Source organism: Sciurus vulgaris (genome assembly GCF_902686455.1).
Source record: "Sciurus vulgaris genome assembly, chromosome: 8".
Taxonomy (NCBI): domain Eukaryota; kingdom Metazoa; phylum Chordata; class Mammalia; order Rodentia; family Sciuridae; genus Sciurus; species Sciurus vulgaris.
The window spans coordinates 50,822,052-50,874,512 of NC_136468.1; the positions used below are offsets into that span (position 1 = coordinate 50,822,052).

The 52,461-nt window shown below is 41.6% G+C and overlaps 2 protein-coding genes and 2 long non-coding RNA genes across 4 annotated transcripts; 2 read left to right on the forward strand and 2 right to left on the reverse strand.

Moving 5' to 3' along the window:
- Positions 1-4,404: 4,404 nt before the first annotated feature.
- On the forward strand, positions 4,405-8,143 carry LOC306668596. The gene is made up of 2 exons (XR_013765911.1): positions 4,405-6,902; positions 7,002-8,143. It is a non-coding gene; the product is annotated as an uncharacterized lncRNA (long non-coding RNA).
- Positions 7,385-20,557, reverse strand: GATAD1 (GATA zinc finger domain containing 1). The gene is made up of 5 exons (XM_079152108.1): positions 20,063-20,557; positions 19,542-19,667; positions 17,637-17,696; positions 10,463-10,646; positions 7,385-8,823 (listed from the first exon to the last, which is right to left on the reverse strand). The coding sequence occupies exons 1-5, from the start codon at positions 20,309-20,311 to the stop codon at positions 8,633-8,635; spliced, it is 810 nt and encodes a 269-aa protein (XP_079008234.1). The 5' UTR covers positions 20,312-20,557; the 3' UTR covers positions 7,385-8,632.
- Positions 20,310-51,510, forward strand: LOC306667636 (protein lifeguard 3-like; the record flags this gene model as incomplete). Its single annotated transcript, XM_079150380.1, has 10 exons — positions 20,310-20,709; positions 30,423-30,704; positions 36,566-36,644; positions 37,775-37,828; positions 38,937-39,027; positions 42,401-42,438; positions 42,524-42,611; positions 46,264-46,353; positions 48,014-48,061; positions 50,903-51,510. 10 exons carry the CDS (start codon positions 20,310-20,312, stop codon positions 51,053-51,055), a joined length of 1,323 nt encoding a protein of 440 aa, XP_079006506.1. The 3' UTR covers positions 51,056-51,510.
- Positions 30,909-32,737, reverse strand: LOC306668594. Its single transcript, XR_013765909.1, has 3 exons — positions 32,636-32,737; positions 32,000-32,183; positions 30,909-31,164 (listed from the first exon to the last, which is right to left on the reverse strand). It is a non-coding gene; the product is annotated as an uncharacterized lncRNA (long non-coding RNA).
- Positions 51,511-52,461: the final 951 nt, after the last annotated feature.

Below are 52,461 nucleotides of genomic sequence, written 5' to 3' on the forward strand. Positions count from 1 at the left end.
GACCTATTTTTTTCACAGCCTTACCAGTGCTAGACATTATCAAACAGCATAAGTTTTACAAAGCTAAATGGAGCTTTTTTGCATTTCTGTGTTGACTGTTTTGAGCATTGGCTGTAGTTTAGACTTGGAGTGTCCCCAAAAGGCTTATGTGTTAAAGGCTAGCTCCTCAGTTTTTGCCAGTCAGTGGAACTTTGAGGAGGTGGGGTCTGGTGGTGAGATCTTCAGGTCATTGGGATATGCCCTCATAGGGATAGTGGGCTCCCAGTCCCTTCCTCTCCCTCTCTTTTGCTTCCTGGCCATAAGAGAAGTACTTTTGCTCCACCATACACTGCCACCATGATGTACTGCCTCGCTACAGGCCCCAAAAGCAACAGACCTATCAATCACAGACTGAAACCTCCAAAACTGTGAGTCAAAACAAACTTTTTGTTTATTAGGTATCTTGAACACAGGGACACTTAACCACTGAGCCACATCCCCAGTCCTTTTTAAAAAATATTTTATTTAGAGACAGGGTCTTGCTGAGTTGCTTAGAGTCTTGTCAAGTTGCTGAGTCTGGCTCAGAAATCGTGATCCTTCTGCCTAAGCCTCCCAAGCTGCTGGAATTACAGGCCGGGCTTACCTTTTCTCTTTTCAAAAAATGTTTTTAGTTGTAGATGAACACAATACCTTTATTCTATTTTATGTGATACTGAGGATCAAACCCAGCACCTTACACATGCTAAGCAAGCACTCTACCACTGAACTATAATCCCAGCCTGCTTTTCCCTTTTGTAAGTTGAGTAGCTCAGGTATTCTTCATGGTGACAGAAAGCTGGCTTACAGCATCTCTTCACATTTAAAAAAATGTATTTGTTTATTGTTTATATTTTTGTTTGGTGAATCTTCTGCTATATTTTTGCCCATGTTCCTTATGGCTACCCCTTGTCATGAAGATTTGAATTTTCCCCATCTCCTCCATCTTCCATCTCTGGATGGTCATTCCTGTTATCAGGTAAAGTTTGGATGGAAGTTTGTGTGTGACTGATGGTGCTGCTGAGTTTTCTTAGTTGAGAGTGAGTTATTGTTTGTCTTTAAAACAGATTATGTAATGAATTGCATCTGCTTGACTATATAAAATGTGAAATTGTTCTCTTTGCAATATCTAAGCACATGTTTGCCTGTGATGTACCTCACATTCAAGCTTAAGGTTTATTCAATAATAAAACTGTTTTCTTTCTTTCTGTATTGCCTTTGTGGAGGATTAACTGTATCCTGAAGTAGGCTTTTTTTTTTTTTTTTTTTTTTTTTTTTGTACCAGGGATTGAACCCAGGTGCACTCAACCACTGAGCCACATCCCCAGCCTGTTTTTTGTTTTGAGACAGGGTCTCCCTAAGTTGCTGAGACTGACTTTGAACTTGCAATCTTCCTGCCTCAAGCCTCTGAATTTGCTGGGATTACAGCATGCACCACCATGCCCGACTGAAGGAGCTATCTTTTTTTCACTCATACCTTTGCTCTTCGCAGGGAGAAGTATTTTTAAAATATGACGGTGTTTTTGTTAATAATCTCTTCCCTTGCTCCCATCTCCTGCTGAGGTGGTGCCGGGTAGAAGCTGGAGTAATTAGAAGTAGTGTGGATGTTATAAGAAGTAGAGGTTATGGGGCTGGAGTTACATCTCAGTTGGTGTAGTGCTTGCCTCGAATGCACAAGGCTCTGGGTTCAATCCCCAGCACTACAAAAAAAGAAGTAGTTAGTGGTTGTGATTGTAGTTTCTCTGTAGCTGGGAATTTACTTCGTGCCAGTCTGTACCATGTTGAGTAAGAAGCACTGATTAGTATTCTCACTTCTTTTAACAGAAAGAAAAGAAAACAGCTACATTCAGCCAGGTGCTGGGATTTATTAGAAACAAAATCTAGATTTTTAACTTGAATTAGATTCTTTCAGGCATAATATTTCTCAGAGTAAGTAGCATTTTCCCACTTTCTTTCTGACTCTATGTATTGCAGTTCTGCAGTGACGTGATAGTGACATTTCCATGACATTTACCCAACTTCTTTAGGCCTATGTTTCCTTATCTGCAAAATAAAGGAGTTAGATGAAGTCTGCATGCCTACAAAGAGTATGCATCTTTGGAAAGATGGTTTTGTGCAGATAGTGAACTACAATAACATGTATGATAAATTTTTCACTTGAAGAAACTTACTTTATTCACAGAGTCAAATCATATTTGCCTAGAAATATTCAGCTTATAAGACCCAATGTGAACTCTGGAAATTCATCTGTTGCATCATTCTGATGCTCAGGGCACTAACATGCCTGGCTTGCTCCCTTACCTAAGCCCTGTGCCTAGTGGCCTTGCCTGGGGACGCTGGCTGGAGTCTCCAGCTTGCTATCAAGAAGGATGCCTTTGCTGTGGCCCTTATTTAAGTCATCTTTCCACAGACTGCCCCCACTTTACCACATACCCCTCAAGCTGAAGCCTGCAGCAGTTAGAGGAGTTTGGACACGTTTCTGTATTCCTAAAACCTTGTCCTAGACTTTGATCATCCAGGACACAGGGACAGGTGAGCACTATTTTCAGGCTTGGGTTATCTGCACAGAGAGGACCAGAGTTGTGAAAACAAGTCTTGACTGTGGTGAGCTGGCCTGTTTATAGTTTGAACATGATTTCAGAGTGACAGCTGAGGCCGGTCTTAAGGCCAGGGACCCCAGACAATATGGCTGTCCACCCAGCGGACTGACTCAGTTTGTCCCATAAAAGCATGAAATCAGGAGACAGAATCTGGGAATAGAATTTTCTTACTGTATTGCATCTTCTGCCCCCTCACATCAGATTTCCAATCACCTAATACTGATGCCCAAGAGCTCCCACCTCACATTGCAAAACAGACACAATGCCTCACACAGGAAGCTCTACCTGGAAAGATGCCACTTTTTTCAACTCCCACAAAGTAACATTCATGTCTTCCTTAATTCATCCATCTTCCTCATTCTCTATTTCCAACTGGTTATTAAATCATGTAGTCTCTACTAGATATACATTTTTAAAAATTATGTTAAAATAACATAAAATTGACCATTTAACCATGTTTAAGTGTGCAACTCAGTGGCTCCAGTGCAACCACCACAACTAATTTCCAGAACTTTTTCATCATTCCAAACAGGAATTTTATACCCATAATATTCCCCTCTTCCCCCTGCCATGGTGACCTCTCTTCTGCTTTCTGTCTATGAATTTGCCTAGGCACCTCACAGAAATGGAATTATATAATATTTGTTCTTTTGTATTGGCTTATTTCACTTAGCATATTTTTGGAGTCCCTTCTTGTAGCATATGAATTTCTGAAAACTATTCCATTATTGGTATCACCTTTTAATTGTTCAGTCATCTGTTGATGAACCCTTGGGTTGTTTCCATCTATCTGAGCTTGAATTACTATACAAAAAACCAGACTACAGTACTTAAACAACTCACATTTATTTCTCACAGGTCTAGAAATGGAAAGTCGACGACCAAGTTGCTGGCAGATTTAGATTCTGATGAGGAATTTCTTCTTGGCTTGTGGAAGGCTGACTGCCTTCTGTGTTCTCACATGGAGGGGAAAGAAAGGAAGTCTCTGGCTCCTCTTTTCCTTCTCATAAGTTCACTGATTCCTATTATGGAGGCTTCAACCTTAAGGCCCATGTAAACCTACTTACTTCCCCAAGCTCCAACTCCTAATGCCATTGCATTAGGACTTAGGGCTTCAATATGTGCATTTGGGAGAGGGCCACAAGCATTTAGCCCATAATACCAATTTCTGGCCTAGTTATCTGTGTTAAAATAGTATTTTTTCCCTAAGCATATAAGTAGTGGGTATTAGTAATTCAAACCACAATGAATGAATAAATAAATAGAAGCTAGGTGCAATGGCTCATGCCTGTTGCCTTCAGATACTTGGGACACTGAGGCAGGTGGATCGCTTAAGTCCAAGAGTTGGAAGTGAGCCTGGGCAGCATAGTGAGACCCTGCCTCAGAAAAACAACAAAAGGAATATAAAATTTCACAGTGATATTACAAATATGTTAACTGTTGATAGTTATTTGCAGTTTTCTTTATATAGAGAGAGATGCATGTGGGGAAGAGGGGGCTGTTTGTCAGAATCATTACATCATCTTCCACCTATTTTATTTTATTTGGGACTGGGGGTTGAAGGGGTGCTTTACCACTGAGCTGCATCCCCAGTCTTTTTGAGACAGGATCTTACTAAGTTGTCAAAGTTGGTCTTGAACTTACAATCCTTCTGCATCAAGCCTCCTGAGTTGCTGGGAGTACACTGTATCTAGCTATCTATATCTATATATCTATATCTTTCTAGCTCTCTCTTTCTCTCTCTCTCTCTCTATATATATATATATTTTTTTTTTTTTTTTTAAACGGATGGATTCTCACTATGCTCCCCAAGCTGGCCCCAAACTCCTGGGCTCAAGTGATCCTCCTGCCTCAGCCTCCCAAGTAGCTGAGGCTACAGGCATGTGTCACTTGTGTCTGGCTCTACACTGAACATAATAAGCCACTTCTCATTAAAAATTCCTTGTAAATAATAGTTGTGATTATTTCATAAAACTCCATTACAAACATATTAAAATTCATTTTCCTATTACGGATTTAAGTTGTTTGTTTTTTTGCTACTTTAAAACAATACTGGAAATAAGTTCTGTTCACACGTTTTTTGCCTACATTCCATGTCTTCTTAGCATGGACTTCTAGAAATTAAATTACTGGACCAAATTATATGAACATTGAGAGCCAGGTGTGATGGCAGGGCCTGTAGCTCTAGGTGCTCAAGAGGCTGCGGTGGGAAGATTGCTTGAACCCAGACGTTCAACACCAACCAGGGCAACAGAGCGAGATCCTTTCTCAAAATCAAAAAGGTATAAACATTTCAAAGATTGATACATACTGCCTTTCAAAAAGCCATGTTAATTTACAATGACACTGGCTAGATATGGGGTCCCTCTGTGCTTCTAATGTGGTCTCTATCTCTAGAATGTACACCCTCTGTCAACCCCTCTCACACTGTCTAGGGTTGGTCTATGTGACCAACAGTGCATGTCACTTCCAGATAAGATTATAAAAAGATGGTGGCTTCTGTTTTGGATTCACATGCATACTCTGTGGCATAGATCATTTGCTCTGGGTCAAATTGTGTTGTGAACAAAGCTGTGGAGGACCCAGCTGAGGAACCAAAGCTTCCTGCCGCCAGCCATGAGTGAACTGGTTCTCTAGATGTTTGCTTTTAATTTTTTATGCAACTTTTTTATGATCCCATCGATCTTTCCCTTGTGATCTCCTCAATTTTTAAAAACTTAAGAGAGCTAAGTGGTTATAAGGAAAACCAGCAATTCCTGCCTATTTTTTATTTAGAGACAGCATCTTGCTAAATTGCTTAGGGCTGGTTAAGCTGCTAAGGCTGGCTTCAAATTTGCAATCTCCTGCCTCAGCCTCTGAGCCACTGGGATTATAGGCATGTGCCACCACATCTTGTTCCTCCATCTTTTTTAAAATTTGTTTCTTGATGCAGAATTGCTATCATACAGTTCAATTCTACTTTTTTCTCTTGTATGGTGTGTATTTTAACCCTATCACTAACAATTTTCTTTTTAGATGGTTGCACAATGTTCCATTACACAAATATTACAATTTCTATAGGCATTACTCTCTTGTTGGCCATTCAGGTTCCCTTTTGCTTCTCCCTGGCAACGACCCATTTATTGGCTTATATTTCTTGGGTGTAGGAGGTGCACCCTCCTACAAAGGGTACGATTTATATATCTGGTATGAAGTAAGAAGTAGTTCTTAAAACATGCCCAGGGCAGCCAAATGAAATCCACAAAAATGCCTCTCCCTTTTCTGGTCCATGACAGAATCTTAATTTAAACATGTGCATACATATATATGTATACACATCAAACAAACAAATTTCCTTCCACTGTTCATACCAGCTAATGGCTGAAATGGAATTATGATCCAAACTTACATAAATTCCAAAAAAGTCTTTCCCAGCCAAGAACCAGAATGGCTTGGGATAATTTTTTTTTTCAAATACTCATGTTAATATTTGTTTAAGACAACTATTTAAAGCTCACCTTTTAAAAATTCTATTAAAACAACCTTAAATACATTCCAATACTAATCCACAATACAATGTGAAATTCAACTTGCCTTTTGGCCAAAGAATTTGAAGTTTAAACTAAAGTTAGTATGAACAAGTACTAACTAAATTGCCAGCCAGTATTCTAGTTGACAGTATCCAATTTGGACTCTACACTAAGCACCTGCCATAAATAAGGACCTGAATTAGGTGCTGCTGTAATTGCAAAGACAATAAAGCCCACATCCCCTCCATCCTCTGGGGAGCACAGGGTGGGAGTAGGAGAGAAGCTTAAATGCAAGCACAGAACAGCACAGACTGATTTCAAGGAGCCAGGGGAAGCTGGGAAAGTTTCAAGGAGACAGAATTTAAAGGAACTAGCTGGGGGTGTAGCTCAGTGGTAGAGCACTTGCCTAGCATATGTGAGCCCTGGATTCCATTCCCGGCTTCATAAAACAAGAATAGATAAGCAAACAAAACATAGGGCCTTAAAAAGGCCTTTGGTAGGAAGGAACAGTATGAACAAGGTCTCAGTAACAGGAAAACAAGGAGGGTATACAGGAGAAATAGTTCAGTGGTAAGAAGAGGACAGCAGGTTTAGGGTCCTTCAGGACTGGCCGTGAATCGCAGGAGCAACCAACCAGTAAGAAATGCGAGCTACTGTTGTTAGCCGAAGGGGAAAGCGAAAATTGAAGCTTTATATAAAAGATAAAAGCTATCTATCTATCAAATTTAGAAACAAATGGTCAAAATGTATACATTTTGTTTGTTTGTTTTATTTTTAGGTAAATTGAAGCTTTATATAAAAGATAAAAGCTATCTATCTATCAAATTTAGAAACAAATGGTCAAAATGTATATTTTGTTTGTTTGTTTTATTTTTAGGTATTAGGGATTGCACATGCTAGAGTTCTACCATCGAGCTACATCCCCATTCCTTTTTAAATGTATTATTTTGAGATAGGGTCTCATTAAGTTACCCAGTAACTCAAACTTGTGATCCTCATGCCTCAGCCTCCCTGGTAGCCGGTATTACAGGTGTGTGCCACCTTTCTCGGCTATACTAGTGTAAAAAAAGTCATTTTAACAAATATCTTATATTAAATCTTCATTTTTTCCATCGGTTATTCTAGGATTTTCCTAAAATCTGTTACTTACTGATGATGAATCTACTCCAAATTCAGTACAACTCAGAATTTTCTATTTAATATCATCTTTGGATAGAAAGCCCTACTTACATCATTTAAATAAAGTAAATGCAAAGTAAATACATTGTGAAAAATACATTTTAATCCAAAAGTTCTGAATATCAGCATTTAGAAAACTACTTTCAATGGTATTTACAATCAATTTTACTATAACTTTTGTGAACAGAGAGATGACCATATACATAGAGCCATCTACAGTTGTCTGTTTTCAACAGACAACTGTAATTGTATAGAAAAAGGGTAAGGGTGGGAGGGTAGAGGAGGTAAGCCTGTTTCCCCCACCCCGTCTACATTTGTTACTCCCTTACTTAACTGATTTGCACTTGAAGAATACACAGCAGGCCTTCCAAAGCATATTATTAGGAGTCCATAGCAGATGGCTTAACCTGGCAGTAGACATTTTTAGCTATCAATCACTTTTATGACTGCCAGCTGTTCTCCCAGTAGTCGAGAAACTCAAGCAGGGTGCCTGAGCAGCACAGGTTTCCTAGGTGCTCTAGTGAAGGCGACATCTGCACTGTAGGTCAGTGGTTTGACCTGAAGCCTCTGTATGACAGAAAAGTAGGTGAGAAGAGTGAAGAGCAGCTCTACTAAGAGCAAGTGAATGGTTCCAAAGCCTGTTTGCTACAGAGAAATCACATGAAAAGTTTAAAAAGTCTGGGCTAATAAAATCATCATCTAGCAATCACTCCTTATGGTTAATGCAGCCAGAAGTCTGTCACAGCATTTTCTTTTTCTTTCTTTCTTCTTTTTTTTTTTTTGGTCACAGCATTTTCTTGATGAGGAAATACATTTGGTGTGGCTTTACAACAGACATAATCACACATACATTTTATTTGATTTAAGCTCTTGGTCAGAAATCCAAAACTTAACTAATATTTTGTACTTATATAAAAATAGAATTCATTTTATGAGTTTCTAACAATAAATCATGAAGAAATAGTCACTACCTGTTCCTGACATTCTCCTGGGAAACTGCAGCCTTTGCCTGGGAAGATACACATACGAAATGTAATGTTTACCTTCAAATATATTTCATTATTTCCTATTCCTTGTAATTTTCTAAGTAACATTAATAAACAAGCTAATGATTACTGGGTATTTAGGGGAAAAACTTTCATTTTTCCATGTAAGAATTTCATGAAATGAACACATGGTATATCTCATAGTAGTATGATAGGCAAAAACTGGAAATCCAGTTTTAATTTTTTTTTTTTTTAATGCTGGGGATCAAACCCAGGGCTTCAAGCATGCTAGGCAAGTACTCTACCACTGAGCTATATCCTCAGTCCAGTTTTGATTTTGTAACTACAAATGGTTGGCAACTGTTTCCTTAATTGTTATTGCTGGAGTAGGTCCAACATGAGTCCATATGTAGCCCTTCTCTGGTCTGGTGGGGACTGTGGGAAATGGTGATGACCGTGATTTGAAATACTCAGAAGGTGCATGACAAACAAATTCCAAGTATTCCATCTTCCTTGGAAGATCTTCCTCTGGCCCTAGAAGTCAGCCAATAGAAAGGTTAAATACATTTTTGAACACATAAATCATTTTCATAAACTGTTAACATTCTTAGGTACTAGGAGAAAGCGCCCTTGTTTCAAGGGCTAACATCAAGTCATGATGTTGCTCTGAAGTTACTCTTTATCATTTTTTCTACTTTTATTGCTTAAGGAATGTGGCAGTTTCCCAAAAAAGAGCAACTCAACTGAGAAAGGATTCTAAAAATAATAGCAAACACTTACATAGAGTTTGTTACATGCCTGCACTGTTCTAAGTACTTCACATACATCAGTACTTTGAATCCTCACAACTCTGATATGGGCACTGTTATCCCCATTTTACATGTGAGGAAAGTAAGGCAAGAGAAATTAAAGAATTTGCTAAAGTCACACAACTGGTAAGTGCAAGGATGTGGACCTCCTGAGGCTACAGAGTTTGTATTCTCACCTCCAAGATGTACCTCCTCCAGGACAAGGAAGAACCTCAGAATTTGGGGATTAGGAAGAGAAGATGGCTGAGGTGCCCTGGAGGTGCTTCTGACAATCAGGGTCTCTTCTGGGATTCTGTCCCATAAACAAGGTAAGTGAAAATCTGCTGTTCTATGTACTCTAAAGCAGAAGACTAGAACTATTAAGTTGTGTAATAAAATTGACATATAGGTGAAAATAACAGTGGGCTATTGTCCTGGGAGGTCTCAATGAAAAAAAAAGTATAGATTTTTTCAGGATGCAAAAGTAATTAATGTATGCTCATTATAAGAATGAAAAGTTCAGGATAACTTAAGAAATTTGAACACTTTCAAAATCATATTAATCATTAACTTGTGAATTTATGCCAAAAACTTTGTATCACATTTTTTAATCATCAATCATAAAAGGCTTAGGAATGACGTGTGGTGTGTAGAGAGCTGCATATTGAGAATTTATTAAGACTTTAGAAATAACAGGGATATTCTCTTAGAAATTATTTTTGAATTGATTTTTATAAGTAATCTAAATAATCTAGTTCCTGAGCAATAGTTTTTAAATATGGTTTAATTCTAGGACACAGAAAAAATCTTATCCACATCATTTTGTTAGGTATACACTGCTGTAACCCAAAGTAATAACAGCACTCAAACCCCAGCTATATAAACGATCTTTCATATTTCCGACACTTTTTTGTGCTTAATAATATTTATGCCTTTTTTATTATGGGATTTTCCCCAGCCTCTTAATTCACATGATGAGGGCCTAATGCTCCAAGTGGTGGTACTGGAGATGGGATCTTTAGGCAGGTAACAGAGGTTAAAACAAAGCCACAAGGGCCTTTATGGGATAAGGTGACAGGGTTGATGTCCTTTTTAAGGGACATCAGAGAGCTCTCTCTCCATGTACACACAGAGAAGAAAGGCTATGTGAGGACACAGCAAGAAGGTGCCCATCTGCAAGCCAGGAAATGAGGTCTCACTATACACCAATCCTGGCAGTACTCTGATCTCAGACTTCCTGTCTCCAGAACTGCAAGACAATATAGATCCGTTGTTTAACCCATACAGTCTTGGTATTTTGTCATGGCAGCCCAAGCAAACTAATACATTCTTTTATATAACATGGCAGAGTTAACTGAGTTAACTGTGCCATTTATCAAACTTACCTATGATATAGGATGCAGGATCAAACTGATCTCTAGGGCTGGAGAGAGTGGGAATGAGCCACGTCAGGGCTGCACTCTTTTCACAATACTGGTCCTGGATAAAACCCCTGATCTGAGCATAGTAGGGCTTTCCATCTTGTTCATCGATCACAGAAACAACATCACCAATTTGGTAATATACTCCCTGAGGGAAATAGAAAAGAATCCCATATTTAAAATAAAACTTGAACATCACAGCTATGAATGAAACTTCTTTAATACGCAGGTTTTGAAAGTAGTCAATAAATGATCTAATGAATCTATGTTTATGATGATACCAGTTCTAAACTTGTCTACGTATTGTATAATCATTATTCCCAAATTATGATTACATTTGCTTATTATAGGCACTCAAATATATGCTGAATGAATATTAATCCAAAATATGTAATAGTTTGAACATAAAATAGCGATATAAAGAAAATGTCTTAGTAAGAGATTTTGGTATCAAGCAGTGCCTGGCACACAGGTGTTTATTAATATGTTCTGGGTGTAGCAGACTCTCCATATCTATGGGAGACACATTCTAAGAACCCTAGTACATGCCCCAAACCCTGATATTACCAAACTCTATATATTCCATTATTTTTCCCCTATAAATACAAACTTGTGATAAAGTTTAATTCATGAACTAGGCACAGTTATAGATGAACTAATAATAAAATATAACAATTAGAGCAATAAACTCTAATAAATTATTTAAAATTTATAAATCATTTATTTCTGGAATTTCCAATTCAATAGTCTCAAACTGCAGTTGACTATAAGTAATTGAAACCCTGAAAAGCAAAACCACAGTTAAGGGGAGATGTTTCAGTCAGCTTTTTCATGGCTGTGACTACAAGGATCTGACCAGCACAACTGTAGAAAAGAAAAGGTTTATTTGAGGGCTCACGGTTTCATAGTCTTAGTCCATAGAAGGTTGGCTCCATTCCTCGGGGCTCGAGGTGAGGCTGAACATCATGGCAGGAGAGGGTGGCAGAGGAAGCAGCTCACATCACAGTGATCAGGAAGCAGAGAAAGTGAGGCTTCACTCTCCAGATACAAAATACATACCCCAAAGTCATGCCAATTCCAGTCTCCTCCAGCCACACCCTACCACTTCAATTAATTGCTCCAGGGATTAATTCACAGATTGGGTTAAGACTCTCACAACCCAATCATTTCTCCTCTGAACCTTCCTGCATTGTCTCACATGTGAGCTTTTGGGGGAGGCCTCACATCTAAATCATAACATTCTGCCCCTGGTCCCTAAAAGCTTACACTCATCTGACAATGCAAAATTTACTTAGTCCATTTTCAAGAGTCCCTATAGTCTCAAGAGTTCCAAGACTCAAAATTCAAAATTCAAGTCCACAGTCCTCTCTGAGGCTTAGGCAATCTCATGCTATGAGCTCCTATAAAATTAAAAGCAATTTACAGATATCCAACATATAAAGGTACTGAGTAAACATTTCACTAACAAAAATAGGATCATAGAAAGAAGGGATAGGACCAAAGCAAGACCGAAATCAGCTGGGCAAACAAGTCACGTAGCTCCATGTCAGGCACCTGGGGCACATGGCATCTTGTTGTTCTGCACCAATTTGCAACCTCCCCAGCAATGTATGAGTGTACCTTTTCCCCACATCCTCACCGAATGGCATGTAAAGCTCTGGCCCTGTGGCCTTGTTTGTTGCAGCCCAAGTGGTCTTTCTGTTGGCTTGTCTCTGGTCATTTCCTGCAGATGTCCCATGTTACAGGCATTTCTTAATCTCAGGGGTCTCCAACAGAGCTTTGGCTTCTTCCTCACATCTCCACACTTTGATTTCTCAGGGGGTGCCTGCAGGGACTCTTCTGATGCTGCTGCACTTTGCTTGGCCTCCCAGGCCTTCCTTTGAAATCTTGGTGGAAGCCTCTAGGATCCCCTAACTCCAGCATCCTGCATTTCTGCAGGACCAGCACCACCTACTTGATGCTAAGGTCTGCGGCCATCTCCAGTAGTAGCCAGGCCTCCAAGGACCCTGGCTGCAGCAACTTCTGAATGTCTGGGTGGCTGAGCACTTTCAAAAAACTTCCTAGGCCCCCTTGTGCACGAAGGGTGCCCCACTGGTCACTTCTCAAGAGAATTTTAACCTTTACTCCCTTGAGTTTGAGATAGGTATGGTCTTGCCAGTTCCTGCAATGCCCTCAAGCCATCTTTCTTTTTTTATTTTTAAAATTTATTTTTATTGTAAACAAATGGGATACATGTTGTTTCTCTGTTTGTACATGGAGTAAAGGCGTACCATTTGTGTAATCATACATTTACATAGGGTAATGTTGTTTGATTCATTCTGTTATTTTTCCCTTCCCCCCTCAAGCCATCTTTCTTACAGTCTCTAGGCAAAGTTTTAGCATTTTGTTTTATTTTAATTTTTACTTTTTGATTCGTTGTACACAATGGGTACAAATTTCATTTCTCTGTGCATGAAGTAAGGTCACATCATTTGTGTAATCATACATGTACATAGGATAATGATGTTTGTCTCATTCCATTATCTTTCCTTCCCCCCATCCCCTCCCCACCCATTTTCCTCAACACAATCCATCCTTCCTCCATTCTTCCTTTACCCCCTCTCCCCCCTTATGTATCATCATCCACTTATCAGAGAAATAATTTGGCCTTTGGTTTTTTGGGATTGGCTTATTTCACTTGGCATGATATTCTCCAATTCCATCCATTTAGGATGGAATTTACCTGCAAATGCCATAATTTTATTCTTCTTTGTGGCTGAATAATATTCCATTGTGTATATATACCACAGTCTTATTTATCCACTCATCTACTGAAGGGCATCTAAGTTGGTTCCATAATCTAGCTATTGTGAATTGAGCTGCTATAAACATTGATGTGGCTGCATCACTGTAGTATGCTGATTTTAAGTCCTTTGGATATAGGCCAGGGAGTGGGATAGCTGGGTCAAATGGTGGTTCCATTCCAAGTTTTCTAAGGAATCTCCATATTGCTTACCAGAGTGGCTACACCAATTTGCAACCGCCCCAGCAATGTATCAGTGTACCTTTTCCCCCCACATCCTCACCAACACCTACTGTTGCTTGTATTCTCAATAACAGCCATTCCAATTGGGGTGAGATGGAATCTTAGGGTGGTTTTGATTTGCTTTTCTCTCATTACTAGAGATGTTGAACATTTTTTCATATATCTGTTGATTGCTTGTAGATCTTCTTCTGTGAAGTGTCTGCTCATTTCCTTAGCCCATTTATTGATTGGGTTATTTGTATTCTTGGTGTAAAGTTTTTTGAGTTCTTTCTTTATAAATTCTGGAGATTATCTGATTATCTATCTGAAGTGTGTGTGGCAAAGATTTTCTCCCACTCTGTAGTCCTCTCTTCACATTGTTGATTGTTTCCTTTGCTGAGAAAAAGCTTTTTAGTTTCAATCTATCCCACTTATTGATTGTGCTTTGGGAGTCTTGTTAAGGAAGTCTGGTCCTAAGCTGACATGATGAAGATTTGGACCTACTTTTTCTTCTACTTGGTGCAGGGTCTCAGGTCTAATTCCTAGGTCCTTAATCCATTTTGAGTTGAGTTTCATGCAGGGTGAGAGGGGTTTAATTTCATTTTGTTGCATATGGATTTCCAGTTGTGCCAGCGCCATTTGTATGTTTTTGGCACCTTTGTCCAGTGTAAGGTAACTGTACTTATGTGTTTCTGTCTCTGTGCCTCTATTCTGTACCATTGGTCTATCTGTCTGTTTTGGTGCCAACACCGTACCATTTTTGTTACTATTGCTGTGTAGTATAGTTGAAGGTCTGGTGGTGTGATACTTCCTGCTTCACTCAAGTAGCATTTCTTTAGTGGCAGTAATGTCTTTAACAACTACTACTTCTTTTTTTTTTTTTTTTTTTCCCAACTACTACTTCTTTAGCCCCAGTTTTCTCCTGCCTTTCAAGTCCATGTTTTCAAAATCTTTCTGCTCTGCTTTCTGCTCCTGATTTTCACAATAAATTTGGCTAAAAGCCACCAGCAATATCCATGCCATTGCCTGAATGCTAGGCTGTCTAGATAGATTAAGAAGTCCATCACTTCTAAAATCAGCCTCACAGAAACTCTCAGGACATGGGCAAAATTCAGACTTCTTAGCCAGAACATAACAAAAATGGCCCCTACTCCAAATTCCAATAGAGTCCTCCTTTTCTGAACCCTCTTGAGCTGGGTCTTCACTAATCAAGGTTCCATCACCATTCTGGTCTTCTGAGCTTGCACCAGAATCAGTCATTAATCTCTGCTTACAACAATTCAAAGCATTTCCAGGTTGCACTGCTATATATCGCAAAATTCCTCCCACAAATTCCAAAAAGCTCCAAAATCTTCTGAAATACATGGTCAGGTTAGTCACAGCAATGACCCCACTCTCAGTACCAATTTCTGTCTTAGTCTTCTTTTTTGCTGCTATGACTAAATGATCTGACCAGCACAATTACAGAGGAGGAAATGTTTATTTGAGGGCTCAGTTTCAGAAGTCTTAGTCCGAAGAAGGCCAGCTCCATTCCTTGGGGCTTGAGGTGAGGCAAAACATCATGATGGAAGAGTGTGGTAGAGGGAAGCAGCTCACATCATAAAGAAGGGGAAAGAGACCCCACTCTCACTCTCCAGATACAAAACGTATATCCCCTAGCCATGCCCCAATTCCTACCTTCTCCAGTCATACCCTAACACTTCAATTAATCCCAGGAGGGATTAATTCACTGACTGGGTCAAGACTCTTACAATCCAATCACTTCTCTTCTGAACCTTCCTGCATTGTCTTACATGTGAGCTTTTGGGGGACACCTGACATCCAAACCATAACAGAAGATTACTGCACATTACTGTCACACAGAACAGTGCCAAGACATTTGAATCAAGCAGTCCCTCATTTGCTGGAGGGTTTCAAGGTTTGTGGCAGAGAAAAGAGAGCGCACACAACATAGTGAGAATAACCAGACCGAGTTAATGGAGCTGTTCTGCCATCAAAGCACTCCAGGAAGATTACTTAACCATTCTGGGCCTGGATGCCCATATCTTGTCCATCATCTCCAATGGCTCCCACATGATTCCCTTTTGCAGCCTTCATCTGATCTTCAGTTCAGCAATGCACCACCACAGTGCTGGCCCTGCTGCGACAGCACCTACAACACTGGGTATCTGTAGCATTACTTGAATATTTTGTTGCATTTTCTCATTATTTAGTAAACATGGGCAATGGAGAGCAATATGAAAATACTGGTACTTATGGTCCCACATGCCTTTTCATTTAGACACACACACACGCATACACTGGCATGCTACATCTTAACTTCCGGACTTTAATCTATAAACTTTGTGTTTAGTTGGGGATATTAATACACAAATCTGGAAATGTGATGATAACTTCTAACCCTACTAATGTTTAACATGCATGACCTCAGGAGATAAGTACTATTAAACTTCAGAGTACTTGAAGACGTAAGTACATCTTAAAGACAGGTGAAGAATCATTAAAGAGTTTGGTTCTAGCCCAGTCGCATAGCCACTTGCCAAAGCAGTGGAGAAAGGGTCTGAGTTCTAGGCTTAGGTTCCAGCATCAGACTGCCTTGCTACATAACATACGAGCTGTGTGATCTTGGACAATTAATCTCTCTGTGCCTCAATGTCCTCATCCATAAGATGAGGATGACAGTAACCATCCTATAAAGTACACTGAATGAAATAAAATGAGTAAAATGCTCAGCTTAGTGATCAATACATAATAAAACATGCAAAACTTTTATTTTATCATGAATGATATATAAAAAACAAAGAATGAAATGCTAGAAATACAGGAGATACTTACCTATATACAGACTGCTTCTGACTATACAGATTATGGGTTAACAAAAATAAATACAATTGCCACCTATAATCCCAGTGACTTAGGAGGTTGAGACAAGAGAATCTCAAGATCAAGGCCAGCCTCAGCAATTTAGCAAGACCTTCAGCAACTTAATGAGGTTCTGTTTCAAAATGAAAAAGGGCCAGGAATGTAGTTCAGTGGTATGTGCCCTGGGTTAGATCCCCAGTACCAAAAAATTAAAAAGTTAAAAAAATAAAATAAAATAAATAAATAAAATACACTCCAAGTTCATAAACACTTGAGTTTCTCAGGGTTTGGTCCATTAGAGTCAAGTATAAAGCACTCACATCACTAACTCCTATGTGACAGTTCAGATCCCAAAGTATCCAACAGCTTTTATTAGTGCACTCTAATCATACACAATAATGGGGTACATTGTAACATATTCATATATGCACATCCAAACAGCTTTTAATTGTTGCTGCTTATACCAGGACTTCCAGGCATTTTTTTCCTTTTAAGTATGCTCCAATTTCCCTCCTAAGGCTTCCGGTTTAAAAGTAATGATATGTCACCTCTCTGAGACAACAGATGTTCATGGCTTTGGCCCATGAACCTAACCTTCTCATTTTATCAAATATCTTGGACTCTCTCCCAAGAACTTGTAGTGGGTATTAATCCCCACCACTGTGCTTATTCCTCTTACCTCTGCTTAAAGTATTTCGTAATCTCTGGGTCTGCTCTTCCCACTAGATATCATGGTTCACATCCTCCATCTGCCCACATCCAGACTCTCTCCTTCTTGCCCTTCCACGCCATCATGCTGGCTAGGATGGCTTACTTTTCCATGGTTCCACACTATAATTAGCATTTTAAGGACAATTCCAATAATCTATATTTTTAAAATATACTTAAGACCCTCATATCATATTTCCACAGGCAACCTTTCTCATCTAAGCTGTGGATAAGCCACCAATTGGGCAAACAGTTTAGAAGGGAACAAAAGCATCATCACACTTTATGTAAATACAGAGTAGCAGAGACATTTAGGTTAAACCACCATTTTTGGGTTTTTGTACCAGGGACTGAACCCAGGCACACTTAACTACCAAACCACACTAAGTTGCTTAGGGCCTTGCTAAGTTGCTGAGGCTAACCTTGAACTTGAAATCCTTCTGCCTCAGTCTCCCAAGCCACTGGGATTAGAGGTGTGTGACACTGTGCCCAGCAAACCACCCTTTTAGTAGTATATTGTACATTTGGTCCAATTCTTCTTTCAGGAACTCCACAGAAGCTTACCTTGTGGAAGATTGATTCTGCAGTGATTATGGTGGAAACAGACTCAGGAGCTTTGATAGGCTATGAGAAAAAATAAAAACATTAGCATATCCATGGTATGTCTGCATGTACAGTATATAGAGGCATTTTTCCAGGTATATATGAAAGATAATTCACTTCAGAAATTCTGAAACTTGTGTTTGGTGACAAGAACGGTAATAAACATAAATGGGGATAGGGATATAGCTCAGTTGGTAGAGTGCTTGCCTTGCATGTACTAAGACCCTGGGTTCAATCCCCAGCACCACAAAAATAAATAAATAAATAAGTGATTTTCTGAATGTTGTGGCAAAGTCCAGTTTGAGCATTTCAGCTATTTCTGTTACCATTAGTTAAAAAGTTGCTCAGAAACAAAGGCAAGCTTCTGATTATGCTGCTGAGATCTAACACAAAGTACACTCAGAGCTCCATTAGACATTAACATCCCAATTATAAAAATATACTGGCTCTAACTGCCTGCACATGACAGAACAGAAGGCATGAAAAACGAGCAGGTGGACACAAGTGAAAGTGTCGCCTTGAAGTCATTTTCCATCTTGGTGATGGAACTTGCCAGGATAATCAACATCATCAATTTTGTAGAAAGCCTGAACTTATTAGGCTTTAGAAAATTTTGGGGGAGTTCCAAATAATGTGCCACCTTCCAACCATCACTGAAATCTCTTAAGTTGTAATACACTCTTCAATGCCACAACCAACATAGAAATTAGGCCTCTCCCATGTATCTCTGTACTATACTTGAAGAAAGGGGTTGCAGAGAAATTGATAATGTAATCATCAGAGAGAACAGCATGCAGTACTTAAAAGGAAAAAAATGCCAAATACTGCAAATGAATATGAACTTAACATGTTATCTCATCAACAAATCCCTTTTTTAAAAAAAACTAAATTATAAAAATCTTAAATCAGCAGCAATTACTCACATTAAGAATCTGCAATCTAGATAAGAACCTACCCCCCAAACCTCTCTTTGTTTTATAAAATGAACATGCTCAACATCAGAAATGCTTTTACTGGTAAAAGCAGCATCTCTGTCCTGAAAGGAATACCATACTGAAACTTAAAAAAATCATCAAGCTTGGTGTGGTGGTACAAGCCTATAATCTCATCTACTTGGGAGGCTGAGGCAAGAGGATGGCAAATTAGAGGCCAGCCTCAGAACTTAGTGAGACCCCGCCTCATAAAGGATAAAAAGGGCTGGAGTATGGCTCACTGGTAGAGGGTTCCTGGGTTCAAGCCCCTGCATCACAAAATAATTTAAAATTGTCTATAATGTACTGTCCATTGCCCCGTGTTCACAAAAGTAAAACTTACTGCAACAAAAATGTGCTTTCAACTATATCCAGCACAAGTTTTTCAACAATCTGTTGCATTTCATATAGCAGAAGAGAAGATAAAGGTTTAGAGAAAAATTTTGTTCATATCTATTAATGTCATTATCACAAGACACATTTTCTGGGACTATAATAAAAAGTGAATATGGGGATGATTAAATTCCAGTATTATTATTTACTTAAATCTTTAAAGGATTAAAAAAAAAGTTTTCCTAGTGTACCTGGTCATATCAAGAACCATAATCTCCATAATCTCTTCTATTCCTCTCCATAGAGAACCAGATAAAAAGCATTTAATATTTTCCAGAGAAGAAAAATTAAAGTTTAAAAAAAAGAGAATGTGTTATTAACATTATAAATAGCAAGCCTCCTGCAACATAGCTCATTTGGTGAGGCGGGAGTCTGGTGCAGTCCCCAGAATACTACAAATGGGTTCCCAAGAGCAGCACATTCAATGAAAACCAAAGCAGTAGCAGGATCCAGTACATACACAACATCATTACAGTAAAAACACTGCCTACAATCATCTTACATTTTTTAATTTAAAAATATGTCTTCTCCCTTTTCCTTTAGTGGAAACTTTCTTTTCAGCAGCTGGAGCAGATTTGTATTTAGTGTTTCTGAGCCGGGCAGACCTCCTGTGAATTTCCTGCTTACTCTGTTATATAAACAAATAGAGAACAAAAAGAGAAAGAAAAAAAAAAAAAACAAACAAAAACTGTAGAAAGACTGCTGTTCCAATCCAATCATCTTACAAGAATCCCAAAGTACACGCTTTATAAGGACATAAAAACTAAGGGCTAGCACAGGAAAGGCCCTAGGCAAGCATCGCCAGCGCCTCCAAAAAGGCGGGCTGCTTACAATAGGGCCAGTGACAGGAGTAGGTGTCTCCGTCAAGGCCGGTATTTTGGAGAAGTTAGGTTGAGGCACCTCTCAGTGGCACAGTTATGCTGCCATTTAAAATGACAAGTCTTACTTATAGCAACAGGATGTACTATTTGCAGGAAGAGGTACAGGGCGCCCGGCGCTGGCGGGAAGGGCCGGAGAGCTCACCTGCTTGCCGCCCCCGCCCCCGTTGCTCTGCGGGGGCGCGGCCGAGGTGCTGGCGAAGGTCGCCGCCCCGAAGCCCCCGCCACCGCCGCCCCCCGTCCCGCCGGCCGCCCCCGAGCCGGCGCCCCCGCCGCCCGCGCCGCCCCGGCCCGTGCAGTGGTGGCAGAGGATCTCCCCCTGCGGGCCCTTCTTCCACATGGAGGACGACGTGGTCTTGCAGCCGCTGCAGGTGGGCTTCAGGCCCAGCGGCATGGTGGCCGGCTCGGGCGGCCCCCGCGGGCGCAGCGACACGGGAATGGCGGCCGCCTTTCTTGGCCGCCCACTGGTCGGCCCGCCACCCCGGCGACAAGAAGAACAGAGAGGACAGGGATGCCGAGGTGTGGACGCAAAGGCCTGGCCACGGCCGCTGCCCCCTGCAGGCGGGGGACCGGCTCCACCAGCCCGCGCCCAGCTCCAGCCCTGGGCAGCCCGCTGCGGCGCGGGGCGGGGCCTGGCCTGCGAGCGGCCCGCGGAGGCTTCCGGAGATGGGTGGGGCCTCGCGCCCCACCGTGTAAGCGGAAGTGCCGCGCTCGGAATTATTGGAGCTCGCTGCAGTTCAACCTGCTGTCGCCTGGTGGAGCCGTTCTCAAACTTTTTAGTCTACGTGCTGGGTAAAATATAGGATTCTCAGTTAAATTTAAATTGCTGATGGACAACGAGTAATTTTTTAGGCTGAACGTATCCCATGCAATAATCGTCTATCTGAAATTAAAATTTAACGGTATCCTGTATTTTTATTTGCTAAACATGGCAGTCCTAATCAGGACCCCTTTAGACTTAAAAATTATAGTTTGGCACCCTGCCCTCCAATACTTTGGTTTATGTGGGTTATGTTCATATATATTAATGTGGTAGGAGTTAAAATTGAGACATTTAAAGTCTAAGATACAGAGCACGTGTTAGCCTTTGGGCGATGATGCCATCATCAGCCTCTGAACAGGAGACCCGGGAGAGAATGGGACCGGAAAAGGCAAATAGCTGTTTTAGCACTGTGGGGGAATAGTTTGGACTCTGAGGGTCTCCTGAAAGGGTCTTGGGACTCCGCAATCCCAGGACCCTACTCGAGAACAACCAGCTGGCTAGGCTAAGCTGTTATGAGAAGTCAAATGACCTCGATTACATGCTAATCAGGGCTGAACTGGCAGGAAAATGGGTGGGTCAGTTTCTCTTGGTGAATTGATTGCATAGTCCTCTTCACGATGCTGAGTTTCCTACACTTGGCATCCTTGGAGAGTTCTTGGTGACTATGTTGAGGGGAGAGGGAAGCAGGTATTAAATGCCCATGATACCAGGAAGTCTTTATGTAGGTTCACGACAATCTTGGAACAAGATATCCCTACTTTACTGGGAGTTGGTGATTGCAGTTTAACTTGGCTGTCATTACAGCCGTGACCCTGGGCCCTTTTCTGGGCAGTGTGGAGAGCTTCAGAGCACTGAGGGTATCCCCAACAAAATAACCTTCCAGAACTGTTACAGGGAGTAAACCAACTGTAAAAGGGAGGAGTATGGGTAGAGTGTCATCTCTTTTCAGAGCAATTGGTGAAGGGGATCAGAACAAGCCGTCCTAAAATATGGCCCTTGAAAATTATGATTCATTTGAGTTGAGGGGAATGAAGCATCAACAATGGAACCTGAAGTAGGATATGAACCCTGTCTCATGCAAAGTGTGCACCCTGTGTTAGGAAGAGAAGAATGCCTGTGTTCCTATTACCAGAGAGAACTGATACCCAGATGTATCTGCAAACAAATTACTAAACTTTGTTAACACTTATTTTCTACAAATGTCCCCTGTATATTTCCTAGTCTCTTTCCCAGTCTATCAGCCTTTGCCCACGTCCTGTAGTCTTTTAACATCACCACGATTCTTTGTTTAAAAGGTCATATGAGCTTCTAGTACTCTTCATTTTTCCCTTTTTTTTTTTTCTTTTTTTTTCTTGTAGTGTTGAGAATCAGTCCAGGACCTCGGGCAAGCTAGGTAAGACTGAGCCACTGAGCTACATTCTCAGCCCTTTTGTTATTTTCTTAAAGAAGGCGCTTGTGCATGCAAAAAATATTAAATAAAATGTGTATGCTTTTCCCCTGATAATCTCTCTTTTGTTAATTCTCAGACCCAGTCACAGAACCTATAGAAGTAGGAGGAAGATTTTCCTCACCTGCAATGCACTCTGTGTGGGACTCTAGACATTAAATCCCATGCTAGTCTATCTCCTCCATCTGACAGTGTAGACAACTCTTTGTACCCAGCTACAAGTTACTTTCTCATTCACTGGAGACAGTGGCCCCTGGCTCACCGGCTTCCTCTCTACTACACCATCCTGAGCCCTGCCAAAATCTATGTGTATAATCACCCAACATCCTGCATCTCAGTTCCTTCTCATCCCACTCAGTTTCATGCCCTGTCCTGTCTGCTTTCCAGTTCCCTGGCTGCATCTTCCACCCTTCTGAGATCATTGGGGAGGTGTAGATTTTTTTCCTTTAAAATTTTTTTTTTACAATTTATTCAAACACATATTGTAAAGTACCCAACTCAAACTTGTACAGCTTAATTATTACAGTAACCACACTCCAGTAACCAAAGGGAGAAATATACATAACTATTGCACAGGAGGCTCTTTTCCTTTATTGAGATAATCACTCTGATGCTGTAGATTTTATACATTTTCTTTATCAGGCAAAGGAAGTTCCTTCTAATCCTATATTTATCATGAATGTGAGCAGTAGGAATATGAAGTTAAGGAGATAATTCTATAAACTGGACCCACTGCACTGACCCTCACATGCTTTCTTTAAGAAGCAATTTACCTGCAGCCCTTCCTGGTGATGTTCTTCAGGAAATGACCTGTTATCTGCAAGAGAACTGTAGACCCTAAATACTGATAAGAAGAATGCAAGTTATCCTGATTGGGGGTTCTTTTGTAACCCTTACACAGACCAGGATCCAGAACTCAGGGAGTTGAGGATAATTCCCCTAACCATAAAATCTATAAGAACAAGTTCCAATTAAAACAAGTCAGCAAGCTGGGCGAGGTGGTGCATGCCTATAATCCCAGCAGCTCAGGAGGCTGAGACAGGAGAGGAGGCTCATGAGTTCAAAGCCAGCCTCACCAAGTTAGCAAGCCCCTCAGCAACTCAGCGAGACTCTGTCTCTAAATAAAATATAAAAAAGGGCTGGGGGTGTGACTCGGTGCTTTTGTACATGGATACAATCTCTGGTACAAAACAAACACAAAAACAGAAAAACCAGTTCAGCATGGGCCAAAGTGACCCAGAGCTGCCTTGGAGGTTTATCATGCACTGATGGGACTTGAAAAAATATAATTCAACCCAGTTTTCAGTTAAAAGTCAAGAGGGAGATGTGGGTAGAACTCTCTGGAAACTTTCCTGGAATCCCTAATAAAACTGGAGGGCGGGGGTGTGTGTGCACCATCCTTCTCTGAGAGGACCCACCCTCTCCTTGATTGTATTCTCCTTTCCCTTTTCCTATCCTTTCTAATAAACTCTTTCTAATAAACTCTGCCTGTTACTCTGAGTGACATGTCTAAGATATTTCTGGTGTGATCGAAAGAACTGGTATCAGAGGACACCACTGCTATCTGGACTCCATAGCGCTGACCTCTGTGCTGTGACATGATTTTATTAAATGGTTTTCCTTTTGGAGGTGATCATAATGCTTTTTCTTCCTTATTAATGTATGGATTATACAGATTTCTGAATGTTAAATGAACAGTGCAAGTTTGGGAATGAACATGACTTGTGATACATTATCATTTTCCTGTATGTTTGGGTTTAGTTTACTATTTTGAGATTTTTACATCTATGTTCATGAGTGATGTGGGCTTATACTTTTCCTTTGTTGTAATATCATTGTCAGGTTTTGGCATCAGGTTATGTCATCCAAAGTAAGGACTTTAGACTTTATCAGGGGACTATTCAAGGTTTGTAAATGTGCTGATTAGAAAAAAAAATCTCAAATATTAAGGGGGGAAAAAGGTGTTTTATAGAACAGTGTATATAATACAATCACTTTGTATAAATTAAAAAGTTCTCTGTTACCTACATTTTTGCCAACAAGGATGGCCAGGGAGGGGATTTTTTTTTTTTTTCATTTTTCACCCTTTTGTATTGCTTATGACTTTTTCCTCACCACATGCATGTATTACGTTTATTTAAAAAAAATAAAAGGAGAAAGTATCAAATTTTTAAAAAGACACTTTTTAAGTTGAAAAATCCTCACGAATGGCCATATAGGTATCCTCATGTGGTGGGAGGATACAAGCACAAAAGGGGATGTTTTAGTAAACTAGCTCCTCTGGTTTTATAAGGTTACTGTCCCATTCATGAGGGCTTTGTCCTTATGACTTTATCTAAAGGCTCCACTTTTTAGGACTACCATGTTGTTGATTAAACTTCAGCACATGAATTTGGGGAAACACATTCAGACTGTAAGCACATAGTCAGAGATTCTCAACCTGGAGCCAGAGGAAGGGTTTGGCTGGAACAACAATTTGGTGCCTATGGAATGTTGGGGAAATGGTGGTGGTGGTGGTGGGGTGTGTGTGTGTGTGTGTATGCTGTGAACACAGAAATGAATACCTCCCAAGGTCTTAAAAATTCACATTCAGGGGAAAGAATGAAGCTGAGTTCCCCAGGGGATTGTCAGGGTTAGCATGCAGTGTATTCTGCATGATTTGAATGTTGTGAGGCTCACTAATTAAAACTCAATATTAAAAAAGAGCAGATACACAAAATATATCACAGGACTGGTCTCAAAGGGATAACCTTCACCACATTTTGTTTCTTGGTGGGCAGATAGAGGACTCCTTGATCAAACGCCCTCTCTCCGTGCATTGCAGGGCCGCTCCTTCTCCCTTTGGTTTACCTCACCTGGTAAACGAGAGAACATACCTCCTAGGGCTGTTGTGAGCATTAAGCGAGTTCATCCATGTGAGAAGGAAAACAATTTCTACATCTAGTGAGTACCTGATTACTATCAACTATGAGGCTGGTGAAAAAGGAGGAAGGAGGAATGAAGCCAAAATCAAACACAGGCAGTTAGTGTAGAATAGGTGATCGGGTAGAATGGAGAAAGTGGAGGTTGATCTGAGTCTGGGAAGTTGGAAAGTGCCCCTGGGAGATTGGAATGTGCGTGTCTCCAGAGACCTTTGATACCATCCCTCCCAAAAAGGTTGGTAATGAAGCAGCTCCTGAGCAGACAGCTACTAGTCAATGCCCCCTGGACTGCTGCTTCCTTCCTGCCTAGCACTCCACCTTGGCCCTTCCATTCCACCTGCTCCCCCCGGCCATCCCATGGGCATCTCCTGGACCTGGTCACATAGGCAGGAAGGAGAGAGATAAGGGGGAGAGAGCAGGAGAACAAGGGAAACTTTAGTCTATAAGAGGGGCAGGGCGCTCTCACTTCTTGGGATTCCAGAATACCAGCCACGGTCCCCTTCTCCCTCCCGGGAGAAGTCTGTGTTACTACTTTGAAATAAAAACCTGCTCTATGTGCTTGCCTCGGTGTGCTTCTCTAATGTTCAACTTCAGGGTTTGAGGAAGCAGAACTCGTCACCAATAACCGGCAGTGTCAGGAGGAAGTATTTCTTTAGTCCAAACTGTGGCCAAGTCATCATATATACCCCCGACACGCGGTCATGTAAATCATGTTAAATACATTTCGGAAGAAATATAATTCACTCACCTTGCCTGTTAACATCAACAAACCAGATAGAGAGACTAGAGATGGGACAGAGGATGGAGACCCATGAAACTGCAAGAAGGTTCAGGGGAGGAGAGTCAAGGTCGATTTTCTTACTGACCTTTTCCCTTTTTTATCCTCTGGAGGGTTGGGATGACATCTCTGTCTTCTGCTGCAGGCACACCTCCTACACCTTCTATGATATGACCTAAGGGAACGACTTTCTGTAGACAGCGTGCCCCTAGTCCCCACCCTCACGCCTGGGCACAGGGGTTCTCTTTGCCTAGAAGATGCTTCACATCCAACCTTAACCCTTTGAATGATCATCTCAGACCCATGACGAAGGCACATCTCCAACTCCCTACCCCTGTATACTGCTCCTTTCAATGATCTTCCCCTCCTCTGCCTTGGGTGTACCCTTTTGCACACGTCTCCTCCGCTGACTGAGGGAAGGAAGCGTGTCTCTTTGCTCTTTGTCTTTCTTCCACTTCCCCACTGCTTACGCATAGTCGACAAGCACTAATTAGTCGTTTAATAAAACACCTTTCCTCAGCAGCAACAGAACAAGTTTCTGCTCCCATTCCTCTTCTTGACTAGAAATCTCAGGGAAAGGGACTAGCTGTTCCTCACCTAATCATCTGACTTCTCTCCCCGACCAGTAGGAAAGGCCCCCTGCACAGCTCTTCACTGGCCTGCCACCTGCGGGTAGTAATCTCCCTGTACCATGGGAGGGCACCAAGATCATCATGCACCATAGAGCCCTGCCCCAACTTTATCTATCATAAGTGACTCTTATTTGGATAAGTGTGCAAGATCTCTGAAGGGTGCTCCCACTGGAGTTTGATGATCATCTTCCTCCTGCTCTAGAGAAAGCGATGGCATGGTTGAAGGGACACCTCTGGACAGATTCTCTTGTTCTATGACGTGGAGTTGGTTTGATGCCTCAAAATGTAGGTCTCCCTGAGACCCAGCAAGAGGGCATCAACGAGTTTGAAAGAGGCTTGGCAGGTTGGGTTTGATCTCGCCTCTCTCCCAGGCAGTGGGTCCCGAGCCCACACCAGATACTCCAACTGCCATTCCCCTAACTGTCGCTCAGAACTTTGCTTCTCAGCCCCAGCACCTGCCTGTCCTTTGAATAACCGCTGTTTCAGGAGCCAGGAGAGATTTTTGAGGACCAGGTGAAAGTCTCACATTTGATTCAGGCACCAGCCTGATGTAGCTTCATGAGGAAAACTCAGTTGACTTTGGTTTTTTGCTTGTTTGGCTTTTGAGTGCCTTGAAAATCTTGCTTTCTCTCCCATTTCTGATTCATAGGACTTGGGAAGAAACCAGGTTGATTATTTGAGCATCTTTCTGTGCTGCTCAGTTTTGTGTGAAGGCTGCTTTCTCAGAACTCCAGACTTTACCAACAAGAAATACTTTTTCTCTTCAAAATGTAAATATATATTTTGTTATTCCTTTTTTATCGTAAACAAATGGGATACATGTTGTTTCTCTGTTTGTACATGGCATAAAGGCATACCATTTGTGTAATCATAAATTTACATAGGGTAATGTTGTTTGATTCATTCTGTTATTTTTTCCCTTCCCCCACCCCTCCCACCCCTCTTTTCCCTCTATTTTGTTATTCTTATAAGTAACAAATGTTCATTGTAAAAATTCATTTAATTCAGAGTGTATTTCCCAACTCTGCTGTGTCAAGATAACTCAACAGTTTGTAGTATATCTTTCCAATCCTTGGAAGTTGTGTGTGTGTGTATATGTATAAAATATTAAGCAACCTCACTAAGTATTATTTTCTAATCTTACTTTTAAAATTCAAAACTGTATCACAGTGAACTTCACATTAATCTTTCTGTATCTGTCTTTTCCTATCCAAAATTAATTTAAACCCTCACCTGCTGATGGATATTAGGCCATTTTCATTTTTTTGTAGTTATAAGCAAGGAATAATGTAATGAACTTCCTTTTACATGTATCTTTGACCCCTAGAGAATATATTTATGGGGTGAAGTCCTAAAAACCTAACAGTAGGGTCTAAAGTAGTGCACATTTTGAAATCTGATAGATGATGCCAAAATGCCCCTTCCCCCCAAAAAGTTTACATGCTGCCAGGCTGTGCCGGGGCTAACTTATCCACTAGGCACGGTAGGCTCAGTGCCTGGGGCTAATGATTATCTGGGGGGCAGGGGTCATGAAGATACTTTAATTTTTTTAAAAATCTGGAGAAAAATAAAATAATGAGCAGTTAATATATAATGAATTTAGACTGGCTCATGCTCATCTTTTTAGCAATGCAGTTACAAAAAATGATTTAAGACTAAAGTATACTTAATTTTTATAATTATTTAAAATAAATATATTCAAGTGATTTTTTAGAGGAGGGATCCCATGAGGGCTAACACGCCTGGTCTCCATGCAAGTGTGGCCCTCAGTTATCTATTTCTTTTTATTCTTACAAGTTTGAGAATCATCTTTTAAAATCTTTGCCAGAATTTTATGCAAAAAAAAATGATATTTCACTATTGTTTTTACTTACAGTTCTTGGTTGTTTGTGAGGTCTCATGGAAGTTGCGTTCTCAGAAGAGAAATTTACTGACCATTAAAATTTTCTTTAGTGGGGCTGGGGATACGGCCCTGGGTTCAAACCCCAGCATCACACACACAAAAAAAATTCCTTTAGGATTTTTCATATTCTTTTCTCATCCTTGTCTTGGGTTGTCCATATTTTCCTTGATAAAGTCCTTTTTACAGTATAGAAAGCATTGCAAATATTATTTTTATCATTTGCATTTTATATTTATTAATATCTTTTTGTAATGGCATCTAAAGTATTCCTGTACCCAAATCTGTTCAGCACTTCTTTTATGGTATCATTCTTACAAAGGTTTCTATAAATAGTCCTTGTATTTTATTGTAGAATATCTATGACTATTATTATATATGATAATATCTTTTATTACTTTTTTGTAAGATATGCAAAATAGGTATTAAAACATATTTTGTTTTTCAAATACATAACTTCCAACAGCATGAGACAGTAATTTGAAATTCCATCTTTATCAAATATTAAAATCTCAAATATATATCAGTTTGTTTTTTAAACCGCTCCCATTCCATTGATCCATATCTACTGCCACATTCGTACTATAATTTTAATCATATTGCTTGATGATACTTTGATTCCTGAAAAAGTAAATCACTACCCTTCCCCCACAATTCTTCTTTTTCACCTGTTTCTTGATTATTCCATATATTTACTCTTTTCAATAAACTTTACAATTATAATTTCATGTACTGAAAAAAATTCCAACAAACCTTGTAAAAAGTAGAAAGTAATTTAAAGAGAAGGACTATTTTTACCAAACCACACCTGCTTCTCCAAGAGCCTGGTGATTTGTTGAGATCTCCTTTTTTGCCCTTCCCACTTGGCCTTCAGGTCATCCAAGCCTTTGCTATCTCAGTGGTCTCCTTCTCAGACTCCTTCATGGCCCTTTGTGGGACAGAAGGTCAGCAGCGGGGGACTTGCTGAGTCCTCATTTTCCCCAAGAGAACACGTGACATCCTGCTGTTGGAAATCATCAGGTACTTGGTGCATTACGACAACACACGTTTATTATCCATTGGTTCTTCAGGTCGGAGGCCCTGACTCAGTTCCACTGGGCTACAGTTGAGGTGCCAGCAGGGCTGCATTCTTTTCTGGAGGCTCTAGAGGAGAATCTATCTCTTTATTTTTCCAACATCCTTAGCACTCCTCTGCCCGTGGCCACCTCTTCAAAGACCACTCCCACCTGTTTCTGTTGTCCCACCTCCTTCTCTTACTCTATCCCTTCTGTCTCCCTCTTGTCAGTCGTATCATAAGAAACCTTGTGATTTGACTGGTCCGGGGATCATCTCCCCATCTCAAAGTCCCTAGTGGCATTTGCAGTGTTCCTTTTGACAGGTAAGGTCACAGCCACAGGATGTGGTCATCCCTGGGAACTCTTATTCTGCCTACCACACCCATGGCCTTCAGGGCAAAGTCCAGACTCTTTAAGTTAGCTTGCCAGCCCCCCAGCGATGTGCCCATGCGCCTCCCTTTAACCTTATCATACTCTTGAGCTTCCTACTCCCGACACCTAAACTTCTTTTAGTTTCTAGAACCTATCCTCTCTGCTTCCTCCTCCCCTGCTCCAGGCTGCTCCCTCTGCCTGGGGGAACCTTTTCCCACTTCTTCCCTTGACTAACGCCTACACAACCTCCAGGCCTGGTTTAGATCTCCCTTCTCTGGAAGCTTTGGAAACCTTTTCTACCCACTGCCTATTCCTCCAGAAACTTCCTCCCTCACTCCTGGCCTGCTTATGTTGCCTTTCACATGACTGCTTATCTGCTTATCTTCTATTCAAAATCTTTGGTGGCTTCGGATTCCTGCTAAGTGGCTTTATAAAAATATTAATTTCATAATAGAATGCAAGTTATTCTACTCTGCAGGCCTCATCTTTGTTTAATGGATATTTATTAAGCACTGCCACGGCTCAGTGCTCAAGGCAAAGGCAAAGGTATTAAAACTGGGGGAAAAAATTACCTGAGTGTCACAAGTATCTATGGTTGTAGAGGTGTGATCATAAGAACACAAATAACACTTTTTTTTTTCTTCCAGGAAAATTGACTTGGAGGTCAGTGAGCCAATAGACTTTAGTTCTGGAGATCAACATCTGGTTCGGAAAGCAGCAGATAAAAGGACCCAATCCAGATCTGACCCGCCCCCCACATCTTCACCTTCGCCTGGGCAACAAGAAACTCAAGGGAATCCACACCCAAAGGCTAGTGATCGCGCACACACCTATGTCGTACAAATTTCAGATGAGACATCCCCGGCTGAGAGCGATACAGCTGCAGCCAACGCATTCTCAGATGCTTCTGTCCGCAGAGGTGAGAAGAAAGAAATTGCCTTTTTGGAAGAGAAGAGCAAAGTGCTCTTTTAAAAATGTATTTTTAAAATTGTGGTAAATATATATATAGCCTAAAAATTGGCTATGAAAACATTTTAAAGTATCTAGTTGAGTAGCTGTAAATACATTCCAAATACTGTGCAGGTATCACCACCATGCATTCATACGACTTTTCCACCCTGCAAAACTCAAATTCAGTATCCGTTGTTATAATTCCTTGTTCTCTCTCCCGAAGTTTGTGGCAACCACCATTTTACTTCCTGTCTTTAGGAATGTGACCACTGTAAGTAACTCATATGAGGAGAAGCATCTTCATCTAAGCTGTAGCATATGTCAGAATGTCCTCCCTTTTCAATGCTGGATACCATTTCATTGGCTGTGTCTCATGTTTTACTCATCTGTCCATCCACTGACGGACACATCATGTCTCCACCTTTTGCCTATAGTGAATAATGCTGCTATGAACATGGTTGTACTAAAATCTTTTCAGGCACTTGCTTTCAGTTCTTTTGGGCGTATACCCAGAAGTAAAATCACTCTAGATCATATTAACTTTTCAAAGCCCCCCAGATGGGAATTATAGACCCGTATTATGATAATTAGGCAAATACAGCTAGATTTTTAGCCTGCCTTTCTTTTCTTTCTGCTTCCTTTCTTTCCTCCTCCTTTCCTCCCTCTTTCTTTCCCTCCCTCCCTTTCAACTTGAAGTCAGTTCATTTCCACAATTGACTGTATCACAGAATAAAGCTAGCTCTAAAATTGATATTTGTTTTTCATATCAAAACATTAATGGGGCTGGGGTTGTGGCTCAGTGGTAGAGCGCTCACCTGACATGTGTGACGCCCAGGGTTCAATACTCAGCACCACATATAAATAAATAAGAGATCCCTTGACAACTAAAAAAAATTTTTTTAAAAACTCACTAATCAATGATTTTGGCAATGAGGATTCAGCTACCAACTTAGTTCAACAACTGCTTAGCTCATTTCTTATAAGTAGTTGACCCTCCGTATCTGGGATTCCATATCTGTGGAGTCAACCAACTGTGGTAGAAAATATTCTAAAAATAAAGAAAAATGTTACAACAAGGGCTGAGGATGTAGCTTAGTGGGCACAGCAGTTGCTTAGCATGTGCAAGGCCCTGGGTTCCATACCTAGAACCTCAAAAACAAAGTAAAACGAAAGCAGCGTCAGTACTGAACATGTAGAGACAGTGTTTTTTCTCGTCATTATTTCCTGAACAACACGTTACAACAACTGTGTACTAGCACTTACCTTAGCAAACTTTCTCTTGAAGTATTTCCACGGCGTGGCTTGTCGGAAAGATTATTTATTTATGTTAGCTTTTCCTACTCATTCTGTGTCATGAGACGTGACAGAGTGCTGCGAGGACAGACTGCACCCGAGAGGTCCAGGAGGTTCAGAAATCCATCATAAAGGTGTGGTGAACAATTTTTGGCTTTTTAAAGACATATGAATTAGTCATTAATCATGGTCTCCCCATGTTCAACGTGTTAACATAATATTGACTTAAGTTTCAAAAGATACTGAATGGATGTCCTAAATATTCTACACAAGTCAGGAAACACATCCAGCAGGTAGTAACAGAAACCGAAAAAACTGAGACTTAAATGAGGGTTTTGTCCTGTCTCCGGGAATATACCATCCAAAGGAAGGCAGTCTGGAGCTAAAGCCCCAGGTACCCGCTGGCCCTCACAGGTGCACTGTGAGCTTGGGATCCCCCTGCCATCACCCTGTGGCCCTCACCCTCTGGTCTGTGACTGGAAAGGGGCCTTCCGGAAGAGAAAAGACCAGGCAAAGGGTCAAAGGCAAATGAGGGACAAGGGCAGGCAGCTGCACTGACTCTCCGAGGGGCCACCAAGCACAGAGAGGTGTCCTGAGCTGGCTCACCTGACCTCTCTCAGAGGCTGCCTCAGAAGCCACAGCAGGAGTTTCCAGTGGCTTGTCACCGGCCCTCTCTGTGTCGTGTGACCGCCTCTCGCTGTATTGTTTCAGCTGGACCCATTGCTGTCCTTATCAAGATCTGGGTCAGATTGTGAGGAGGCCAGGAGGAGCGGACATCTCTAAGCAACAGCTGCCTCTGCCACAGATACCAGGCCTTCAGGGCGTCCTGCCAGGGAAATGGTCCTGCATTTAGTTCTTAAAACAACCCTGTAAACCCAGTTGTCTTGCCTTTGACAGATGTGGAAATGGGGCTTAAGAAGGTATAATTGAAAAATATGCAAAAGCCTCCTCACCAATGTCAGAATTAGTTACTTGTATCTGCTTCTTCTGGAAGAGGTGACTGGGCGTTTCCCTGTCTTTTAAAAATTATGTAGTATATAAGATGAAAGTACTGTGGAACAAAAGAAAGGGTAGGGTGAGTAGGGTTATGGGTTAAAGGTTATGGGGATGAGGACTACAGTTTTTTTTTCCATGGGGTTTGAAACCAGGGGTGCCCTGCTACTGAGTTACATCACCAGCCCTGTATTTTTTATTTTGAGACAAGGGCTCACTAAATTGCTGAGACTGGCCTCAAACCTGTGATCCTCCTGCCTCAGCCTCCTGAGTCACTGGAATTATAGTGCCCAGTCTAGGGCTAAAAAGTTTTAAAGCAGCTGAATAGTGATATAATCTACAGATCTTTGAATTTACCACTTTCGAGTATACCTCAATGATTGTTATAGAGTTGTGTAGCCATCACCACAGTTGATTTAAGAACATGTCTAACACCTCGAAAAGAAACCCTGTACCCATTAGCAGTTACTTCCTGCCCACTACTAATCTGCTTTCGGTCCCCGTGTATTTGCCTCTTCTGGGTGTTTCATATAAACAGGAGCACATAACATGGTGCTTTGTGATTTCCTTCTTTCTCTTAGCAAAATGTTTTCAAGGTTCAACCATGTTGTAACATGTGTCTCTACTTCATTCTTTTTTTATGGCCTTGTAGTAGTCCATTAAATGGATGTTTTGTTTAACCATGCATCAGCTGACAGAGATTTGTGCTATTTCCACTGTTTAGTTATTACCACTAATGCTGCTCTTGCTTTTGTGTAAACATTCTTTCATTTCTCATGGGTAGACATCTAGAAACTGCCAAACTGAAATTTTACATTCCAACCATCAATATATGAAGGTTTCTGTTTCTCCATGTCCTTGTCAATTTTTGTTATTGTCTGTCCTTCTGGTTATAACCAGTCTAGTGTGTGTGAGATGGTATATCATTGTAGTTTTTAAAAAATATTTCTTTAGATTTTGATACACCTTTATTTTATTCATTTATTTATATGTGGTGCTGAGAATCAAACCCAGTGCCTCACACATGTTAGGCAAGTGCTGTACCACTGAGCCACAAACCCAGTCCCTCATGTGGTTTTGATTTGTACTTTCCTAGTGATTCATGGTATTGAATATCTTTTCACTTGACTAATTGGTCATCCAAATGTCTGCTTTGAAGAATAAGATTCAAATCCATTACCACTTTTTTTCCTTTTTCTTCTTCTTCTTCATCTTTTTTTTAAACCCTCCATTTTCTTTCTCTCTCATGATTCTAGGGTTTGCTTGGGCTCAATCCAGCAATTTTGTGCTGGTCTGGAACGGGAGCTCTCACAATCAGACAATGTCTGAGACTGCTGTGGCCATCACATCCCCCTGACACGGTTGGCAGTTGGTTTTGGGTGTTGGCTCTCTTCTTGTGGCTTAAGCTTCTTGCCATGTGGGTCCCAAGAAGAGGTGTACTGCGGACACACCCCAACATGCAAGCAGCTGAAGCTATGCTTGCATCACTTTGGTCAAAGCAAGTCATGTGGCCAGGGAGAGTCAGTGAGGGAGGGCTCTGCTCAAGCTTTGCCTGTTTTTAGTTATGTCATTTGTCTCCTTGTTATCGAATTACAAGAGTTCCTCATGGATTCTGGATGCAAGTCCCTAATCAGAAAGTCCTGGGGCTGGTTATGACTTAGTGGTAGAGCACTTGCTTAGCATGTATGAGGCACTGGGTTTGATCCTCAGCACCATATAAAAATAAATAAATAAAACAAAGGGTACTGTGTCCATTTACAACTAAAAATACTGAAAAAAAAAAAAAATAGAAAGTTCTTTGTCAGAAAACCCCTGTGGGTTCTTTCACTTTCTTGATGATGTCATCGGAAGCACAAGCTTTTACTTGGATGAAAATCCAATTTATCTGTTTTTGTTTTGTTGCTTTTGTGTTAGGAGTCATATCTAAGAACTCATTACCTAATGGATGCTCATGAAGTTTTATACCTTTGTTTTTTTCCAAGAGTTTTATCTCTTATGTTTACGCCTAGGACCTAATTTTAATTAGTCTTTGTGTTATGGCATGAAGAAAAGTTCCCAGTTCCTCCTTCTGTTTGTATGTATTCAGCAGTCCCAGATCCATTTATTGAAAAGTCTATTCTTGCCCCCCATTGAATTGTTCTGGTACATTTGTTAAAAAAATCAATTGTCCATAAATGCAAGGGTTTATTTTTGGACTCTATCTCATCGATCTCTATGTCTATTCTTATGATTCTGGGTATCATTATTCGTTTGCTCACAGTTCCTGCTATACGATAGATGCCAAATTACTTTGAATAAATGAATATTTTATTGAAGGCAGCACACAATTGGATATGTATGTTCTGGTATTTTGATTAAGAAAGCTTTGTCCTTCTTCTCTGTTGTCATGCTTCTTGTGCACAGAAGGTGCTGAGCAAAAAGGCAGAGTTGACCATCCTACCAGTTCACTCTGAGTAGCATTGTTTCATTTTTTCCTTTTAATTTGGGATAAAGCCACACAAAAAAAGAAAATCGCCATCATGTTGAGCAGACCCCAGGGAAACCTGTGCAGTAGAATGCAAGCAAGAAGAGATGCAGGCATCCTGCACTGTGGCCTGTCACTTGCTTGGAACTCTCTGATCTGACATGAGTCACCCGATTATTTAGTTTCTGCATCTATAAATAGGAGGGAAGGGGGTCGCTAATGGCAGTCAACCTGGAGAGTTCTGTGGCTGGGGAACTCGGTAAGCTCTGCAGTCCAGGGCCACTTCACTTCCAGAGGAGTACATATCCTGTTCACCTGTAGCCCCTGAGCCGTTGCTATTGTCCATGCTATGCCAGGGGATAGCTGGATCCCTACAAGGGAACTGCCACCTCCCCAGACTTTCAGATCATTTTTGGTCCTAAGGAAGATGGAGTGTGCCTAGTAAAGAATTAAATCCCTGCCTTTGTGAAAATTCGTTCTATGGATAAACTCTAAGGTCCCCAATAAAAACACCATTAACGGTTGGTTGAAATTCTTTTTCATTGTTGTTTGTATTTGAGACCTACTCTTTTTAAAAATTTATATATACATATTTTAGATGTCAATGGACCTTTATTTTATTTATTTAAATTTTTTTTTAGTTGTAGATGGACACAATACCTTTATTTTATTTATTTATTTATATGCGGTGCACTGGTTGAACCCAGTGCCTCATGTGTGCCAGGGGAGCATTCTACTACTGAGCCACAACCCCAGTCCCTTGAGACCTGCTCTTTCTATGTTGTTCAGGCTAACCTGGAAGTCCTGGGCTCCAGGGATCCTCCTGCCTCAGCCTTCAAGTTCTGGGACTACAGACATGCATCACCCAGTCCTACTTGGATTACATACTCTTTAAAGACTCTGCAGAGTTGTACTTGTTTTCATTATTCCATTTGCTGACTGTCAACTAGCACTCACTACCTCTCTCATTCTCAGGAAATCAAAGGAACAATTCATTAAGTATCAAAATTAGGTAATTACATTTATATTTTTTACTTTGGAACATTTGTGTCACTAAAATAATGTTTCTATCTCCTCAGGTTTCATTGTAAAAGTGTTCCTCCTCCTGTCGGCTCAACTGTTGGTCACTGCAACAATTATCAGCATGTTTATTTTCTGGTAAGTCTTTATCACTGGTGCAGCATTAAATGTTAAGTTGTTCACATTAGGGCTGGGGTTGTAGCTCAGTGGTAGAGCACTTGCCTGCCATGCGTGAGGCACTGGTTCGATCCTCAGCACTACATAAAAATAAATAAATAAAAATGAGAGGTATTGTGTCCATCTACAACTAAAATAAATTTTTTTAAGGTTGTTCACATTAATTCTCATTGAATCAGCTCATTTTAATTTTGAAAATTGTATTTAAATTTAAATTGTGTTTGAAAATTATATTTTTTCTTAATTATTCATAGGAGATGATGTTTCTACAGGTTTATTTTTCTGAAGCAACTCCTAGACCACGGTGGTGGTAGATTTCTAGAGTTTTCCTTTAACCTCTTTCCTAAGCCAAAGATGATTTGCTTGCTCTTATTTGGGTTCTATTTTCCTTGGCCTATTCTCACAGATTAAACTGGGTACAGGAAAAAGGTGAGAACTTGGAGGCTGGAAATATCTGAGAGACTATGCTACTGTCTAAGTGTCTCCTATGAAAATCTGGCCTTATGAAATAGATGAGCCGATTTCTTTTACTTTGCATGCGTATCAGTCTCAGTATTTTTTAAGTTAAAGAACTTCACTGGGTGTTTGCATTGGTTTAAATTTGACTTACCACTTATAAAAACGTCTTTTTTATAAATGCATCTTTGTTCCTCTTGGTGCTGGGAGTGGAACTCAGGGCCTCACTCATGCTGAGCATTTGCTCTGAGCTACATCCCCAGCCCATTTCTCTTTTAAGAACGGTGGCACCTGTCTGTAATCCCAGTGACTATGGAGGCTGAGGCAGGAGGATTATTCCAGTTTATGGCCAGCCTCAGCAACTTAGGGAGGACCTAAGCAACTTAGCAAGACCCTGTCTGAAAATTTAAAAATAAATAAAAAGGGCTGGGGATGTGGTTCAGTGGTAAAACATTCTGGTATAAATCCCTAGGACCAAAACAAAACAAAATAAAACTCGACAGCTTTATCTCCGTCTGTCATTATTAATCATGTAGGATTTCCCCCATTCTTTTCATGATATTGTTTCACTTCTACTTAAATATTACATTAGTTACTATTTGTCATGTAAAACTGTCAATTTTTTTCTTAACCAGGAAAGGTTTAAAAACATGGGTACGTTCAAATCCCTGGTTCACCTATGCACTCTTGTAAGTATCCTTGACTTAATAAAATGTTATTTTTCTACTAGCTAGTGATTGAGATTCTACTACTATTCAAAATGAGGTAATAAAGGCATGACCTTCTTGAAATGATGAAATTACACAGATGGAAAGCAAACAAATTAGTGCTTGCCCTGAGTTAGGATTGAGAGAGAGGGAGAGACAGAGGTGTGTGTGTGTGTGACCACAAAGGGGTAACACCAGAGAAGTCTTTGTTGATGGGTTATTTATTGATGGAATAGCTCTAAATTTTGATCCTGGCAGTGGTTACTTGTATTTACACAAAGATTTGTGTCATAGTTCTATGTCAAAGAACTAGATATATGGATGGAGCTGGATAATATCATGCTAAGTGAGATAAGCCAATCCCAAAAAACCAAAGGCTGAATTTCTCTAATTAGTGGATGATGATACATAATGTGGGGTGGGAGAGGGTATGGGAAGATGGAGGAAGGATGAATTGTGTAGAGGGAAATGAGGGGTGGGGAGGGGGCAGGGGGAAGGAAAGGTATTGGAATGAGACAAGCATACATGTACATGTATGATTACACAAATGGTGTGACTCTACTCGTGTACAACCAGAGAAATGAGAGTAGTACCCCATTTGTATACGATGAATCAAAAAATAATAATAATTTTTTAAAAACTAGATATACACACTGTACCAATGTCAAATTACTGGCTTTAATATTACAATATAAATACATAAATTGCAATCATTAGAGGAAATTGAGTGTGGGCTTCAGGGGACCTCTTGGTCCCTTTGCAATTTGCTGTGAATCTATGATTATTTTTAAATTAAAAAGATAAAAAGGGCTGGGGAGGTAGCTCAGTCGATAGAGTGCTTGCCTTGCAAGCACAAGGCCCTGGGTTCGATCCCCAGCACCGCAAAAAAAAAAAAAAAAAAAAAAAGATAAAAGGATTCCACAATGAAAAAAAATTTTGGAGGGAGAGAGAAAGGAAATATTTTTATAATGTTATGATTCTTATCAGATAATGTCATGGGATGATACAGTCTGCATATCTGTCTGTCTGTATGTGTCATGTGATTTGATCACTGGATGCCAATAACACTTGGCTTTACATTACCCTGCAGCCCAGCATTTTTTGTTGTGCTCATTATACTTGCTTGCTGTGGGAATCTCCGCCGTCGGGTGCCGGCAAATTACATTCTCCTGGGACTCTTTGTAAGTAACCTCGTTTGCACCCACTCTAGCTCACCTCTGAAACACATTTTAGTCGCCATATTAAATTCATTCCCTTTTCTTGTGGAGACTGTTCTCATGGAGTAACGCACATAGGGATGACCCATGGGACACTCTCGAGAGGAATTCTGGTTGTAATGAAGTAGTAAACTCACCTGTGGGGTAGTATCCACAGCCCTTCAGCAAGTTGGAGAGTCTGGACTCCAAGGCCGCTCGTCCCACTGGCTAGCTGAGCTCTGATGAGGCCATCTGGGGAACCCTCTCCCACGTCAGGGCTGCAATTCAAGAACAGGTAACCGAATTGTCACAGGACCTCTGTCAGGCACAACAAGCACATTTTGTTCTGGAGGGTGGGTTTTGTATCTAGTTCACAAACTCATGAGTGAGGAGTCTCTTTTTCTTTATTTTTGTAAAGGGGGTTTTATTTTCTATATCCTGTGCCCCTGAGAACAGAAGACATCTCTGAGCTCAGGTTGTTCCCCAGTTCCACAACTTGCTTCTCAGTTCAGGGGGACTTTCCCAGCACCAGAGAGCTGGGGATCTGGGGGCTCCTGGTCCTCATTTATCCTCAGTTCAGTGCCTGGTTCCTCAGAGCCTCTCTGAGGTGACTTGACCCCCCTTGTGACAGAGCCTCATCGTACCTGCTCTTTTCTGTCATTCTGTGCCACTCTAGGTCACATGAATCTCTGTGGCTCCCTTTCTTGCAGTCAATTACTTTTTCTTCTGCTCAGAACAGAAAGACCCCAGGATGTTTCCAGCTCTCAACAGGTACCTGAGATCCTAGACTTCCTAAACTCGAATAGAATCTGGATTCCTGTCATTACCCCCTGTCAATACCGCCCATCCCATCCCAAGACTCATCCTTCCCAGAAGGTCGCAAGGCTTATTCTCGGGGACTCAGCAGCATCTAAGAGTTATTCCCCCAACCCTGACTCTCAACAGAATCAGGCCCAACTTTGCACCTTCTGGAGGCCTTGGTCTCTCAGGAGCTCACATAAATCAATTGCTATGGTGTCTTGCTCCTTGTGGGAAAATCCAGAACCACCCCAGTGTGATTCAGGATAGTGTCAGCACATGATTCTCTTTGAGTTTTTGCGTTTCCCTCCATGCAGTCTTAACCATCCCTGCATATGAAAATTTACTTACTAATTGTTTATTCCTTATCTGGTTCCAAATCAGATTAGAGGTAGCTTGTGCAAATATCTGCAAGAAGAGATGATGAGATAAACTGATGAGGAAATCTCATGGAAAGAAAAATAGAATAATAAAGATAGGGTTGGATTGATGTGCAAATGGCATTAACTCCTATACACTTGAGCGTTGAGATCCTAGCTTTGGCTCCGCACTTCCTGATGGTCAAAGCAAACAGGGACACATGACCAATGATGTCAGTCTCTGCATCCATACCAAGCAGTGTATAGGAGGAACAGCCTCCTCTGGAGGTTGGAGAAGACTGGCTGTGGGCTGGTGCCAAGAGTCAGACATTGCCTCCACTCTGAAAGCACGGAGGAGCCTTCCTGAACTGGCATGGACATCCTGCTCATTGCCCAAGCCCAGAAGCAGGGTGTCCCAGTGCCTGCCCTGATAGCACAGAGTGCACCCAGGAGCTGGCAGGGTGACAAGGCAGGTGTAGGAAATTAGGAGCCTGAAGCCAAGAGGAGAGGAAGGGGAAAGTTTCCTAGAAATGTTTGAATGTTTTATTTTAACATTTCAAATGGTTTTAATGCATATTATGAGGAGATAGATAAAAGCCATTGGTCTCCTCGCTTAGGTTTTGCTCTCTTACCTCAAAGCAAGTTGACAGCTGAAGAGAAGATACATTGTAGAGGGGGAAAGAAGTAGTCACATTTTCTAGGCTTAATATCTTGCCCAAGTGTTAGGAAGTATGTGGGTAAAACCATTTTGGAAATGTAGCTGGGAGAAAACAGGAAAACATACTCATGGAGGACAGTTTTTGTGCCATGGAACCATGACCCCTGGATCCCATATTCTGAGTTCTTGAAGTCACCAGACAGGTTTGAGTCTAGAGCTGAATCGTCTCTCTTCCTCTCCCCCGCCCCCACACACCATTTAATGTGCTGCAATGAAACAGTTGAGTTAGGAGAAGAGGAAGAAGCAAGTACCTTGTGAGGAAGTTTTGAAGTGAGCACATTATTACAGTATCATGTGTACGTGGAATAAAATCTCTTGTTCCTATAATGGAAATAAAGATAGTCTACTTTTGCAAGTTTATCAAGGTAGAGAGTCGGGCTGTCACGCACCGGGCCTGGGAAATCCAGACAGGTAATCCAGGGCTTTGAGGCTCCGGTTCTTTTCCAGCCTCTGATCCTGCAGGCTCAAGTTCAAAGCCATTGAGTCGTCAAACTTTGGTTAGGGTGCGCCCTCCTTTTCATTCCCTAAGACAGGAGGACTCTTTCCTGGTTCTTTGTGCGGTCCAGTGGACCTACCAAGTCCTTGGATTTGCTCTGACGGAGTGTCCAGCAGGCTGAGGAAGTTCAGTCCCACCACCACCTCTGGCTGTCATCCCCACAGCTCAGTTGTGACTGTCCTGCACCTGACATGTCTGTGGTGCCTCTCTTGGTCCCATCCTCTGCCCTGACTCCCTGCTGGCTCTTGGCCCTGCCGGCTCTTGGCCCTGCCTCTCTTCCACAGTGCTGTCCCGGCCCCTTTGGGTGGTGGGAATTCTCCAGAGCAGCCCTCCTCCTTCCCTGGGGTTCACCTACACGTGCAGTGCCTCAGTGCCAGAAACTGCCCCCCAGCTCCATCTCCTGGCACTGGGAAGGTCCGGGTTCTCACCCTGGGTCTGAGGTTTGAAGAAATTTTATGTTCACAGGTCCTTTGGAAAGTGTCAGTACCCAGACTGTGGGTGAAGCACTAGAATAGCATATCCTGACCTGATCAGGTGTTATGAGACTGTGTGGATGGCCCCGTTGGATTAATGACAACAGAAGCCACAAATGAACTTAAAGACATTTTTATTCGTGCATATTATTAATTATACAGAATAGTGACCTTCACTGAGGCACATTCACGTACACATACTTGATTTCCACATAACTAATACATTTTCATTCACTGGATATAGGTTAAATATACCTTTGCATTTTAAGAAACTTTTACTACTAGTGAATGGCTTCCTCTTGTTAGTCCTAGGAAGAACGTTATGGAAATGGCTGGTTAGCCTGTTGATTTCTCACACCCGCCCTGTAGCTCTGAGCACCAGGCTCGTGCACTCTCCTGCTTGCTCCCTGGACCCTGCCCAGAGCACACACTTCAAACCGCTGCCTCTGGGTTCTGGTTCTCAGCCTCATGCCTTGAAAAGCAGGCTTCTGATCATTGTGAATTTTGTTTTTAGACAATTCTTCAAGGCCTGCTGCTGGGAACCATATCAGTGTAAGTCTTCAATACATATTTCCTTTTTATTGTGTGTGCTTTTCTCTGAAGGTATGTGAACAGTAATTGCAGTCTCTGATTTTAGTTTCTATAATGCGGAGGAAGTGTTGTGGGCCACAGCAGCAACCACTCTGGTGACATTAGCGCTCACTATATTTGCTCTACAAACAAAAGTACGTATAATTGGAACAGATTTCTGTCATAAGGAAGTGTACTGGGAGTGTTCCCTTGTCCCTCCTTACCCATTTCTGCACCTGGTCCCTGTGCTCTGAGGTCCTGTGGGTGTCACCACCGTGGCCCTCTTGAATTGGGCTTTTCATGGACTGGGGCCAGTGGATCTCCAGCTGGAGATGGGAGTCAGGGAGGAGAGAAGGACTTATTCCCTTGGCCACCTCTGGACCAGTTCTCCTTAGAATAGCCGAGTTTCTTACAGAAATCTGCTGTCTAGAGGTGGCCAATCCAACACAAACTTCCAGGCCCCCTGTGCTCTTCCCTTTGAGCCCACAGCTGGCACCAGCTCTCTCTCTCTGGCTCCTACCTAGACCCACTTTGCTGGTTCGCCTGTGGACACTTTTGTAGACAGTTCCTTCACAAACAAACCCTCCTCAAATCATCCTATTTGAATGTGCCAACTGTTCCCTGCTGAGGTCCTGACTCTAATAAAGGAGTTTAAAATTCAAAAAGTTTACAGTTCACCAGGGATCAAAAGCACCAAGATTACCCAGAGAATGTTATATAATTCAGGACTGTTCTTTTAAAACTATGACATTGGTCTCCCCAGCCCTGAAATGCTCCTTGAGGTATTTTCAGCAGCCCTTTCTTAGCTCTGGTGACCTTCTTTTGGCAAATGATGGATTCGTCTTAGTTCAATAACTTAAAAGTGTTTTTCTCAAATTGTTTGGCACAGTATGGAGTGTCTTCAACACAGAGGCAAAATTTTAGCTTTTTCTGGAAGCAAAAAGAAGAGGCAACTGACATGCAGAAGGGCCTTCTAAATATTTAGTCAAATTGTATTAAAAGTTAGAGATTCAAGCTGGGCACAGTGGTGCACGCCTGTAATCACGGCAGCTCAGGAGGCTGAGGCAGGAGGACTGAGAGTTTAAAACCAGCCTCAGCAAAAGTGAGGCACTAAGCAACTCAGTGAGACCCTGTCTGTAAATAAAATACAAAATAGGGTTGGGGATGCGGCTCAGTGGTTGAGTGCCCCTGAGTTCAAGCCCCAGTATCCCCCTACCAAAAAAAGTTAGAGATTCAATGTTAATTCATTATCAGAGTGGTTATTTGCCATCTTGAAACTGACCATTCGCAGGAACCAGTCTATTTGTAAGCAGATATGCCTTCCTGAGGTGAGTGAGGTGTACTGCTGATGAAAACATAGATTCAGTTGACCATCTAAAATCTTCTAAAACGCCAGAATACTTGTGTGTGTGTGTGTGTATTGGGGAATACATATTTTGTATTTTATTTAGAGACAGGGTCTCACCAAGTTGCTTAGCACCTCACAGTTGCTGAGGCTGGCTTTGAACTCGTGATCCTCCTGCCTCAGCCTCCCAAGTCACTGGGATGACAAGCGAGCACCACCATGCCTAGCCAGAATACTCTTTAAAAAGTTCACTAGTAAAATAAAAAAATTTTAAAAAATAAAGCTCACTAGTATTGTAAGTCACAGATGACTGAGTTCAAGGGAGTGCATATTTTATTGAAAGGAATTTTAAAGATGGTTCTGGTAACTGTCCTGTATTTACATGGATGCCTGCGAAAGGCAGCTGAACTCATGTTTACATACTTTGTGTTCCTGATTAAGTGGTGGTGGTGGCAGTATGCACTCCCACTGTAACCCAAGGGCTGCAGAGAAAATGTAGACACACCGTGTCTCTGAGTTTCCTTGTGAACTCCACACATCCACCTAGCAGGTGAATGTCCATTCGATTTCCACGGAATCTGGTCCCATCCTTCAAGCAGTGTCTGTGAGCTGAGTGATAGGTTCATGTGGATATGAAATGGTCTGCTCTGGGCATCTTGCTATTCTTCCTTTTCTCTCTAAAGTGGAGTCTGGGAATTTGGGGTGAGGGGGTAGCTCTTGTGAACTTTTGGTACTGGCCAAGGAGAGGGGTAGGGGACAGAGATGCCATGATCCGTTGTTGTTCCTGAATGATGGACACCTGGATCCCAGGGATGCTGTGTGCTCTGTGGGTCTCTAGGGCTGAATGTCCACCACTGGTGTGACTTAGCTCCTGTTGATCTCGGGTCTGTTCAGAACAGGGAGGGCTCCCCACCTGAATGAACCTCACCCCAGTTGTCCTCCTTTCTGCTAAGGAGGAGCAGGCCTAAAGGTGCCACTGTTTTAAGCCAAGTTTACCACTCTGTAGATCCAAGCAGGGCGAGAGGAATATAATGTCAGACACCATCCAAGTTATCCAGACAATCTTAAACTTCCCAGTAGCACATTTAAAAGGTGAAAAGAAACAGGTGACCCACCACTGCATACAACTACATTGCACCAACAGACAATATGGGAAAAAAAGAAACAGATGAAACTAGATTCAATATTATATTTTATTTAAGTCAATATATAGAAAATGTTACCATTTCAACATGCAATCCACATAACAGAAATATGAATGTTAACATTCTTTTTGTGAACTAAGATTCAAAATCCAGTGTGTATTTTACACTTGGAGCACATTTCAGTTTGGACTAGCCACGTTTCAGGCACACCACAGTAGCCACGCATGGCTAGTGGCCGTCATATTGAGGGTGCAGCCTGGAGGGCCAGTCCCCTGCCCTGGAGTCCTTGAGTCAGCAGGTCTGAGGTGAGGCCTGTCCACCCGCAGTTCCCAGGTGGTGCTGCTGGATGCTGCAGGTGAGAGACCCACACTTAGGGGACCAGAACTTTAGATTATTCTCTGGGCATTTCCAGGGTAGGGGGCAAGAAGGGAAATGCAAGCAAATATCGAGGGTATTTTGGATATTAAGGCTCTTCTTTTGATGCATAATTCATTTTCTCCCCCAGACAGAAGATGAATATCATATCCCTTTTCTTAAAAATGTCCCTGATCAGCCCAAGCTGATATTTGGGTCACTAGTTTATAAAGAAAAAAAAAAAAAAAAAAAATTTACATGTTCCTTTTTAATTTCAAAATTTTTAATTTCAAAACTTAAAAAAAAGAACACGAATGGTAATTTTTGAAAGCTTAGTATATATTTTCATTAAAATATATGCATATTACTATGAAAAAGATACCAGTTGATATCTTGATATTTTTCATTCCATGAATATTTTCTATGCACATGTTCTTAAAAATATGAATAATTATGATGATACTGCTCTCCACGTAAATTTACATCATTTTTTTCAGTGAGCCCTTTTTACTAGGGGGAATTTCATATAACTACAAAAATAGAATAGTATAATGAACTCCCATGTTACTTATGACAAACAGTTTTAAGAATCATCAATTCGGGCTGGGGTTGTGGCTCAGTGGGAGAGCGCTTGCCTAGCATGTGTGAGGAACTGGGTTCGAACCTCAGCACCACATAAAAATAAATAAAATAAAGGTATTGTGTGCATCTATAACTAAAACAAAATTAAAAAAAAGATCATCAATTCATGACTTCCATCATCTCCTTTATTCTTCTTCCCTTTTTTTCCCTCCAGAAGCAAATTCCAATCAATAGGACATTTTTTGTAGCATTTTTCATGGATTTCCATGGTTTTCTGAATTGGCCAGGCAAATTGTCCATGGGGTTAAAAATGAATCTCGGGACATCCAGAAATCCCTTCTAGAAAATAACTGCGCCGTTGTGTGCTGTTTGTTTCCTCAGTGGGATTTTACCTTGCTGAACGGAATGCTGTTCGTCTTACTCTTCGTGCTTGTGATCTATGGAATTCTCTTAATCCTCATACGATCCTATGTAAGTGGACTCTCATTGGGAAACCTCAGAGAGTTGTTAAATGGATGGGTGGAGGGCTGCCTGTGCTCGTCTGGGTCCGTGGGGTTGGGAGTTGGAGCTAAGCATGCAAGGATTTTAGGAAGAGAAATGTCCCAGCGAGAAAAAGAGGAGGGAGCTGATGCAGGATGGGAGAGCTGTCAAACCACACTGGCATATCTGGTCCCCAGGGCAGGAAAGCAAAGGGAGTTTGGTGAACATTCTAGATGTGGCATAGTCTAAGGTGGGGACACAAGGCCTTCATCCCCTACCTCCAGGAAGGGCCCTGCTGCTCCCAGCCAGTGATGGGCCAGTTTGTCGAAGACAAACTGAAGTGGGTTGCATGGCCTCATAGCTGGGGCTCGAGTCACTATCCTGCCCTCCTGGGAGCTGAAGGTCTGTGAGGTCCGTTCTATTAACAGCCACGATGGCATCACTGGGTGGTACATAGGCAGGGGATCTAGTTTGTGAATACTGAGCCTACTCTACACTGCAGTTGGCCTTCCCCAAGAGGGTCTTGAGGTAAACCTACTGGCAGGGCAGGCCTGGACCTGCTTCTGTGTGTAGCTTGTTTGAAGCTTAAGGGGTGTGGGAGAGAGGCCCCTGTGACATGTTCCAGTGAGCAGCCTGCAGGAGGCTCCTTGTTTCAGTCCAGATTTTTTTCCTTTGATATATTCATTGAGATCTTGCTCAGTATCAGACATAGGCACACTGAACTCTCACAGCATTTCTGAAAAGTACAGTCTGGAACTACTGTGGCCTCCAAACAGCGTCACCAATTCCCAGTCCCCCTTCTGCACCATGAACCTTGCCTGGCCAGCAGAGTGCACTTGCCCATCCCTCCCAGGCTGGGTTTTCCCTGACTGTAGTGTTTGACATATTGTTCTCAGGTGTTGTGCACCCCGGCCTTGTCCTCTTCCCAAACGCTTGGATATTCAGCTAGTCCCACGTTCTGGTCAGGACTCTCTTGGTTGTAAGGAACACATCCCATCCAGACTAGCTTGAGGCAAAAAATCTCATGGAACTCCTGGGTGGGAAGAAGATCTGGGTTCACAGGAACAGAAACCCTGCCTTCCTTTCTGGGGCTGGCATGACTGGCCCCCTCTATTTGTGCAGTAAATCTCCAGCAAGCATTGGCCAGTGACAACAGCCTCTGCTGCTTGGATCCCTCTAGCCTGGGAACTGATTTCTGACTGGCCTGGCACATCTATTAAGCCAGTTACAGAGGAGCAGAATTTCCTGGTCAGTTAGCAGAGTCACTGTCTTCAGAGAGGATGTCTTCCACCTCTCCTCACACCTTCCAGCTAGGGAGTATGAAGTCACTCTGTCCCCAGGACTGCCTGTTCTATGAGCCATGAGGGCTGATTCTCTAGAAAGACTGCGAGGATGAGGCAAAAGAGAACACGTCCAACACCTTCTCCTTGCCCTGTCATGTAGGAGAGTCAGCACTTACTCAAAGAATACTACTTGGCATGTGTGAGGTTGGTTTCCCTTTGCTTATATATTGGAATTGAGTGGATATTGTTGACTATGTTCGACTTTCTTGATATTGGGGCCTTATCCATCAGCAGCGACCTAAGCAAACCCTTTGGTGATTCCAAATAGTCTTGTTCTTAAGCTACCATTGTTTTCTTTCTCTCCTCAGTGGCTGCACGTGCTGTATGCCGGACTCGGAACAGTGCTCTTCTCCATGGTAAGTCCATCTCTCCCTCCCTCGTTGAAGAGTGTGGTTTCCGCGCCAGTCACGTGGGAGTCGGTAATTCACTAGAAACCCACGGGCAACTTGCTGCCTCTTAAAAAGTCATACTTAAAACCATAACCACCCCCAAGAGAGTTGGATGGTCTTCGCAACCCACAAAAACATGGCTTTTCTTCAAAGAGTCAATATTTAAGAAGAGAACAAAGATTACGTGTAATCCTTGGTGCTTACTAAAGCAGGATGTGATTTCATTTTCTCCCTTAGACCAGTGTCTCTTTTTCTATTCTTTCATAACATGGACTTCTCATAGGGACTGGCCAGGGTCATGGTCAATGCATCTGGCAAATTTTCCTTCCATTTTGACCTGTCTCTTGCTCATATCTGCACAATTATTTCAAGGAACATTTGATTTAAAAGGTACTACATGCACTTGTTTTAAAATTCAAACAGCATAGAAGATTACAAAAGGATGAGAAAAACCTCCCTTGGATTCCCCATCCACTGTAAGCAGTTTCTGGGAGTCCTTTCAGAATTTCTTTGCACATGAGCACCATTCCTCTTGCACTAATGTAGACCTACTATTTATAATGTTTTGCTTTGGTTTTTTTCACTTAGAAGTAATGTTCTCCACATACTGGCAGATCTAGGTTCGAGCTCACTCTTTTTCAGGGCTGCCAGTTATTCCCTCGTTTACTTTTATCATGTCACTTCTTTTAGGGATTTTGTCTTATTATTTTTTGCAGTGCTGGGGATCAGACCCAGGGCTTCATGTGTGAAGCAAGCACTCTATCACTGAGCTACACCTCATTCCTTAGGGTTTTTCTATTCTGAAAATTTCCAGATATAACCAGAAGTAGAGTGCCATGTATTATCATCAAGCTTTAAAATCATTCACATTTTGCTTTATCGTTTTCCTTTTAGATGCTGTTATTAGAATTGTGTTGTATCTTTTAAATGTTAGAAAGGTTTATACCCAGGGCTTAGGGTTCAGTATACACATTTCAGTTTTCCCATTTCTACTGTTGTAATGGGACTGATTTGTGCCCAATCCTCCTCCTCTTCCACATGCTCAGCCTTGTGTGTTGCTGTTTGCTGTGGTGTCTCTTGTGGCCCATTTTAGGCACAGTTTGTTTCCATGCAAAAGTATATTGATGTTCTGTTCCCCATAGGCAGGCAGAGTAAAAACTCTTATAGGCTTAGGGAGGTCACCCAACACCAAATAGACAGCTGGATGAGAAAACTGTGTGTTTTAACCATCAGAGGTGTGATAGGGAGTGAGGCAGGGTACCACACTTCCAAATGCTCCTGGAGGGTCTGAATCCTGGCTGGGGTTTCCCTGGGTGTTGTCTGGGTCTTCAATGGAGTCCTGGGCCCTGGGCCCCTTGGAGGGGGATGAGCAGCTGGATCTCTGCTCTTTCCTCTCCCACTTTCCTGTCTGCCCTTAAACACACAACCACTCCTAACCAACCAGTCCATGCCTGCGGAATGATTAGGAGTTGGCATCCTCCTCTCTTGTAAGAACAAGATAAACTCAGGGATTTTTTGGATGGAAGAAAGAGGGAAAAGCACTTCTGCAAAGGAGTTAGGGCTCCAGGGTGAAGATAGAGGCTAAGACAAAGCTGAATGCTCAGCCCCTTTTGAGTGACCAAAGGTCCCATTTTGCCTAGGACTGAGGGGTTTCCAAGAACACCTAAAAGTCCTGGGAGACTTGAAATGGTGGGCCACTCCAGCCGTTTTTCCTTCCAAAGGTGCTGGGATGAGACCCAGGGATGAAGGGGTAAGGGACTCAGCAGTTCAGGTGAGACACCTGCTCTGGCATCCGCCTAAGGGATGCACTAATATAACCAAGGCTCCGTTAAATCTGGCCCACCTCAATCAGGCTGTCCCCATACTATGTGAGATGACATGTCATGAACCCGGTGTGAGGCTGCCCAGGAAGGACCCGATACCTTATCCTGTTCCTTTCCTCCCTTCTTCCTCCTCCTCAAGGCCATGAGGGAACCAGGAGCCAGGGGGAGCCAGCACCTGAACGCCTGGGAAAGGTTTCACTGAAGTGAATATTGCTCTCAAATGGACTTTTAAAAAAAAATCTTTAAAACTCCAAGGATTCTCTCTACATTGTGTAGGTCTATCTGACAGGGCGTGGCCTCCTGCCGAGGCTCGGCCTGGATTCTGGATATAGGTAACTGCTCACTTTGCAACAAACACAAAAATGAGAGAGGGTGCTCTGGCTTTTTAAAAAATCTTGAGATTTTAAGACCTGATCATTGTACCTGCTGTAACTGAGTGAAAACATTTCTTTGGGGACTTAACCACATGTGAGTCCCCTCTTCTCCTCATTTCTATTTTGGATATACAGACACCATTACTAAACCATCTCCAATGGTAAGGTTTGCTGTCACCCAAAGCTCCATGAGTTCAGATTTCTTATTCTGTGTGAATCAAGTGTCTGGAAAGCTCTTTATTTTAATTATTTTTTAAGCAAGGGCATGGAAGGAAATCACAAATAGAGGGCATTTGGTAGTTTGAGCTCTGTGTCTGCTTTGTCTATTGGGTCCACATCATTAACCAAAGGTACAAAGATTTTTGGATTTGGAAAGCAAAGGACGGCTCAGATCTGGTCCCACAGACTTCAGGAAGAGGGGGCACTTGGTTTTATGGAGTACAGACTTGGGGACTTCATGCATGATTGAGGCTGTAAGAGTAATACATTTAGCCAAAATCTGACCTTCTGAAATACTTTTGTATTCTAGCTAAAATAGTTTTTTCCAGAGCATTTAGGACACGTGTTTGATAGACAACAGAAGTAGCTAATTCTTCTCCCTTTCCTTTAAGTACCTGGTGATGGATGTGCAGCTCATGGTGGGAGGGCGCCATCACCACTCTGACCTGGACCCTGAAGAGTATGTTTTTGCTGCCCTGAACATCTACTTGGACATCATCAACCTCTTCCTTTTTATTTTGCAACTGATTGGACTGGGACGGTAGTGATATGGCCAAGGCTGGCTGGCTTGTGCTGAGAAGAGGGAAGGAGGGACACTTGGGACGTGTTGCCAGGCTCAGACATGCAAAGGTCACCACTTCCTAAGCCCTTCTATTGAAAAGACAATACTTAAGAAAATTTTTTTTTTTGACAAAGTTAAACATTCAAAGGTAGCTGTTGCTGATATTACTTTTAGTTCCACTGTCAAATAGCAAAACTTTTGGGAGGACATTTAAAATTTTTATAAACTCAAAAAAAGGAGTATCATACTAACAAACATTTGTAAGGTGCCCATTATTTTGTTCAAGTTTTCCAGGCACTATTTAATGCTGTACACTTCTCGCTACGTGAATAAAATTGATTACAGAAATTTAAAGTTGTTTCTTTCTTTACTCTTGATTTGAGCATTCTGTGGGAATATTTTAGTGTACTGTTATTATTTTCAGTACTGAGGACTGAACCCAGGGATGCTCTATCAGTGAGCTATACCCCTAGCCGCCCCAAACCCTGCTCTTTTAGAGACAGGGTCTTGCTAAGTTGCTGAGACTGGCCTCAAACTTGTGATGTCCCTGCCTCAGCTTCTCATGTTGCTGGGATTACAGGCATGTACCACTGCACCCAGCAATGCATCTTATATTTTTTAATAGTAAGATAAACCAAAAAGCCAGGTACAGTGACACAGGTTTGTAATCCCAGACACTTGGGAGGCAGAGATAGGAGAATTGCAAGTTTGAGGCCAACCTCAACAATTTAGTGAGGTCCTAAGCAACTTAGTGAGACTCTGTCTCTAAATAAATAAAAAAAAAAAAAAGACAAGAGGAGGATGTAGCTCATGGTAAAGCACTCCTGGGTGCAATCGCCAGTTCCAAAAAATAAGCAAAAAATCAAAGAACTCTGCCTTTATCCTGGACTCCAGTAAGACTGGAGACAGTAATATCTACAAGTAGAATTGAAAGAGGAACCAAGTTACTGTCCACGAAGGGCTCAGGACAGAGCGTAGCTGCTCTGTCGCCATTATGCCTGTACTTCTGGGCTTGACTCAGAGACCACTTCCTCTGATTGTGTGGGACAACTGGCTTCCTATTAAGTCCTGTTTTAAACTGAATTTTTATGTTTAATTGTGATAAAATATACATAAAATTGACTTCCTTATCCATTTTAAGTATACAGTCCAGTACACTGTTGTGCAACAAATCTCCCAAAGTTTTTATCTTGCAAAATTCAAGCTCTGTGTTTATTAAACAACAAGAAGTCCATAACCTTTGGGTTGAATTATATATTTATAAATACAGCCAGTTTATGTTCCAGAAGGTCACAGGATATACAGATCTTGACATTTCTTCTGGATTCTCACAGATCACTGGGATGAGATACTTGATTTTTTTTTTTTCATTCAGATGTAAAAGATTAC

What these genes read in the sequence shown, in the direction of transcription:
- GATAD1 (XM_079152108.1), bottom strand. Translation starts at nt 20,311, where the DNA reads ATGCCGCTGGGCCTGAAGCCCACCTGCAGCGGCTGCAAGACCACGTCG. An exon ending in ATATTTTTAAATTAAAAAAT is followed by an intron (nt 17,697 to 19,541) that starts GTAAGATGATTG and finishes TTTTTCTCATAG; the next exon opens with CCTATCAAAGCTCCTGAGTC. An exon ending in TCCTGCATCCTATATCATAG is followed by an intron (nt 8,824 to 10,462) that starts GTAAGTTTGATA and finishes GCTGACTTCTAG; the next exon opens with GGCCAGAGGAAGATCTTCCA.